We start from the raw sequence: 72089 nt of genomic DNA, 5'->3' as shown, positions 1-72089 counted from the left end.
AAATGTTAGCTAAGATAAATTATAAAGTGGCTTGTTTTTATTTCATTAGGATTGGTGTGATTAAATAATTGCTGATTATCCTACCCTGCATGGGGTCCTTTGTCTGTGTACCTTTATAATATTTATAGTTTTGATTCAGCTTCTAATTTTTCAGTTTAAATATATTGAGGTTTTCTTTTTTCGTTTCTTGAAATAGTCTAACTTGCACTGAAATTCATTTAAATGCCCCCCCAAGGTATGAAAATGAGCTCGCCCTTCACCAGAATGTAGAGATGGACATCAATGGACTGCGCCGGGTCCTGGATGAGCTGACCCTCTGCAGGACTGACCAGGAGCTGCAGTATGAATCCCTGAGTGAGGAAATGACGTATCTTAAGAAGAACCACGAAGAGGTAAGAGATGTTTCACTTCTAGTCAAATCATAATTCTGTACATTTTAAATGCTTTGGGAGGGGAATGTTAAAATTACAATAATAGTTGTAATTACCATACTCAATGTAATCATTCACTCATGCCAAAGGATATAAATAATTTAATTTCTCCTATTTTACCCTTCTAATCTCATCCCCCAGGGAAAAAAATTAACAATTTGACCTGTATTCTTCCATTCTTTAGGCTGATATTCCATTTGAATATAATACATTATTTTTGCACTAACACAACCCTCTTTCATTACACTAGATTATTTATTTCATCCATATAAGGGATATAATAGCATATAAGGCTATTTTGAGGTCAGCTTCCTCACAAAAGATCTCCCTGATTAGGAAAAGGTGCCAACATTTTTCTCCATTTGGGGATCCTGGGTTTACTTAGTATTGAACACTAAACAGTAATAAGTCCATTATTTGACTGTAATACTGTGACATGAAGTGCCCTGTAATTGGTTTAAAATGAAATCTACCAAATCTACTTACTCCTAATTAGAACGTTATGGGAAAGAGAAACAGAAGGTAAACGTGTCTCACCACACTCCTTGTGACCAGTGCCCCTAGAACAACTTCAAGCGATTTGACTTTCAAACTTTTATAGCAACAAGAGTTTTCCTTCACATGGACTCTTACACAGAACTTCAAATATGGAAATAAGTCAATAGGGTTTCTTGACCAATGCACACCTTTTGCTCTTGATGGACACTGGAAAGTCATAGATTTAGGGTTAAAAAAAAGGTTTAAAAAAGCAGATATATCAATCTTTTAAAAGCAGCTAAAATGAAAAGGTGAGCTACCCAAGGAACTAAATTCAAGCCACTGGTTTGCTTAGGTGTTTATAAATCCAGTCTTTGACTCAGGCAGATTAGTTATGTGACCTGAGACAGACCCAGGAGCTAGAGTAACGTGTTCAAAACCTCCTTGTTCAAATCCCAGTGAATAATGTAGGCATTACTCCACCTCTCTGTGCCTTCGTTTCCTAATCTGTACAATAAGCCTATCTTACATGATATTAAAAGGCTTGAAATAATACATGTATAGCATTTAGAACAGTGTCTGGCATATAATAATCAGTTAGTAAATGATAGCTGGTGTCTCTAAGATGGAAATTTCACAAGGGCTGGAATTTTTATTTGGTTTTTCCCACTGCTCTATTCCCATCAACCTGTCATTTAGTCAATAATTATGTATTAAATAACTCTGGTCTTTATAACCCTTTCTCATATAAAAGAATAAAAACTTTCTTTTGGCATGCTGCAACATTTTTAGGAGGTGGTGGATGCATTTGTTTTAATAGAAAATAATTAAATGGATGATTGGAGTGAATATGAATGGAAGGAGTTGATTTTAAAAACTGGGGCACAAGCAGTAGAGCTCCTGCCCAGCACAAAGCCCTGGGTTCAAACTCCAGCACCTCCAAAAAAAAAAGATTTATCAGGACAAGATCAGGTTTTCCCTCATATGTTGAAGCTAGATCTAAAAGATAAATGTGTACATAAATACATATATGATCTTATATACATATATGTGGGGAGAGAACACGATTGCAATAGTGGGACTAGGGGTAGGCAGCTGAGGAAAAGAAAATGGTACATTGCATTGAAGATGAAGATCTTCATGAATGAAGATGATATAAGGAAATGCACTGAAAGCTGTTGGCGATGGAGAAAGAGTAAGTAATAGATGGGGTTAACCTGCTTCAAGTACAATAGATATGTGAAATGCCTTGGTGAAACCCTTAGAAAAATTAAGATACACGTTAAATGAAGGACAGGAAGGTAAAACAGGTCCTGTCTGGGGAGTGAGGACCAGTGGGAGCGGGACGGGTAAATGGAGAGGGTTAAGGAAGGTGAATAGGTCTATGTAGTTTGTACAAGTGTATGAAAGTAGAACGATGAAACCTGTTGAAATTGTTCTAAGAAGAGGAGAAAGGGATACTGGAGGGGGTGAGTCTAATGAAGATACATTGTAAGCACATATGTAAATGTCACAATGAAACTCCCGTGCAATTAATATATGCTAATAAAAAGGGGGGAACAGAAAGAAGCATTTCACATCTTTTTAAAAATTGGGGGCCACACATTAGGCACTTGACCTCAAACTTTGGCGACCTTAAAGTAACACCTTTGAGAATTCAGACTGCATGAACCTACACTGCCCCTAACACAGTCACTCTGGCATTTCCCTGCAGGAAATGCAAGTTCTGCAGTGTGCGGCTGGAGGTAACGTGAACGTGGAGATGAACGCGGCCCCCGGGGTGGACCTCACGGTTCTGCTGAACAACATGCGAGCTGAGTACGAAGCCCTGGCCGAGCAGAACCGCAGGGACGCCGAGGCCTGGTTCCAGGAGAAGGTGAGTTCAGCCCGACCCTCGCCTCGCGTCCCGCGTACCCGGGGCGCACGGGCTCCGCGTGACCCTCTGCGCCCCGCCTTCCAGAGCGCCACCCTGCAGCAGCAGATCTCGGACGACGCGGGCGCCGCCAGCTCCGCCAGGACCCAGCTGACCGAGCTGAAGCGCACGCTGCAGACGCTGGAGATCGAGCTGCGGTCCCTCCTGGCGACGGTAGGTGCCAGCGCCGGTCAACCTGAATTTCTTGATTCCTAAAAAAGAAAAAGAAAACCTCAGAGGAGCCCTTCTCTTCTTTGTAATTGCTTTACTACAAATACTTAACAAAGTGGAAGGGAGCAGGAAAAAAAAAAAAAAAACAGCCCCAGAAGCACGGAAATAGAGCAATGTGTTCTGCCTCCCTCTGACTCCATCACTGAGGTTTTCCTTCCTGGCTATGCTCAGAGCTCATTTCATGAAAATAACCGACATGTCACCTTGTTCCTCCCTTAGCATAGTTCATCTCAGCCCTCAGAGCAAGCAGCAGCAGTGACAGGTCTATGGTCATTTGGCCCCTTAGGACAGAGGTAGGTCATACCAGTTTCCCCTGATTTTGAGGAAGGCATATTGTGGCCAGGCATGATAGTGCACACCTGTAATTCCAGCTACTTGAGAGGTTCGTGGCAGGAGGATCTTGAGTTTCAAAGTCAATCTGAGCAAAAGCAAGAGACCCTATCTCAAAAACAAAAATACAAAGGAAAGGGCTAGGGAGGTGGCTTCAGTGGTAGAGCATCTTCAGCATGCTCCAGGTCCTGGATTCAATCTCCAGTTACGCCCGGCCCTCCCCCCACCACCATCCAAGAAGAGGCACATTGTGTTTTTCACAAAGCAGAGGAAAAGAGGGTACCCACGGAACTCCACATGGGCACTGTCAACACTTTCATCCCCACAGTGTCCAGGGCAGAAGTCCCATCCTAGAGCATACCCCCACAGAGCTAGCCATTCAGTCACTTTGGCACACAGGGCACCTGGATTAACTCAAAGTTTACTATGAGACAAGGCAGGTCAAAAACCTATCTCCCTTCTCCTCTGTGAGCAGGCAGCACCCAAAAGGCTTAATTTTGAGAATTATGGCACACGTGACCTAAGGATCAATCCCCTGTCTTTAAAAGGTTTTGTACGTTCTGAGGAGCAGCTACAATATAGATGAGTGCAGTCAGCAATGAAGGAAAAGATGGTCCAAAACAAAAAGAAAAAAAACGTGCTGTGCTCTCTTAGTATATTGTGTTTACATAGCAGACTTACCACTGACTGACCCCCACCTTAACCAACATGCCCCTCTTCTCACCTCATCACTGCTGCTAGCTAGGTCCCCAGACCCTCCCTATCACTTTGGGCTCCCAGGATGCTCCTCTCTTCCACATCCTCTCTTACTTGAAACCAGAGCCTACAGGAGCTGTTCCTGTTGAGAGAGCCCCCCAGGAGTGAATCTTCCCTCTATTTCTGAGAACGGGTGAAGGAAATAAATTCATGAATTCCCAGATCAGACTTTTAAGCATTTGCGCATAGAAGCAATGTTAATATAAAGCAGTTAGAATTTGTGCAGCCAGTTGTACTATAGTTTGGGGTCATGAGATAATCCCTCCCCTAAACAACCCAATTAGCAACCAATATAACTGAATTATAGTAATGGTGGCATGGATAACTTCCATACCCAAGATTCTTTCCTCTTAAGCTAAATTCTAAAGTTCATTTCCTATGTTTAGAACACACATCATTTGTAAGTTTACATGTTTGCTTCCTGTATTATACGAACTTCCAGTTCATCCTGTTCTTCCTCACTGACAAGCCGACCTCTACAATGGAAGGCTGGGAACTACAGTTCCCTCTTAGTGAAAAGAGTATTAGCAGTCTTGTAAAGGAATACTCTAGGAAGACACATCACCAAGGAAACTAAGCTTTGAACTCTGAGCACACCCCCACTTGCCACTTGCGTCTGGCTACTTGTCACCCACCTTACCCCGTTACCATTCTGATTGCCTTCCACTCAAACGCTCCTGGAGAGCCCAGCACCCTCCGTATAACACTCCGTATAACCACAGCCTTAGCCAGTGGTCTTAAGGACCTCTGCCCCATTAGACCCATGTCTGCCTGTTATTATAGATATTTTATAACTCCCTCTTTGCAATCCTCGAATGAAATCAATACATAATATATTTAGCACTATACAATACTGTTTTTAAATTATAATGCCATAACTTCAATAATAGGGAAAATAAAAGGAAAGTATTTTAAAATAAAATGTATTTATTATGTAAACACTGGGCCCAGCCACACCATAAAATGTCACTCAGAGCTTTGCATCTTCTTTTCATTCATGTTTTATTCTCAGTGATATAAGATCAGACATTGCTTCACACAAGAAGAAAAGGCAAATGAAAGAGTAGAAGAGAGATTGGGCAATATGATAACAAATAATATCAGGAAAAGTAATAACTGCCTGGACATATTTATATATGATAAGGGAAAGAGGGAAATTACTTTAATTGAAGTGGGGCTCACCTGGCTAGACAAATTACAGACTATAGAAATAGAAGAGAGGAAGTATGTATAAGACTAGTGTTGAAATAATGACCTGTGCTATGTTATGAGCTACATCTCTGCTCTTGAAAACCCACCCTGTTAAAGTATTCCTTCAACATTGAATTCGTTCAATAAGAGGACTTTGATGGATGACAGGAAATCAAAGACAGATTAGAAAAAGAAACAGCAACACAACAGGCCTTGGAACAGAGTGAGACAGCAGCAAAGAAATTGAAATACAGTAGACAAGTATAAGAAATATTACCTAAATATCATGAATGTCTAGTAGGATGGTCAACTGTCTTGAGGGAAAAGGTTCATTTATCCCATGCCAGGTTATCCAGCATACCTCACCCCCAGCCAGTCAATGCCAGCCTCCATCTCCTATTTTACTGTGACAAGTCCCACACATATCCCAGACTTGCCCAGGGAACTGCAGGTTGCTGAGAAACACTAGGCTTCCTAGTCCTCAGGTTGGTTTCATCCCTTTCTATTGATCTTTCATGTTTCCAGAAACAATCCCTGGAGTGCTCCTTGACCGAAACCGAGGGCAACTACTGCTCACAGCTGGCGCAGATCCAGGCTCAGATCGGGGCCCTGGAGGAGCAGCTGCACCAGGTCAGGACTGAGACTGAGGGCCAGAAGCTGGAGCATGAGCAGCTGCTAGACGTCAAGGCCCACCTGGAGAAGGAAATTGAGACCTACTGTCGCCTGATAGATGGAGATGGAAAGTAAGTAAACCATTGGGAAGTTCCAAACAACCAAACCCTGCCTCTTAGCCTTCCATACTGCCAACCCTTTTCTGTTCCCACTCAACAAAAGCATGTCCATATTTTGCAGAGTCCTCCTCATCTGCCTTGGATGACTCCAGTCCTCCTTGGATAAGTCCCCAATTATTGTCCACGTTAATTATTGCAGATTTCAACCCTCACTCCCAGGCTTTATCCTTCTTTCAGTTCACTCTTAATATCACTGCTGCCTTAAAATAAATGTACTCTGTAGAAATACCCAAGATCCATGTACATGTATAGGTATAGGTGTATATGTCTATGTAATCTGGGGGATTACATTTTTTCTTGTTATTTGTGTGTGTATATATAGAGAGAGATCTTATGCGTATATGTTTTTTTTCTTAAGTTACAAATTATTGGTTTTTAAAAAATCTAATGGAAACAAAGGGTTTTTATTAAACATCCTCTTTTTTGGTGGTACTGGGGTTTAAATGCAGAACTTCATGCTTCCTAGTACTCTACTACTTGACTCATACCCTCAGCCCTTTTTGGTTTTAGTTTGTTTTTCAAATAAGGTCTCATGCTTTTGTCCTGACCAGCCTGGGATCCAAGATCCTACTATCTCCATTTCCCAAGTAGCTAGAATTACAGTTGTGCCCTCAACTAATACCCACTAATCTTTAGATAACATTTAATTACTTCAAGCTCTTGCACACAATAATCTTAGTATTTTCCTCCATAGTAAACTAAGATCTGTTTTTTGGCATACAATGTTCACTTGAGCTCATTGATTCAATGAATATTTCTTAAGTGATAATAAACAAATATAAAAGAAACAAAACTTTTTTCTTTACAGTTCATGCTCCAAATCGAAAGGATTTGGATCAGAAATCTCAGGGAATTCATCTACAGGTAATAAAATCTAGCTCTGTTTCTGTTGCACTGAATGCTTTTGCATTAATGGCAGTCCTATACTATAGCAATGGAGGATAATTAAGTGATTTTAACTAAAGTACTCTGACTGAAAGTATTGAGTTGTTTCCAATTATGCCAAATTATTATTATAAATCTGTACGGACTCCCTGAGCTAAAATGTACATGATATATTACACCAGCAATTGAACTCTTTGCCACATAATATGTTAGGTTGAATAACTACATTCATATATGTTTTATTTCTAGATGTATCCAGAACCACACTGGTAAAGACAGTGGTTGAAGAGCTAGATCAACGTGGCAAAGTTCTTTCATCGAGGATTCACTCTATTCAAGAAAAAACTTCTAAAATGACCAACGGAAAGGCAGAACAAAGGGTTCCCTTCTAGCTGTCATTGCCGGGAAAAGAATAACTTGGGAAAGGCTCTAGTACACCTGCATTTTTCTAAATATAAGGGAGAATAAAAACACTTTCTACTCTAAAAGATAAGTTACTTAGCCAAAATACCTGTTTTCTTAGTGACTTTTACAAGATGTTAGGTGTTTGCTTTCAAATAAATAAAAGTTGATATATACACATTTCCATTCACTGAGGACTAATAATTTGTTGTGATTTTTTTCCTTAGGGAGACAGGTACAGAGTATATATCTTAGTTGAATTTCACTCTTCTTTTAAATAATAGCATTTATTATTATACAGCACATAGCATTTAAGCATTAAAGAACGTTGTCTAGGCCTGATCTTTAAATCCCGCCAGGTCTGCACAAGATAATGATCTGGAAACTTTCAGAAATTCTCCTGGGACTGAGAAGTCCCACCGCTAGGTGGCACATGTCTATCGCACTCTTCCGGCTTCTGAACACTTCATAGGATACCATTCCACATGTAAACAGGAAAGTCTCTGAAAAGATCCACAGCTGTAAGCCTCATGTAAATGACCGTTTTCCCTAGAGAAGTTTAGAAGCTTTTTGTATGAAAGCCCAGGTAGTAAATATTTCAGCTTTGCCAACCATAAGTTCTCTTTCAACTACTCAACTCAGTCATAACAGAAAATGGCCATGGACTATAGATGAATGAGCACAACTGTGTTCCAGTAAAACTTTAGGGACACTGAAATTTGAATTGCAAATAATTTCATAGTGTCATAAAATATTATTCTTTTGATTTTATGACCACTTTGAAATGTAAAAACCCAAGATCTATACAAAAACACAAGGCAGGCCAGATTTAATTCACCAACACCTGTTCTAGAGCTGAAAATCTCATGAGTTAATGACCATTATAGTTACTCTGTCTTTCTACCTTAGGAGAGCAGCTCTTTTTTTCTCTAGTATATGGCTTGATTCCAATGAAAAAATTCCAATGAGATCAGGACTTCTACCCAACAACTCAGAATTTGCATGGGAGTTCGAAGAAGTGGTGAAAAGGATGGGATGTTTATAAAATTTTCATCCAAAGTTCATCAAATGAATAAATGCTAGGAATCTGTGAGACAATGATTTCCCAAATGTACAGTGCACAGAACCAACTATATAATTTGCAGGACTTAGTGAAAAATGAAAATGTGGGATCACTGTTCAAAAATTTTTTTAAATGCCATTAAAGGTATAAAATATGTTTTTTCCTTTCTTATACAATTACATTCTCAACTTGTCATAGGTTTTTGTCATTTTCTTTTTTGGAGTTTTGTTTTTGTTGTTGTTGGGGGTGGGTGCTTTTTTTGCTATTTAATGTCATTCTAACTAAGAAAAAAATAAAATTTTAAGTTGTTACATACATTTTACCACTCATTTACTATATTGTGCAATTTCAGTTTTAAACCCGAACATAACACCAAAATTATGTGATCCATATTTTGTAGCTCACACATGCATGTGTATTTTGTTTTTACCAAACAGTAGTAGTGCTGCACCAAACAAACTCAACTGTTTTTATTTTACTTCTTTGTATGTATATAGTCTTCCAACTTGTTTTACCTTTGGTTTACTGATAAGAAAAGAATAAAAGGAAAAATTACTATGGGGTTTCCCTGTATTTCTACATCATTATTTTCAGCATAAGTGCATGACTAATACAAGAAAGTAGCACAAGTACATACATGAAGGGTTCCTTGGTCATTTGTGTTTCTTAAAATGCAAATGCCTTTCTTCTGCATTTGAAGCAAGTTCTAGTTTGCATGGGAAACCTGGCTTCTCGGGGTTGCCAGAGATCTGGCTTAGTCACAAACATACTACAATGACTTTGTACTCACTTTGAATATCTCATGCATCATGGGTCCACCAGAATGCAGTGCACATGGGCATGGCATACGCTATGTGCCACTGAGAGAGGATGAACCAACGGCAGACAGACATCTCACATACTCCTCTGCTCACGCACACACCCCTTGGTTCTATCAGGATTCACTTATAAGACAAAAGTTCAAAGATACAATACTAAGAACTTCAAGGTGGGAACAGAGAGCATTAATCAAACATGAGGCTCTTCTGAACATGAGACTTTGTGCTGGAAGCCCATGAAACCAGTCCTGCTTAGCAGAGATGCTCATAACACATTGATTAAAACAAACAAACAAACACTGTCTTCATGATCATCTGCTTTGTGCACCAAGTCCTCTTACAGCCCAGGAAGTACACACTGTACTTTGTGGTTGATCTGGAAGGATTTAAAAGGAAAATAAATAACTCTAATTCAATACTTCTTTGCTGAAAAAATAAGCAGAATTTCCGATGTATATATTCAGCAGAGGAATGGATGTAGAACTAAATGCTGGGTGAATTTTCTTTAAGTTCTGTTGAGTTCACAGGATGGAAGGTGTGGCAAGCATCCACACTTGGACTTTAGAGTCTTAAATCTGTCTGTCCTTCCTTCCTAGATGTGTGAGAAATAACCAAGACCTTCTGTTCTGTGATTTTCTTCTGCTCAGCAGAATTCTAAGCCTCCTGAGTTCTTCAGGAGTTCAATTACTGAAGATTCACACTGTTTTGTTTTTGGTTTTGCTGCAGTATTATTCTGCACTGATGTTACTTTCAAGGAATCAATCTCTATCTGAAGAAGAAGGAATTTCCACTGTACTTGGATAGTTAGTTGTTAAAGCAGAAACCATAAACTGCTATTTCAAACAAAAACACTGAAGATTTGTGGAAACTCTTTACATGGACATAAATTATCACTGGCTTCCTGTGAGTAATTTCCTTGGGAAATTGTATGCTGTTTGAGCTACTGTTGAACTGTGTTCACTGAAACTTTATGTATTTCCAGACTATTATTTTTCTTTAGGGACTGGTTTCCTCTACACTTCTCATTTCTTATGAATATATTTTATTCAGTTTAATGGATTTTTTCCCTTTTATTTATAATCTTTTCCTAAGTTTGATTACTCATTTCTAAGTTTTTCTAATTTTGATTTTTGCTTTTCCGCTTTATCACTTTTAATGTATATTAGATCACATCCAAATGGTAGATTATTTCTTAATCTGTTTTACATCCATGTCTTTCTGACCTGCTTTCATTTTCTATAAGAATGTTAATTAACTCATCGTTTTCTTATTTTCTTACTTGTGTGTATTAACACTTTGGGTATTTTACCTCAATTCTTTTCTTCTTCTTCCTTTTTTGTTTTGTTTGTTTGCTTGCTTGTTTGGGAGGTACTGGGGTTTGAACTTAGGGCCTCACACTTCCTAGTCAGGCACTCTAGCACTTGAGCCACTCTGCCAACCCCTCAGTCCTTTTCTTTTGCTCATTTTTATAGGCGATTTGTGTTTTTTAATCTCTAGACTAAAGTAAAATTCTAGAAGTAAGATATCATTCCAAATCGCTTTTCTAATTTCCCAGAGTTCTCTTTTCTCTTCTTTAAACCTAGAATTCAAAACTATGTTGGGTGGAATTGAGACCAAAAAAAAAAAAGACACAAGTCTAAAACGGGGGTACTGTTTGGGGATAGGAACCAGCAGGAAGGGGGAGGTGAAAGGAGAGAGTGAAGGAATGTTGAATATGATCAAATTATCTCTTATGCCGGTATGAAAATAGAATAATGAAACCTGTAAACATTGTTTTAAAAAGGAGGGAGGGGATAAGAAAGTAATAGAGGGGATGATTTGATCAAGGGACATTATATGCATGTATAGGAATGTCACAATGAAAACACTTTATACATTTAATATATGCTAATAAAAATAAGAAACCACATTTTGTAAACACAAAATGTAAACAACCACCACCACCACACACACAAAGAAACAAATTCTATTACTTAAAAGAAAAACATTGATAGTTTTTAAGCTGTGTAATGAATGAGTTCTAGTAAGTTTCAGAATATTTAATCGATCTTTTAAATATATTTGTAATTGAGAGAATTACTCTGAACAATCCAAAACATCCGATCATTCTTGCATAAGCCTCAGAGACTTCCTTCCAAAAAATAATCACCAGCCCATAGGAGACGATTCAATGGCAGAGATGAAGGATTCAAGACGATAGCCCTAGGCAAAGAGATAAACAACATCTAGGCAAGAACTCAGGACTACCACAATGAAAGAGAGAAGGGCAATGAGGTGTCATCAGGCCCCCAAGTGCCATCAAGACCCCCTCATTCAGAGTTACTCATTCTCCCCAGCCATATTATATGAAATGTCTATATATGGCTTGCAGCTGAATTGCTCCCCAGGAATTGTCTCGAGATGAAGAGATATGCCTTGTCTAAATTTACACCTTCTCCCAGGTAATCCTCATTCAGTGAATACTGATATAGGGATACAAAGACCTAACCCCTTGGTTTAAGTGGACAACCCGGAAAGGCCATTCAAGCTCTAGAGTTCACTGTGGAAAGGGTAAGGCCTTTATTGCAATTATACCAGCTGAGCTGCTTCTTGTACCTGCCCCTGCTTTAGTCACCCCTTCCTCTCCTTATATTGCTACTGTGAGTACCCCTCAATAAACTTTGTACACTTAAAAAAAATACAACTATGTTGGCTTGATTTCTGAATCTATCTCTTTTGCCTTTACCACTTATACTTCGACCTTCTTTTGCCTCCATCTCTATGACCCTGTCCTGCTTACCAGGATCCATTTCCCAACAGTTTCTCCATCATGGAAGGGAGCCATGGCCAGTCACTTTTGAGCATTCACAGGGCCTAGACTGCTTCATTCCCTTCGGACTATAACCAGTGCTCTAGGCCACAAGCCTAACTCCAGGAGTTCCGACATGTAAGGTCCAGTCACTCATCCACATACACTAAATAAGGAGATGAGTAGTAGTGAAGGACAGAGAAAGGAAATTCATTAACACAGCACAGGCATGCCACTGGAAGAGGCAAAGTAAGCATTTCAGCCCATCTTCCAAGGTACAGACATGAGTTTTAGGATTAAATAGAGGATGAATAGGGGTTGGGGGAGAAAAGTGCATAATTAAGCAGTCCCAGTTAAAGCACAGCCTGATTGGTCATCATCTCAGTTCTGGTTTGGTGAGGGGTTTCAAAGAAGAAGTTATCACTGTCATCAGTTAAGGGAAGCAATCTGGTTCCCAGGAGATGATTACTTTTGCTCCAGGTGCAGCCTCATTATTACAAGTAATTATCCTCAGGCTGTTAGAGTGACTCAAGTGGTAGAGCATAGCAATCAAGGGGCCCTAAGTTTCAACCCCTGGTACCACCACAAACAAACAAACAAACAAACAAACAAATAAATGTCCCCATTGGGGGGAAGGGAGTGTTGTCTGTTCTGCAAGGCTCTGCCAATCATTTCCTTGGGTGCAGTTTCAGTCCCTCATTGTAAGGGTGTTATCAATCAATCCTGTCCTTCCTGGACCCTAAGGTGATTTCCAGGGAGAGACTCAGAGAAAAGGAGACAGATGTAAAATGGAAGCAGGAATGCTTTTAGTTAACTCATGGGCCCAAGTAAGGAGACTGATTTTTAGCAAAAGCAGTTTCCAAGTACCTGTTGTAGGACTTTATGGAAGACCATTTTCACTCACCTGAGATAAACAGAACTCTCCCATCTCTCCCTCCTCTTCTCAAACTCACCTGCTATTATTTTCAACTGACTTTTCAAGGGACCTCCTATAATCAGACTGTAGATATCTCTTGATTCCTTCTTCTTCCCACAGAAATTCTTATAGCATGTAGGTCTTACGCTCATGGCCCTACTACTTGTACTGATGTTGTACTAGTATGTTAGGGTTAGTAATACATTGTCACCTACATTTGTTGTAAATATTGTACATGGGTCTTTGGTTTTGTGAGGTGATCATTCTATGTGATTTTTATATGGTGATCCAAAAATTCTGCCATTTCCCAGAATTCATGAAAAAAAATTTTGCTTGGTATTCAGTTCTAATTTGATAAGTATTTTTTTCTCAGTATTTTATAGAGAAGATTCCAGTGTCTTCTGGATCCCATTGTTGCTAATGGGGAGCTGCTGACTAATTATGGTTCCTTTATTGATGATTTTTAATTTCTCCCTAACTGCTTTAAGATCTTCTCCCTGTCTTTGATCTTCTGAAGCATGACTATGAGGTGACTAGAATTAGGTTTTTTAATTTCCATGACTCTTAAATTGAGGACTGATGTTTCCAAAATTATTCTAGAAAATTCTTTACTGTGCCCCTATTCTCTTTATTCTCTTTGTGGGAAATCCAGTGAAATGTGTATTGTCATCTGTTTCTCATAACCCCTCTTCCATATTCCATAGTTCTAATCCTCTTTCTTCCTTCTCTCTCTCTCTGTCTCTTACAACATCCTTCTATATTTTCTACAGTTTACTTATTTTCTTCTCACTTGTGTCTTATCTATTATTTAGTCCATCAGTTAAATTTTCCATTTCAGTTATTACATTTTTATTTTTTTATTTTACCTGGTCTTTTTTGATAGTCACTTGTTCTTTCACGTCACACTTTTTTGGCATATGCTTTCTTGTAATTTCATTATTGTTAATCTTTCAGATCATACAGACTGTAGTGAGTGTTAACTCTTAGTCCTATGTGGCTTGTTTCTTCATTTCTTTATTTTATTTGGTTCAAACATAACCTTGGCAATCCTGTCAGGCCAGAATCAAGATGATTTCTTTTAGATATTATGAAATATTGTCAACCTAAAGACATTTTAAATTAAGTTATTGGATTGAGGTTTCTCAGAATGAGGAGGTATAAATTCAAATTGCAAGGCTGGAGGTATGGCTCAAGCAGTGGAGTGCCTGTCTAGCAAGCTGGAAGCCCCCAAAAAAATTCAAACTACAAGACCATGGGAGAGTAAGGCCATGACAATAAGTACCAACGATAAAAGTATTACCGAATTTTTTATCCAGTATACCAGCAACAAAATGATCTTCTGGTTGTTTACCTTACCAGATTTTTCTAACTCCAACTTTTTTTTCTTTCTTTCTTTTTTTGACAGTACTGGGGTTTGAAGTCAGGACCTCACATTTGCTAGGCAGGTGCTCTACCATTTGAGCCACTCCACCAGTCCTAACTTCACCTTTCCTACTAAAGATGCAGGCTCTGGGGGTTGGGAATACATAGCTTTAAGTGGGGTCTCACGTTCAGCTTTGACACTTGGTCTAAATCCTGCTCCTCAGTGGGCTTTTAGCCAGAAAACCTGTTTTCTAGTTTCAACATATTTCCAGGACACCTCAAGCTCTGTGTCTGCTCACTCACCACTCATATTTCAGCTTTTTGTGTTCTATTTCTTTTATGTTATGGCTTCATTTTCTTTTCAACTTAGCAATACATTTTAAAAATTTTTTTAAAATAAAAGTATCTTTTAAGGGCACTTACTGTGACTTATTCAACATTAGGATACCTGTGATCAAAGAGCATTTCAAGGTATCAAATCTTGCTTAGTTATTAGGCATGGAAATATTGATGAATATTTTTTAAATTGGACTTTGTATCAGCTTTACTTATAAATTTAACAATAAAAGCTCTGCTGTACATTTGGGACTTTTTCTTAATTGTTTTAAAATTAATTTTTACTTTTTTATTAATGACCATACTTTTCTTTAAAAGTCAAATTGGTAAAAGTCAAAACACAAAATAGCAACCGTTAGCTCCTTATCTAATTGTACCTCAAGCTCTGCTTTCCACAGACAAGCCACATAAAACTCTTAGTTATTCCTTGTAATTTTTATTTCTATATTTTAAATACTATGTTTTGCTCAGTATTTCTTGATTTATCAACTTTAGAAATTACATTACATACTGTCCTCTTAAAAGGAATCTGAGAATTTGGCTTTTACCACCTTCCCTTCTAATATAGCTAGACCATAATATTTGGTTAAACCAATATTCAGTATTTTCAATCATTTTGACTAAGTACATATAATTTAATATTTGTCAAATGCTAAACTCTAATTATGTATGTTTTGTTTTTTATACAAGCAATATTTAGAAAAATATAATAATTTATCATATATAATTTATATTAACCTGGTTTCCTAAGTACTTTGATCTTTCATACCTCTTTCTTACCATCAACTAATCATTTTTATCTACTTCCCTGAAGACTTACCTTCACAATCCCCTCTCCTTTTATTCAGTAAGGACCATACTTTTCTTAGGTGGGGGAGGAGTGTGAACAGGGTACCACAATATAGCTCAGGCTAGCCTGCAACTTTCAATCCTCCTGCCTCTACTTTGTGAGTGCTAGAATTACAGGCGTGTACCAGCATGCCCAATTAGGGCTATGTATTTTTTAAACTGCTACCCAGCCATCATTCAGGGATGTTCATTAATATTGAGATTCCTTTTCTGCATTCTAAGTTTCCTGACAAAGTGTGCAAGAGAAGTAAATTTTTAAGATCTTTCTTGTCTGAATATATTTTTATTCCATTCTCACTTGGAATTGTCAAGGTAGAAAGCTGTAGTTTGCACATCATTGTGGTTAGAATCTTGAAGGCATTCTTCCCTAGAAGCCGTGTGTGTGTGTGTGTGTGTGTGTGTGTGTGTGTGTGTGTGTACACATATATATGTCATATATATCCTTGGACATCTGTTGGTTTTGTCTCCTGACATTTTAGGTGTTCTCTTTTTCTCTATGGTTCTCTGAAATTCCCCTCCACAAGACTTGCCTGTGGTTGTTTTCTTTTTCTGTTCATGGTTTTTGGTGGTCTCTTTCAACTTATAATTCTGATAATCTAGAATTTTTATAGAATAATTTCTTCATCATTCCTCCCTTTCTTCATTCCAGAAGACCTACTTAACCTTTGGCCAACCCTCTAATTTTCTAAACTTTCATCCATCTTTTGATCTTCTTCTTCTACTTTTTTAGATTTTTTTCACAGATCCTTTGCCAACTCATGTATTGGAGTTTTATTTGGAAAATTAATTTTTAATTCTAAGAGTTCTTTCTTGTACTTGCTGTTTAATTTTAATTATTTTATTCATGTTTAGAATATGCAGTATTATATTATTTTTAAGGGCAATAAGTAGTTATAAGTTATGAATAGTTACAAATAATAAGTAGTTTCATTTTTAAGGTTTTCTTCACCTTTTTTTATTATCTCTGTTTCCCAGAGTACTATTTTTTATTTGTCTCCTTGAGCCTGTCTGCTATGTCAGATTGTGTTCAATGAAAGGTAATGTTTGGAATTTTGCTCATTTTCAAGATGAAGGGGTTAAATATTTGGAGGTATGTGTGTGTATTTCATTTCAAGGCAGTTGTGTAGTGACCTTCCTTTAATGAGGACTGCTCAAATATACAAATCTGGAAGTCCTTTATTCTAGGATCCTTCATTTTCCCCAGAGAAAGACCCAACAATGACAGCTGGCTAAATAATTTTGGGGACCCAGTACAAAATGAAAATGTGGGGTCCCTTGTTCAAGATCAGGAAAACTTCAGTTAGGAATATTAAAATATGTATTCTTAGTTAGTCAATAAGGGTAGTGTTAAATCAAGAAAAGTTTTACATGCCAAGCACAAAAATGGAAAGGATGCAGAGGTTATGAATGGAAGAGAAAAGGGTTCTCAATCAGAGATGTAGAATAATTTTCTGAAAGCAATTACTGAAATTCAGTCTGACTGAGGTGGCCAGCACCTAATGCAACCAAGAAACAATGATTGGATTGTAGATGTGTGGTGGTTAGTGACTTTAATCATAAAATCTCTAAAGTAGTAGGACCAAAAAATTCAAGAATGAGTTGAGGTGAAAAGTAAAGGACATAAATACAGAAAACCATTCTAGGAATAGAGAAAGGAAGAAATGTAGAAATATCAGGCAGATAGCTAGAGGTAGAAAGAGAACACAGGGGCTATAATCTAAGGCCTTCATTTATAGCTGAGGAAGCTGAGGTCCAGAGAGGTTAACCAATTTCCTTACGTAACCTGATTAGCACCAGAGCTTAGACAATAACCAAGACAAATTAAGTGATAATTCAGAAAGGATAAAGAACAAAGGAAAACTTTCTGTCTCCAAAGAAGATACCATATACTTCCTCAATTTTCAGTTAGCACCTGACCTCCTTCCTCCAGTTGAAAATTGTTTTCAGCATATTTGAGAGAAAACTATGAATATGATGTTTCACTTGCTGAAGAAATGAGATGTTATTAGTTTGGGCAAAGGAAAGAGAAATGTGTCTGTCACACTTTTTTTTTAAATTCTTATAGGAATTTTACATTCCTGAAGCCTGGAAGACAGGAAGGGTTACTCACACCAAATTTGAAAGGCATCCCTATAATAACCTTGATAATACTCCACCCTGTCCCATTCCAGAGATAACAAATAACCCCAAGGTAACTATCCACCTACAGAAATAGACACAGTTGGATAAAGACATTCATTAAAAGAAAAATCACCCAATTATGGATAATTCACAGTGAGCTGGCAAACACCATTTTGCTATGAGTTGCAAAGTTCATCAAGAAACACCCTAACAATGTGTATATAAAGCAAATGAAACTGAGTAGGACAGCCACCATCTGAGCATCACTCCAGTCCAGTCCAGCACCATGTCTGTGCGCTTTTCTTCTGCATCCAGAAGGCTGGGTTCTGTGAGGCTCTCTAGTGGAGCATCAGGCTTTGGGGCCGGAAACACATGTGGTGTGCCAGGCATTGGAAGTGGCTTTTCATGTGCCTTTGGGGGTAGCTCCTCAGCAGGAGGCTATGGCGGAGGCCTGGGTGGGGGAAGTGCTTCTTGCACTGCCTTCACAGGGAGTGAGCACGGCCTCCTCTCTGGCAATGAGAAGGTGACCATGCAGAACCTCAATGATCGCCTGGCCTCCTATCTGGACAACGTTCAAGCACTAGAGGAGGCCAATGCTGACTTGGAGCAGAAGATCAAGGGTTGGTATGAGAAATTTGGACCTGGTTCTTGCCGCGGTCTTGATCATGATTACAGCAGATACTTTCCAATAATTGATGACCTTAGAAACCAGGTAAGAAACACAATGTCTTGGGTGTTAGCATTCTCTAGAGTATTTAGCCACATTTATGCACATATATAAGCTTTCCCCACAGGGCGTCTAAATTTTTGTAGTTTATTGTCAATATTAAAAACTATTTCTATTAAAATTCTAATCTTTTCAACATGGCCTACCCATCATCTGGTATTAGATAGGCCTGTATGTTTTTTAGTCATATTAAAATATCAAAAACTAACTGTGTCTCCAATGATGTATTTATAAGCTTTTCCATAGAAAAGAGATTTTTTTTAATGGATATAGTGGGGAATAAAAGAGGCCAACCCTCAATTTCCTGCTTTCTAGACAATCATCTAATTATTGATATAGATGGCAGAAACATTACTGTAATTTCATAAGTAACTGTATTTCAAGGAAATTTGAATTTTTAAACGTATTTCCTCACTCTTAACTACTCTCCTTTAATCAGATCATTTCTGCCACTACAAGTAATGCCAATATTGTCCTACAAAATGATAACGCAAGACTAACGGCTGATGACTTCAGACTGAAGTAAGTAGAGCTGGAGAGAAACAGACAAAAATTATCTAAGCATTTCCCTCTTTTATTTAGGCTACTAAAAATCAGCTCTATGCTTTGTGGTTTTTTGTATTATTCATTTTAAACTAAATGCATAGGAGCATAGTCATGTTAAATAACCTATTTTACTTGGGAAGTTTAGGGCCTATCCCAAAGGAATGTCAAGGTCACAGGAAAAAGAATTTTGAATATTCCCATTTTCCTACTTCAAATAAATGCATTTATTGCATTGTGGGTGATCTAACTGAGGCTTTATGTGTGATTTTAACAGTATGACCTCAAAGCTTAGTTTGAGTTTTATGATCTAAACCATGATATGAACTAATGGCTAGTGAATGACTAAGAATGAGTCTTTCAAACGCATCTCTCAGGTTTGAAAATGAACTGGCCCTTCACCAGAGCGTTGAGGCAGACATCAATGGCTTGCGCAGAGTCCTGGATGAGCTAACCTTGTGCAGAACCGACCTGGAGGTCCAGCTGGAAACCCTCACCGAGGAGCTGGCCTACCTCAAGAAGAATCATGAAGAGGTAGACACTCTTCCTCGCTGGCTTTCACAGCCCACTTCCCTACCAAAACTAAAAATTAGTTTCAGATGATAAATATCACATGTTAAATTAATATCAAGAAGGGGCTTGTCAGTTTCTCCCAATGGCTTTGAAATGTGTATATGCTTCCCTCTTGAAAGAAACAAACCCCACAAAAGCTTCTAACCGTATGGATCCTGTCCCTCCAGCTCCTTTACAAATAGTCAGACCCTAATGTGGTTAAATAAATCTCTCAGGAAATGAAGGCTCTGCAGTGTGCAGCTGGAGGCAACGTGAACGTGGAGATGAACGCGGCCCCCGGGGTGGACCTCACGGTTCTGCTGAACAACATGCGAGCTGAGTACGAAGCCCTGGCCGAGCAGAACCGCAGGGACGCCGAGACCTGGTTCAATGAAAAGGTAAAGCCAGGCTGGGGCCCTGTGTACCTGGCACTGTATGCGTTTGCAACCTACACGGTCTTAACACCTGCCCCTGACTTGGCAGAGCGCTTCGCTGCAGCAGCAGATTTCCGATGACGCTGGTGCCACCACCTCAGCTAGGAATGAACTTACTGAGATGAAACGCACTCTTCAAACCCTGGAGATTGAACTGCAGTCGCTTTTGGCAATGGTAAGTACAAAGCACAAAACGGAGGATTTCCTTCCAGTTAGTATTTCTTATTTTGGATTTTCTGCATTAATTTCCATGTAGACATAAGACACATTTGCTTTTTGTGTATTATATTTCTCTGCCTGGAAGTTATGCCTAGATGATAATAATTGTGAAGCACTAGAAATGAACAAATACAATTATTTTGAGGTACTCAAAAAAGAAAATCATTTTTACCCTAAATCTTCTCTCCCAAGTCAAAAGATTAAAAAAAAAAAAAACACTGTCTGTGGAGAACAAAGATATGTTTATACCTTTCCTGGGTTCCTCATCTACCATTCTTTTTGGCAAGTTAATTAAGAGCACTTAAGTTCCTTTTAAGTGGCCATAAACAAAAGCAAAGTAGAGGTGTGAAGGCTGACTCTAAGCTATCCATGCATAATGATAATAATAACCGTTTTCATTAAGGGTTTGCCCAGTGGTTTCACCCTCGTTAGTCCACAATTAACCCTGAGGCATAGGCAGACAACCTTTATGACTCATGCCATTATCTCCAAAAAGAGAGTCTGAGATTCAAAGACATTAAGCCATTTCCCATTCCTAGAGTCCCACCGCTGGAGATGAAGGAACAAAAGTCGCTGTCCAAATGTTCTAATTCCCAGGTCTATACCTTTCCTGCTATGGCTAAGAAACCTCCAGAGTTTATTCACAAAAGGGAGTATGAATGGTAGAGTCAGTTGTGTAAAAACACTTGCATGTGAAAGGGTAAAATGCTCTCATCTTCATTCCATGTAAAAGCATAGCATGTGCTCCCTCTGTGGATCTATAGAAACTCATCTGGGTTCACAAACTTTAACACTTAAAGGACAGTTCTTTTCTTCGGATCCTTCTACTTATACAAAGGTCATGCAATTGACTATAGGATTTTTTTTTTCATAGAAGAGCTACAATTCTCATGAGACAAGGCTGTCACACAATTAAAAATGAGTTAGTCAAAATTAGAGATAAGGACAAAATAGTTTCTGCCGGGTATGGGGGGGAGGGGGAGGGGGCAGAGTGGGTGGTAAGGAGGGGGTGGGAGCAGGGGGGAGAAATGACCCAAGTATTGTATGCACATATGAATAATAAAAAAATAAAACTTTTTTTTTTAAATGAGTTAGTAAAGTGTAGGGGACTTTTACTCCTGGGTAACATGGCAAATTGTACCAGATCTCACAAACACAGGATATGTTGGTATGTGAGTTAGGGATCTTTAGACTGTGCCCTAGGAAGAAACAGTTTTACATTTTTTATCACATGGGCCTATGAAAATAACACAAATAACTGTGTTATTTTCAAATTTTAAAAAATGCAAATTTAAAATTTGCATTTCAAATTAACAAATGCGATAATTAATATGAACAAATGAAATCTTTTAGATGAATGTGATTGTTTGCTTTATGTAAGGATAAATCTCTTAATGAATCTCATAAGTGATTTGGCTTATTCTGAAACAGTATGGTGACATTTTCTACAAAATTATGTCTTACCAAACCTCAGAAACAGTCCCTGGAGTGCTCCTTGACCGAGACCGAGGGCAACTACTGCTCACAGCTGGCGCAGATCCAGGCTCAGATCGGGGCCCTGGAGGAGCAGCTGCACCAGGTCAGGACTGAGACTGAGGGCCAGAAGCTGGAGCATGAGCAGCTGCTGGACATCAAGGCCCACCTGGAGAAGGAAATTGAGACCTACTGTCGCCTGATAGATGGAGATGATGGGTAAGTACCACTTCCACTTAGAAGATCATTTATCTTAAGATTATTAAAGATTATTTGAAATCAAGTACAAAGTACCTACGATCCAGATCATGTGTGGGAAACACCCTTCTAATACCATTGCAACATTTAATGAACTCATACTTTAAATTAGTGTCTTTTTGATTTCCTTAGCAAAACCCACACTGAAATAATCAATGCAAAATCTATTTTCACAGTGCTTGTTCCAAATCAAAAGGCCAGGGAGGATCAGGAAATCAGATAAAAGGTAAATAAAAGCTGTCTGAAACAGTCCATGTGTTTTCTTTCTTCCTTTTTTGATATGTGTTTCAATTGATGAGTTATTTCCTATTCATGAATTTAATAAATTCTAATAGTTGATATGTGTCATTTTAGATTCATCTAAAACTGCCATTGTTAAAACAGTTGTTGAAGAACTAGATCCTCGTGGCAAAGTTCTCTCATCCAGAATTCACACCCTGGAAGAGAAATCCACCAAAGGCAGCAAGAGCGAACAGAGGGTGCCTTCTTAAACTGCAGCCCCCATGAAAAGAACAGCCCTTTAATGAAAACACTAGCTTCTTAATAAGGGTCCTCTTATTTTTCTGTTGTTATTCCAATGAATCAAGACAAGCTCTTTTTAGGATAGTAGCATTTCTTTGACTTTCTCTAAGGTGGTGTTTCAATAAAAGTTCTTCCTGTTGCAAGTTACCTTCTCTGGTTCTGGCCAATCTTTGCATTTTAAATATACCCTCCAATGGGAGCTGAATTTTCTCTTTAATTTCTTGTTTAATTCAGTGGTCTTCACACATAAGAAAGTTTAACATACAAACTAGTTGCAATCTTTTTCACATTTCTGTAAATTTTTGTCTTCCATACTGAATACACACGGAGTGCCAGGTCATGAGAATGACTAGTTAACAAAATCAAGTTCCTGAGTTCAACATGTTCATGGAGGTAAAAATAAGGGACTAAAGACTCACAAACATCCTTAACATAAAGGAAAGCCTCTACATGCTGATTTCTGAAAGAAAAAGGGAAAAGAGAAAGATATGGGGACTGGGGTGAGTGAAGAATTCCAGTGGAAGTCTAAGTCATAATCTTAGTCCTTCTACCATGAAGGTAAGGATTCAAAAATCCTTGTTCAGTTTTTGCCACCTAAGCCTGCAGAGCAATGTTTCTCTCAAGTCCAATATAATTTTAAGTAAAATAGTTCATCAATGAATCTATTTCTCTAGCCCATGATTTAAGGCTTCATGGAAGCAGGAGGAGGTATAAACACAGCAGAAACCCCTCCATATGCTTATTTAAGAATGAGGGACTTGGGCTCCCACACATCAACCCACAGAAGGAACAACCTGCATTTTCTTAAGAAATAGTACCTATTGCTGAATTCTGCAGGACAGTTTAGCATTAGTTGAGTAACAATTGTTTACAAGCCATCTTTCCCACAAACATTTAAAAATACACAGGTAAACCTAAAGCAAATATTCCCCTTCTCACATGGCTTTCTAATTAACTGGTCTTCACATCTTGTACACTTCTATCAAAATCAGAAGAAAACATCTTACCATGTGGTTCCATAGTCAAAAACACTTTTGGAGGACAATTTGGCAGGTTCTTACAAAAACCAACCATATTCTTACCATCTAGTCTAGCAATCACTGGATCCTTGATTCCTTTATCCAAAGGAGTTGAAAGTGTATGTCCACACAAAAACCTGAACAGATACATTTATAGTCACTTTATTCATTAATTGCCAAAGCTTGGAAGCAATCCAAATGTCCTTTAGTTGGTGAATGGGTCAAGAAAGTAAGTAGATCCAAATAATGGAAGAATATTCAATGTCAAAAAGAAATGGGATATCAAGTCATGGGAAGACACAGAGGAAACTTGAACACTTATTACTAAGTGATAGAAACTTATATGAAAAGACTGCATACTATATGATTCCAACTATATGGCATCTGGAAAAGACAAAACTATAGATACCATAAAAAGATCCTTGTTTGCCATAGGGTGGGAGGGAGGATAAGAAGACAAAACCAGAGGATTTTGGGATAGTGAAAATACTTTGAATGGTGCTATGGGGTAGACACATGTCATTACACAATTGTCTAAAACCGTAGAATGCAAAAGGCCAAAAGTGAACCTGAATGTAAGCTATGGGCTTCAGGAGATTATGGTGTGGCGTGTAGGTTCGTCAGGTGGAACACATATACCACTCTGGTGGGGGACGTGGAGAATGGGGGAGGCTCTGCATTTGGAAAGACTGGGAGTACATGGGAAAGTTCCATACCTTCCTCTCAATTTTGCTGTGAACATAAAATTTCTCTAAAAAAGTATTCTTTTTTTTTAATTTTTAAATACTTAGTTCAGATTTCTTTAGTATTTGACATGTGTGACCACTAACTCATCACAACTCATGAAATAAACTCTTACTTCTAGAGCCAAGTTAAGAGAATAAGGGAGTATATTGAGGACTTTTAAATAAAACTTGCAGGAAATAATAATTGTTAACCAGCACTTACCATGCGCTAGGCACTGTTCTAAATATCATTTAATCCTCATCTTCATTTTACAGGTAAGGAAACAGGGTAATTTGAGTAATTTGCCCAGAATCACACAGCTCGTAACTGGAGGTGTTGAGATCCAGACAGTCTGGCTTAGAGTCCATGACATGACGCCATGCCGATGAGAACTTCATGACTACCTTCCTTCTAGCAGGAGAAGAGAGTGCTAACTCCAGTCAGTCTGCGATTAGCAGAGCTGTCAGTCTCCCTCTCCCCAAAGCAGGGGAGCCATTTGGTGGGAAGAATCAGCACACCCAAATCTGATTCTCAGAAAACTAGGAATCCTCCCCAGCACTTGGTAGACATAGGCAAGAGGATCATGAATTCAAGGCCAGACTGGGCTACATAGAAAAGCCCTGGGTGGGGGGAGGGGAGAGAGAGAGAGAGAGAGAGAGAGAGAGAAGAAGAGGAAGAAGGAGTAGGAGGAAGAGGAGGAGGAGAAAGGAGGGGGAGGAGAAGGAAGGGAGATGGAAGGAAGGTGGGAGGAGGTGGAGAAGAAAGGAAGGAAGGAAGGAAGAAAAAACAAAACAACTAGCAATGTAGTAAGAAAAAAATCTCATTTTTGTGTTCAAGAAAAATGCTTTTCTAAAAAGTTTGGATAACAAGAATGTAGGAAGTGAATTTTAATGGCATACTTGAAACTAAGTTTTTCAAGGGAGAAATTAGCATATGGTCATGACAGTAAGATAACAAAATTAAAAACCTTATCCTGAAATAAGGAGACACTGACACAGGATAATTTAAAGTTTAACTCAATTCAATTCTTTTGAATACCTAGGATCTGCATATTATGTAACACTAATACCTAATAGAGTCTCAAGAAATGATAAATGTTGCTGGATACTGATTTCTTACCATGAGTAAAATAACCAATGTCAAAATATAAGCATACAGACAAAAGTGGCCCAAGGAATCTATTAAATCTATCCTCCACTTCTAGAGAAGACTAAAACATACCTTAACTTTTAATGTATTAGTTTAGAGGAAGTCTGTGATTAAGAGATTTCAAGAGACTTACCTAGGAGTGACAATGTTTCAAGGAGTTAAATATCATATGTTGCACTCCAGCTTTGATGGAGAAGTGGTCTGTGATCTATGTTGCTACTTTAGTTTGAGAGCCAGCTCATCTCCCAAATGGTTCTAATGACATATGCTAAACATATCACAAAAGATGATAAGTTAATTAGTATTTGTAAACTATCTAGACTTTATGTTAATAATACTTTGCAGCCTCATACTACTTCTTATCTAAGAAACTCAAACCTTAATAACCATCACACTGACAACATATTCTATTTTTCTTGTTTTTTTCCATGGGAAACATGAACAAAAGATTAAAAGTTTGACCAGGTCACAACAAAATCAGTAATAAGTCTCTAAATATCAGTTGTACCTCTTATCATGCACTGTTCTAAACCTGGACCAATGGTCTGAATTAGTCATACATTAGTTATTTTCAAATATTTGCTGTAAAAAAAAATCTATGCATTCTAATCTATTAGATATTCCCTCTTCTAGTGAGAATAACATTTGGTGTTTTCAAGGTATTCAACATCCACAACATTAAAAATCTGTCAAGAAAAAAATTATTGTTTCAAAACTAAATCTGTAATCAGTTGACCAATCAATTTGTACCATTGTAAGTGATAGAGAACCTGACCTTGTCTGACATGTCCACTTTATTATAATATAAATAATTGATATTTACAAAATGTCTGTCATTCAGACTGTATCAGTCATTCATTATTAGAGGAGTCTTCAACTGAGACTCTTAGATGCTATTTATGTTCATTTGCTTTGTAGGGAAGTGAAGTACAAGGAGACTGGTTATTTTCCCAAGAACATTAAGGCAAGAGAAGAAAGCGTCTGCTTCCCCATGACGGCTAATCTCCCAGGTACCATAATTACGGATTTTTTAGGTAGTGATGGAACCATCCCTCTCGCCCATCATATATTTCAGCTCATCTCAAAATAATTCATAATGCAAAGTAAAGGACAGTAAATAATATTTTTGAGGTAGGGAAGTGTGAACAATTTGGAGACTCAGAAGTTAGTTGAATTGAAGTTACGCTCCTAGATCAAGTCAAGAAATCTTAATGCAGCTGGGCGCCGGTGGCTCAGGCCTATAATCCTAGCTACTCAGGAGGCAGAGATCAGGAGGTTCAAGGTTCAAAGCCAGCCCTGGCAAATAGTTTGTGAGACCCTATCTTGAAAAAGCCCCTCACAAAAAAAGGGCTAGTGGAATGACTGAAAGTGTAGGCCCCAAGTTCAAGCCCCAGTACCGCAAAAGAAAGAAAGAAAGAAATCTCAATGCAAATCTCCATTGACAGACACCACATATTCATGACTTTTGGTGAGAATGATATGCAAGTTACTGTAGGATTTCTAATATTTGCTTTCAGTTTTTAAAAAATCAATTTAAAAACTTCCACTATTAAAAGATCACTAGAATCTCTGATTTCAATAAGAAAGAAAACACTCCATAAAGTACGAATAACAGTGATACTCTATGTGCATCTGCAGGACAAAAGTAGTAAACATTTTTCATTTGAATCATTAATTCTTATAGGGGAAATCTGGAGTCTATTCCAGAGGTCAAAAAGTTGTACAAAGCCAGGAGTAGTTAGTGTACACCTGTAATCCTATCAACTAGGAGGCTAAGGCAGGAGGACTGTAAGTTCAAGGCTAGCCTGGGCTACATAAAGAGTTCCAAGGAGACAGAGAGAGAGAGAGAGAGAGAGAGAGAGAGAGAGAGAGAGAGAGAATATGCATATGGATCTCCAAGCCAGCCTAAGCTACAGAGACCCTCAAAAAAAAGTATATTTACATTTTTTTGTAAAAGAAATGAGTTCTGTGATCTGTGAGACTATAATTTTGTATTACTAACACTTTGAAGCTGCGATTTTAGTATTACTCTACCTGGCATCTTTTTCCTATATAAAAATATCCTTGAGGCACTTTGCCACCTACTGGACAATATTAAAAGTCACCCAATTATGAAAAACAACAATTAGGATGCTAGTAATGTTTTATTACAGAGATTGACATGGCTACTGGATCCTATAAAAGACCAATAGAGCCACATCTGCAAGGTAGACTGTGTCTTTGCTCTTCTCTGGAAAAGGGTTGCTGGGCTGAGATTTCATCATGTCTTTTCAACTTTCTGGTGGATCCAGGCAGATCTGCCCGGGAACTGGGACTGTCAGGCTGTCCGGTGGAGGGATGGGCTTTGTGCCTGGGAATGTGTGTGTTGGGCCGGGAGCAGGAGGCAGCTTTTCTTGCACTCTTGGAGGTGTTTCTTCTGGAGGGAGCTTTTGCAATGATGGTGGAGCAATAGGAAGCATTGGTTGCACTGGTTTTCTTGGAAATGAATCTGGTCTCCTCTCTGGAAATGAGAAGGTGACCATGCAGAACCTCAACGACCGCCTGGCATCCTACCTGGACCACGTGCGTGCTCTGGAGCAGATCAATGCAGACCTAGAGCAGAAGATCAAGGGCTGGTATGAGAAATTTGGGCCTGGCTGTTGCCGGGGACTTGATTACGACCACAGCAGATATTTCTCAGTCATTGAAGACCTGAAAAAACAGGTAAGAAATATGGATTTCCATAGTTCTGCTACAGACTTCTGGTGGGCATGACTTAAAGAAGAGAAAATATAAAATGTATTTAACAAATTTATGGGATGTAGAATTTGTTCACTCTGTGTTCCCAGTGCTAAGGGAAGTACCTGGCGATAGAAAAAAAATGTAGAATTATATAATGAAATGGAAACAGTTTCAAAAGATGCAATCACTTTGTTGTTTTTACATTGTCAGACCTTTTGATCAAGAGCAATAAAAGTATCCATGTGACTCTTAACTCTGAACATTTACTATCTGAAGAAAATCTAGATTTTTTTAACATAGAAAAAATGATGCTAATATAAATGCTTACTGTGTTATCTTAAATAAGCAAAAAAGTCATTTTCTTATTTTTTTCTTATACAAAATTGGAGAACAGGAGGGTGGAACAGATCCTGCCTTGATGGGGGAGGGTGTTAGCAGTGGGAGGGGGAAGGAGGTGAGGACAGGGTGAAGGAGGGTGAATATGGTGCAAACACTGTACACACATGTAAAAATGAAAAAATGAGACCTGTTGAAACTATTCCAGGAATGGGGGTAGGAGGGAAGAAGAATGATGGAGGGGATGAATTCAAGTATGATATATTTGATACATGTTGTGTTGTAATGCCACACAATAAAAAAAAAAGGAAATATAATGACATAAGAAAAAAATCCCAAACTAACAAAAATGCTACATCTTTCTTATTATCTCTTATACTTTCTCTTCAACAAAATCAGAAAAGAAGAGGGTGGAACAGGTTCAGCCTGAAAGGGGAAGGTTGTGGGGGAGAGGTGGAACAAACAATGTATACACATGTAAGTAAATGTAAAAATGATAAAATAAAAGGAGAAAAAAGAAAAGAAAAAAATAAATGCTCACTGTGGAGTCATACTGAAATCTGGAGGATCCTTTGATTTTTGATACTTAACATTTTGCACAATTTACCCTATTTAGATTATTTCTGCAACTGCCTGTAATGCCAGCATTGTCCTACAAAATGACAATGCCAGACTGACCGCTGATGACTTCAGAATGAAGTAAGTGAAAATACAGTCAATAATTATGCTGTATTTATTAGTAAAAATACTAATGTTGAATTAAAGAACATATCTTTTGCTTTTACCAAGTGTTTCAATAAAATGATTCTAGGTTAAATAAATAGCATATGTCCTTATAAAGAGAGCTATCATCAAAATTTTACATCTAGCAATATTTTATGCAATTGTTAAACACATTGGATAACAAAAAATCACCTCTGAAGAAATAATTCCTCTAAAATAAAATTCATAAATTAGTAGGTATCTCAAGCTATCTTAACAGTTTGCCATCATAAGTTCAGAAGGATGTTTAGAATGTCACATCTTTTGCATATGAAATGTCTTTACAAGCTGCGCCTTGCATCTGTCTATACTTATAATCCTTAATGATCTTTAAGATATGAAAATGAGCTTGCTCTACACCAGAGTGTTGAAGCCGACACTAGTGGTCTTCGCAGAGTGTTGGATGAGTTGACCCTTTTCACAACTGACTTGGAGATGCAATGTGAGACCCTCAGTGAGGAACTAACGTACCTCCAAAAAAACCATGAGGAGGTAAGGAGGCCTGCACAACAGCTCTGTACAATGTCTGATTTCCTTCCTCAAGTACTCTATTCATTTCATAGCAGAGTGCCAGTATCAATCAAAATCCTTCTTTGAATATTAATGCTGACCCCTTCCCAGGAAATGGAAGTCCTACAATGTGCATCTGGAGGGAACGTGAATGTGGAAATGAATGCAGCCCCAGGAGTGGACCTAACTGCTCTGTTGAACAACATGAGGGCAGAGTATGAGGAACTGGCTGAGCAGAACCGCAGAGATGCTGAGGCCTGCTTTAATGAGAAGGTACACCTATGCAAATTATACAGGAGGGGCTGGTTCAGTAGACAGTCAAGCTGGTCACTAATCCTTCTGACAATTCCACTTCAGAGTGCATCACTGCAACAACAGATTTCGGATGGTGCCGGAGCAGTCACAGTAGCCAGAAATGAGCTGACAGAACTGAAACGCAATCTGCAGACCCTGGAAATAGAACTTCAGTCCCTTGTGGCTCTGGTATGTAGGAATTGCTATTTAATTGAACATGTGTGCATATTAGTCCATTTGCCATTACTATAACTAAATACTTAAGTCTGGATACTTTGTAAAGAAAAGGAGTTTATTTAGATCAGTTTTGAAGGCTGAAAAGGAAAATGGATTGCACCAGCTCATAATTTTGGGGGCTGAAAGTTTAAATTGAATGACACCAGTTCAAATAGCCTAGCACCAGAGCTCCCCTACAACACATTGTGGTGGGTGGCATCATGGCAGAAGCACATACAAGAGGGAGAGATCAGATGACAAGACAGGAAGCTGGAGCACAAGGAAAGGCCAGGCTCATCTTTTATAACATCCTTCTCAGGAGAACTAATTAGGATCCTTGGAGAACTGTATCAATGTCTTCCTAAGCAGCACCCTCAATGACCTAATCACTTCCCACTAGACTCAGCTCTTAAAGGTCCCAGCACCTCTTAACATCACACTGAGACAAAGTTTCCAATACACAAACTCCTGGGAGATGCACTCAGACTATCTCCAAACCAAAGCAATGTGTGTGCATAGGTAAGTAAATATGCGTATAACATATACAAGTACAATATATGTAATTATATATGACTAATAATATAAAGTATATTAAATATCAAGAATTCTTTGACCCACCAATACTAAAACTTGAAAAGATGATTTTTCTTTTCAATGGAGAGGAAATATTTTTTAAAATCTTACCAAGTTTGATTTTCTTTTTCTTTGGTTTTTCATTTTTTTTCTCCAAGCCCAGACCCCACTTTCGGTTTTCAATAGAAAATACTTAGGCCTTGTTCAAGTATTTCTTTCTACCTTGAGAATGTTTAAAATACAAACATGCCTTTCTCTTTTAAGCCTTACTTCATTCTTCTTTCAGAAACAATCCTATGAATGTTCCTTGGCTGAGACCGAAGGAAATTACTGTTTTCAACTCCAACAAATTCAGGATCAGATTGGGGTACGGGAGGAAAATTTACAACAGATCCGAACAGAAACAGAGGGCCAGAAGATGGAGCATGAACGGCTCCTCAATATCAAAACATTTTTGGAAAAAGAGATTGAAACATATTGCAACTTACTAGATGGAGAAGAAAGGTAAACTTTAACTTGTGAAAAAAATTAACCTCACAGCAACCAGATTTTTCTCAGTGTACTCTACCAATATTATAATCCTAGAATTTCTTAAAGGTCATATTCACATATAGCCTCAGTTTTATATACATATAAATATAGTTATATATAGTTTTATATATAGTTGCATCCAAGTGAAATGAAAGAAGGCAGAAATTTGAAAATTAAGATTTTAAGTATGTAAAGTATTTATATGTACAATTATATAAAGGACAATTAAATGTGGAATACTTAAGAATTCCAGTACTCTGACCCAAAGGAAGCTTTACTTTCTGTGATTTGTGCTTAAATACATTTTTATAATAACTCACCTTATTTTATTATTACTTCACTAGTTACCCCACACATACCCTTATCAAAGTTGAGCAATGATGAGAAGGAAGATTTCATTGGAAAGGCTCCATAGTTTGTTAACCAAGTGCAAAAAAAAAACTCTAGAATTGCAGCCCTGAGTATGACTCACACCACGTGGTTTAACGTCTTTGAGCCACAGTTTCCTCATTGGTAAAGTTGTGATAACACCAAAACCATACTCTTAACTGCTCTCAGCCACAGCACTTACTGTATAGGTAAAGTGCTTTGACCATGGCTCACACATACATAAAAGGACGCTTGCCTGCAGTCGGTCACACAATGGGGAATATCTTCTGCCTCTCCAAGGCCAGGGTGAGCCCTCTACAGCCTATCCTCTTAAGAACCCAACAGTGATGACTCCTTTCTCAAAACAAAGTACTGAGACACCATTCATTTGTCACTTTACTGACAGCACAGCAATGCTATACATAACCTTTTACATCAAGATGTTTTATTTCTAACGGTGTAAACTACTGGAATTTCTCACCGCTATATTTTCTGTAGCACCTAACCCAACCCCTTCTATTCAATAGGAACTTCAAACATGTTCATTGGCTGGTTAAATGAAAATTCAGAATCAGAATTTGATGTTCCCATATTGCTAGACAAAAGAGATAGTGTCTGGTTGTGAAGAAATTTCTGATCATACACATCCATTTAACTCTTTTTCACTCTGAAGTCATGCAAAGCTTACTAATATTCCTTAAATGTAGATGAATTTAAATCTTATTGATTTAAACTTTGGAACTCCAAACTGCTTACTCCCAATTTATAGTTACAAGTTCCCTATTGAAAGAAAAAATGCAGTAATTTACTCTTCTCTTCACAGAAAAAGCAAATCCACATGTTATAAATCAAAAGGAAGCAGGCCTATAAATTCTGGAAATCAAATCAAAGGTAAAGAAAGAGTTTCACTTTACATTCTTTAGAGTCCTTCAGTTTTATTAAATAAGTGATTATTTGTTAACTTAATAAAATTTCTCAATTTTGTTATAGTGAATAAAGAGATGACAGGTCATCATGACAATATTTGTATTTTATAGCCTTGTAGAATGGGTATTGTCAAATTACTAAAATGAAGAATCAATCCCTCAATATCATTCTTATTTGAAACATTTTTTCATGAATTCAATTCTTTGATAAGACTTCCTTTATTTTAAACCACAAAAATAGGGCAAGTTGGTATCAAAAAGAAAGCCTGACTTGCTACAGACCTATCCTAAACTTATCTGATGCTTAGTTTGCTTTAATCCATATTTCATTTATATTTTTAAACACCCTCTGCTCTAAAAAAAATCTGATAAAAAATTGCTTTAAAATATTAGTTTTAAGTCTGACTTCACACATAGTATTATATCTTATTTCTTTGGAAATGCAAAAAACAATTTTTAAAAGCATACCTATCATGACTAAACACTTTTCATCCTGTTAAGAGTGATTGCTGAAAATGATAAAATAAAAGGAGAAAGAAAGAAAAAACTAAAGAATGATCACTGAACTTTCATTTGTTTTATTTCAGACTCAACAGAAGAAACATTCATCAAAACAGTAGTTGAAGAACTAGATCAACTTGGGAATGTCCTTTCACTGCGAGTCCACTCAGTTGAAGAAAAATCCTCTAAAATAAGCAACATTACAGTGGAGCAACGAATACCTTCTAAAGCATCATGAGGGAAAGTCATTTTAAAAGCAAAGCAATCTGCCTCAGAAAAATCCCATTGACCAAATAACCCAAGAAAATTATTCACTCTGTCCTTAAAAATAAGAGGACTAGAATCTGGTTTACTTCTTTTCCTTTCTCATGTAATCCTTTCCAAAAGAAGGAAACATTTTGCTGTATCTGTAGTTTTTGTTTTTATTTTGTGGGTCTATTTTGCCATTTCATTAAAAAATTCTTCTGTTGCAAGTTATTTTTTTAATAAATCTGCTTCTTTTTAATTTCCGCAGTTGATCATGTGACAATATTAAGGTAATGCTAATAAAATAATATGCTTCACTTCACAGTCACATTTACCATCATTAATGACAGGAAAAATAGAAAAGTACACCAATCCTAATTTCGGATCCCAAATGGTTAACTATGCAAATGACCTGATCTCTTCAGGTTTGGGGTTCTATGGATGTAAAAGATTATAATAATCAATCATCAGAATTCATTCACCCTTGAAATGCCTAGATAGATGATTGGCAAATGTTCATTTGTTGAATCTGAATCTGGTTAGCTGTTTTTCCATCTAACAACACATGTATCACTTTGCTCTTACCATAATCCTGACCAAACAAACTGATATGCCCCTCTCAAGTATGAGAAATGTTCTAGATCTTGTTCATTTCCTCCTGCACACAAGATTATGCCTAACAGCCTTACAATTATTTTGGGAAGCACAGCTGGAGCTAAAGAGCCCCAATTCTAAGCAAAGTTCTAAACTAAAGAGGTTTTTGCACTTGGAGTAGAATGAGGAGGGGAGCTCTGCAATAACTTGGATTTCCAATTTATAAGATGGGGTATCATTAAAGGGTTTTGACAAACTGATGTATAGACAATATGGAATTTAAAATAGTCTATAAATACCAAAGTGAATCATCCCAGGGTTCTGGGTCATCTGAGATTCCATCTGTAAGTCTTGATCATCATTATTTCTAGTTCCCATGTAATATAGTTGATCTCAACCTGAAGACAGTTTTTTAAGATGTACATACAGAGGAAAATTACCTTTGCAGGGTCTTCTTGCGAGTAATGGCCCAAACCATGATTATCAAAGCTATAATTTCAGTGATATGGAGTTGGATTAGGTTAGATTAGAAGTATTTTGATTGCAGAACTACAGTGATAACACCCTAGAGTTGTTGAGTGTGCTTGAATTTACCTTACATTTATTAACAAATCATCATAAAAACTTGTGAGTTAAGTGTTTTATCTTTATATATGAGGAAACAGATATTCAAAGAGATTAAGAAATTTCCCTCAGGCTACACTGCTAACGTGTGGTGGGGTCTAGATCGTCTTCTGTTCCAAGGTGACCAGAGTCCCACGGCACAAAACAACATAAGCATATGATTTCACAGAAGCACATACTGTTTTCACACTAAAATTCCATCAATATCAAAAAGGACCACAAGTAGGTAGATTCTTATGCACATAACCATCAGTGAGTAGTAGTAGTAGTGTGAGCTTACCCTCTAATTCACTTTCAGATACTCTCCCAGCACTTCCCCTGTCTACCCCCATATTATTTAAGTCCTGGTCACTGGATGGCCCCCTCCCTTAGGCTACCATTTCCTTCATAATGTTTTATTATGCTCTCATTCTGACTACTAAAGTCACATAGAGACTCTATCTCCTAGAAATTAGAAGACTATAGCTACATACTCCACTCTCTCAAAACATTTGGATGACTTACCATCTTGCAAACATACCATTGTGCTCTCATTCTCTTGTGACTACCAGTAATAGTCACTCCTGCTATTCTCAAAGAGTTCCTTTTCTTTCCAAAAAACATCTTAACATATTTTCCTATGTTCACCTCTTCCTACTTAAACAGATAGACTTGCCTTTCTATGTAATACAGATTCATAGTTAAAATAAACATAAGCTATTACTCCAAATAAATGCTTTTAATGAATGACCATACTTCTTAAATGAAGAGCAAAAACTTTAAGCACTCTTCTTTGTTTCTATAAAGTCAGTATTTGCAAAAATAATAAAATAAAAAGTAAAAAAGTAAGTTTATCACCAATATTTGACAAAGCTCAAAATTTTACTGGGCGTCCTTAATTGTGAACTATTAATAAAAGGAAATCCACTTATACATAAATCATAGCAAAGCCACAATGCAAAGAGAGAATCTTAAAAATCAGCGATATGGGAAAAATTATTCCCTTCCAATGAGTAGCAATGGGAATACATACCAATTCTCAACAGCAACAATGGAAGCCAATAGAATGTCTTCAATGTGCTGAGAGAAATTCCAAAGTGTCAATAAATTTATTAAAAGTACTCAACTACATTAGTAACTAGAAAAATAAAAATCTAAACCATGTGAGATGCCATTTCATCCCCGATGCTCTGGAAACTTTCAAAATATTTGCCACAAATCCTGCATTCTGCTATGGAGTTCTAATTTGAAACTACTGAGAACAATACTCCACAAATATTCCTTGTATATTATCAAGTATAAAATTAGTCAACTTTAATAACAAAAAATAAAAGAAAATGAAAGAGTAAAGAAAGTATAAGGACCTGTGGAAATCCACCAAGCATCTAAATATACAAATTATGGGAGTTTGATGAGAAAAGGATGAAAGAAAAGGGTAAAAAGCTTACTTTAAAAAATACTGTCTGACACTTGCTGCAAATTGAGAGCCTAAGGAGCAAGTGGGAACCTGCCCATCCCACAGGCTGTGAAGTTCTTTAAGGCCAGCAGTGGCTCCTACTACACAAAGAAAAGAAGCTTCTAAAGTGAAAGCAACACAGAAATGGACAACTGACTCTTAACTGGCCCTCTCCTTAACCCACATAACAGCCTCAACCCATACACTAGGAACTACAGGAGATTCCAGATAGTTTTTCTCTATCTGTGTGGTGCTAGGAATCACACCTGGTGTCCTCAGCATATGCATGAATGTTTGGCTGAATGTTTCCCTACTCAGCTATACCCCCACTACAGTGGCAAGAAACTGCACCTAAACCCTACCACCAAACAGTCCTGCTCAGACATTAAGAATACTTGAACTGAAAGACAAGTGATTTAAATTCCTAAGTAATGACTTGGCCTTAGATGTGAAAATCTCAACATAAAAACATAGGAAATATGAAAAAATAATTCAATATGACTCCTCCAAAAATAAGCAATTCCACAAGAATGGACTCTAATGATAGTGAAGTGGATATCCTAAAGAATTCAAAAGGATGATTTTAAGAATGAAATTGAAGGGGACACCTATAAGCACCTGAATGAATTCAAAGAGAATTACAAATAACAGTTTGATGAATTCAGAAAGAATGCAAATAAACAGCTGAATGAAATAAGGAAGATAATGCAGGAACCAAAAGAAGAATTCAATAGATACATAGCAATCTTTTTTTTTAAAAATCAAATTGTAATTCTGAAAATTAAAAGCTCATTAAGTGAAGTTAAAAACTTAGTTGAAAACCTAATCAATACACTGGCCATGTTGAAGACAGAATACCAGGGCTTGAAGACAAGATAAATGAATTCAAACATTCATATAAAGGTAAAGAAAAAAATTTTAAAGTACATATGGGACATACCAGACTTTTGGACACCACTAAAAGACCAAACCTATAAATCATAGGCATAGAAGAAGAGAAGAAGTACATGCTAAAGGCATATAAAACATATTCAATAAAATAAGAGCAGAAAATTTCTCAGATCTTCAAAAAGAGATGGTCATCCAGGTATAGGAGTCTTTAAGGACACCAAACAGACAAGACCAGAAAAGAACCTCTCCATGTCATATTACAGTTAAGATATTAGGGATACAGAACACGGAAAGAAGTAAACACTAGAAGATAAAAAGACTCACCATGTTTATGGATTGACAGAATTGATATTGTGAAAATAGTTATACACCAAAAGCAATCTATGGGTTCAATTCAATCTCCTTCAAAATTCTAATGTCATTCTTCACAGAAACAGAAAAATCAATCCTAAAATTCATAAGGACGCACAAAAGACCTTAAATAGCTAAAACAATTCTGAACAAAAAAGGCAATTCCAGAAATATCACAATACCTGACTTCAAATTACACTACAGAGCTACAGTAACAAAAATAGCATGGAACCAGCACACAGGTTATTGGTTTTTTTGAAGTTTAGCCTTTTGAGCTTCTTGTATCTTCTACTTACTAATCCCTTGTCAGATGTATAGATGGCAAAAGTTTTCTCCCATTCCGTGGGCTGTCTCTTCATTCTAGTGACTGTTTCCTTTGCTGTGCAGTGGCTTTTTAGTTTTATGTAGTCCCATTTGTCAGTCCTTGCTCTTTTTTTGCTGAGCTATTGGATTACAAAGAACCCTTCATACACTGCTGGTGAGAATGTAAATTAGTATAATCACTATCAAAAGCTGCACAGAGAATCTTCAAAAAACTAAAGATAGAACTACCACATGACCCAGTGATATATACTCATTCTTGGGCATATATCTGAAGAAATATAAGATGAGATACAATAGAGACACTTGCACACTCATGTTTATTGAAGCACTATTCACAATACTCAAGCTTTGGAATCAGCCTAGATGCCCTTCAACCAATGAACAGATAAAGAAAATGTGACTTATATACACAATGGAGAATTATTCAACCATAAAGAAGACTGAAATTATGGTTTTTGCAGGAAAATGGATGAAACTGGAGATCATGATGTTAAACGAAGTAAGCCAGATTCAGAAGAACAAAGGTCACATGTTCTCTCTCATATGTGGAATCTAGACCTAAAAAATATATAGATATATACATCCACATATATGCATACATATACACAAAAACATGACTGCAGTCAAGGAATTGTCAGAGGGGGGGAGGACGAGGGAGAGAGGGGAGAAGGAAAAAGAATGATGGGGGAACAATGCCAAAATACAAGGTATCTATGTGTGAAAGGGGCACCAGCCAACTCACTGAAAGCTGTTGAAAAATAGGGGGATGGTGGAAGGGTGAAAAGAGAAAGTAATTAAGGAGGTCAACCTGATCAATGTATAATATATGCATGTGTGAAACACCACAGCGTGACCCCTTTGTACAATTAATATACATTGTTTTTAATTTTTTAAAAATAGAACCCAAACCATATGCTATCTACAAGAGATTTGCTTCAGCTTTAAGAATACACAGAGACCAAAAGCAAAGGAATACAAAAAGTTATTCCATCTTTTGTACAAATGGAACCAAAAAAGAGTAAGGGAGCTATACTTATACCAGACAAAATGGACTTTAGGTCAAAAACAATAAAAAGAAACAAAAACAGTCATTATCTCACTATACAGATGTCAATTCATCAAGAGGATATAATAATTGTGAATATATGTGCCCCCAACATTGGAGCACCAAAATATATAAAACAAATAACATATTAATAAATATATGTAGAACATTATAGCAAAACAGAATATACATTCTTTTTAAGTACACAAAGAACATTCTTCAGGATAGATTTTTTTTTGGTTTTTTTTTTCCTTTTATTATTCATATGTGCATACAAGGCTTGGGTCATTTCTCCCCCCTGCCCCCACCCCCTCCCTTACCACCCACTCTGCCCTCTCCCTCTCCCCCCCACCCCCTTAATACTTCAGGATAGATTGTATATTAGGCCACAAAAAAAAATTGGAGAGGGGCAGTTCTGGGGTTTGAACTCAGGGACTTGTGCTTGCCAGGCAAGTGTTCTACCACTTGAGTCACTCCCCCAGGCCTTTTTGCTTTAGTTATATTTTTTCAGATAGGGTTCCACACTTTTTTTCCAGGACCAGCCTTGAACTATGACCCTCCTTCCTAAGTCTCCTGTGTAGCTGGGATTATAGGCATGAGCCACCACACTCAGCTCTTACCAAACACTTAATTAAAAACTAATATCAAGCTTTCTCAATTTTCTCCTGAAAAACTGAGATGGAGGAAGTACTTTCAAACTTATTTAATGAGACCAGAATTACCCGGATACCAAAGCCACACAAGAATATTATAAGCCAATATTTATGAGAATATAGATCCTCAAAAAAATGTATCAAACATAGTTCAATAGCATAATAAAAGAAACATTCACAATGATCAAGTGGGATTTATTCCTAAAATGCAAGGATGCTTCAATACATGCACATTGATAAATATGATAAATCACATTAACAGAATTTAGAACAAAAATTTTGTGATCCTTTTAATAATTTCAGAAAAAGCATTGACAATATTCAACACCTTTTGTGACAAAGAAACTCCCAACAAAGTAGGTATGGAAGGAATACATGGCAACATAATAAAAGCCATATGTGACAAGTCCACAGCCAACATCATTCTCAATAGTGAAAGTTAAAAGCTTACTTGTAAGGTCAGGAACAAAACAAAGATGTCTTTTCTCACGGAGCCCTAGTATCTCACACCTGTAATCCTAGTTACTGGATTAGGAGAGATTAGGAAAATTACATTTGAGGCCAGCCCAGGCAAAGAGATTCACAAAACCCTATCTTGAAAATATCCAACACAAAAAAGGGCTGGCAGAGTGACTCAGGTGGAAAAGCACCAGTCTAGCAAGGTTTAGGCCCTCAGTTCAAGCCCCCCAGTACTGCTAAAAAAAAGAAAGTATCTATTCTCACTACTTCTATTCAACATGGTACTGGAAGTCCTAGCCAGAGCAATTAAGCAAGAAGAAATAAAAGGTAGCCAAATTGGAAAGGAAGAAGTCAAATTGTATCTGCATTTTACATAAGATTATACATAGAAAACCCAAAACACTTCATTAAAAATGGTTAGAACTAATAAATGAATTGAGTAAAGATGTAGGATACAAAATCAACAATCAAAAATTAGTAGCATTTCTATTCACTAATAGCAATCTCAAAAAAGAAATCAAGAAAACAACTCCTTAACAATAGCATAAAAATACATGAGGAAAAAGTCATAAGAGAAAGATCTTTACACTAACAATTACAGAACATTATGAATAAAATTGAAGAAGAAAAAATAAATTGAAAGATATCACTGGTCCATGAAAAAGAATTGACATTATCAAAATGTTCATATTAGACAAAAATCCCCATTTACAAAAAACCTCCAGTACAACTTTTTACCAAAATAGAAAAACCTATCCTAAAATTCATATGGAACCACAAAAGATCCTGAAGAATGAGCAAAAAGAACAAAATTAGAAATTGGGCACTGGTGGCTCATGCTGTAATTCTAACTACTTGGAAGGCTGAGATAGAGCCTTGATCAAGGTTCAAGGTCAGCCTGGGAAAATAGTTTGCCAAAATAACAAGAGCAAAATGGACTGGAAGTGTGCCTAATGCAGTAGAGTGCCTGCTTTGCAAGCACAAAGATCTGAGTTCAAATCCCAATCCCACGCCAAAAAAAAAGAAAGAACAAATTTAGCAGTATCACGTCACCTGATGTGAAAATCTACTATAAAGCTATTTAATCAAAACATCATGATACTGGCACAAAAACAAACTTATAGACTTATGAAACAGAGTGAAGAACTCAGAAATAAATCCATGCAGTTGCAGTCAATTTATTTTCTTTAAAAAGATGCCAAGAGGATCTAAGATGGCGACTCGAGGGCAGAAGCAGACAGTGTGAACTCTGTAAATCAAAAATCTTGCTGAGATGCTGGGGACACACTTGGGAGAAATAAAGCACAAAAAAGAATCAAAACTTTGATACCCTGAACCCCCAGCCCACACAAAGCTTCTCCACACCACATTACACTGACAAAACAGGAGGGCCCCACCACCAGATGCCAGCTCCAAACCTGCTTGGGAGACATCCAGCAGACAAACAGATGAGCACCAAACATCACACAGTATTCCCACAGCCCACTCTGGTATAAACCAGCATAGCCCCCTGGACAGACTGAATCCCCTCCACACACATACACACACACAAAAACTGAAGAATAAACAAGGAACTGGAAAGGAACATGCAGCAAGGCAGCAGGGTGCTGTAAGCCCACCAGAGAAGCGGGGAGTGACAGGGAGCTGGTCTCCACGCAAACTTTCAATAAACAAAGGCTGGAAGACAGAAGGGCCAACAGCGGGTGGGTGATAAGCCACTGCCTGAAAAAGGGCAGGTAGCAGTTCACAAAGCTCATCTCCTAAGCCAGTGAGCAACATCCAAAGTCAAACGACATTGCAAAATTAAAAAACAATCAGCAAACCATCACAACACGCTGACACCAGGGAGCCAGCTGACGGATCTCTGACCTTGTCCCAGAGAAAGGGGACAAGGCAAAGAAACAATCCCCCAGTAATCAAGCACAGTGAAAACCCAACTCCAAAGCAGGAGAGTTGGTGGGCTACAGAGCTGATTCCAGAACCTGAGGACAATATACAAACTTAAACTGCCACACCCCACTGAGGGAGGAGCTGACCAAGCAGCTGCTGCTGAAAGACACAAAAAAACACTGGCGAGACTCCTCAACCACCCAACAAGACTAAGACTGAGCCTCTGCTTAAATACCAACACTAGAACTGGATGCTGAAGCAGTAACACCAGAACTACTAAGACTGAAATTTCTATTTTTCCTGAACCTGGAATTTTTTTCTGTGTCTCTTTGTTTGTTTGTTTGTTTCGTTTCCTGTTTGTTTCCTTGTGTGTGTGTGTCCATCTCTCCCTGTTGATTTGTTTTGTTTTGTTTTGTTTTGTTAGTTTCACTATTGTGAGTTAGCTAATACTAAATTACACACAGACCAGGGACAGAAATACCACACACACACTAACCTAAAACCCAACACACCCACAAAACAAAATTAAACCAAGGGAAAGAAAACAGGTGACTGAAACCACCAATAGCCTATCAAGAACATAGTTACAAGGTACCAAGTGGAGTGACAGGAAGACAAAAAAGGGATGGAAACCATTCTCCCCCCAAAATAATTTAATACAGGATTCAAAGGGAAATGAAAAAAACAGATACCCAGGTCCAGACTCCAACAAAACAAAGATAAACTACTCCAAGGAACCCAAGGAGGCCCACAAAAACACCATGAAAGAAGAAATCCTTCAAGTAATCACTGAGAATTTCATGGAGATGTTACTAGACATGGTCAATCAAAATGTACAAGAGGCACTTAAGAAATTCCAAGACACCAAAAATAAAGAATATGAGAAGACACAAAAATAAATAAATGAACTCATAGGAGCCCTAAATAAACACCAAAGTGAAACAGAGAACACTATAAATAGAGAGATAAATGAATTAAAGTTGAAAATTGACAATATGAAAGAGGAGGTGACCCATGATATGGAAAACCTCAGAAAAAAGAATGAAACACAAATACAAAACACAATGGAAGGCCATCCCAGCAGACTAGAACAAGTGGAAGACAGAATCTCAGAACTTGAAGATGAAATGGAAATTAAAGGAAAAACGGAAGAACTATTAGTCAAACAACTTAAGACCTGTGAAAGGAAAATGCAAGAACTCACCAACTCCATCAAAAGACCAAATCTGAGAATAGTGAGCACTGAAGAAGGAGAAGAGGTTCAAGCAAAAGGAATTAATAATATATTCAACAAAATAATAACAGAAAATTTCCCAAATCTAGAGAAAGCTATGCCCATTCAGATACAGGAAGCCTCCAGGACACCAAACAGACTTGACCAAAATAGAACTACCCCACAACATATTATCATTAAAACAACAAGCACAGAGAATAGAGAAAGAATATTGAAGGCTGTAAGAGAGAAAAAACAAATAACATACAAAGGTAAACCCATCAAAATCACAGCAGATTTCTCAACAGAAACCTTAAAAGCAAGAAAGGATGGAGTGAGGGCTTCCATGCACTGAATGAAAACAACTTCAACTCTAGGATACTCTACCCAGAAAAAATATCATTCAAAATAGATGGAGCAATAAAAGTCTTCCATGATTAGCAGAAACTAAAACAATATATGACCACCAAGCCACCATTACAAAAGATTCTTCAAGGAATTCTGCACACAAAAAATGAAAGCAAACAAAACCATGAAAGGACAGGCAGTACAAAACCACAGAAGAAGAAAAGACAAAGAATCAGAAAGTAACATTGATTCAACTGCACACAATCAAACCCTTAAACAACAAAAACAACTATATGACAGGAAATACCACATACCTGTCAATACTAACACTGAATGTTAATGTACTTAACTCCCCCATCAAAAGACACCGCTTGGCAAACTGGATTAAAAAGGAAGATCCAACAATCTGTTGTTTACAGGAGACCCATCTCATCAACAGAAACAAACAATGGCTTGGGGTGAAAGGCTGGAAGAAGATTTACCAAGCTAATGGCCCCCAAAAAAGAGGCAGGAGTAGCAATAAAAGTAGACATCAAACTTACATCGATCAAATGAGATAAAGAAGGACACTCCATACTAATAAAAGGGGAAATATACCAAAAGGAAATAACAATTATCAACCTATATGCACCCAATGTCAGTGCACCCAATTTCACCAAACATACCATGAAGGACCTAAAAGCATATATAGACTCCAACACAGTGGTAGTGGGAGGCTTTAATACCCCCCTATCACCAATAGATAGGTCACCCAAATAAAAAATCAAGAAAGAAATCCTAGAACTAAATCACACCATAGATCAAATGGGCCTAACTGATGTCTGCAGAATATTTCATCCAACTTCTGCACAAAATACATTCTTCTCAGCAGCCCATGGAACTTTCTCCAAAATCGATCATCTCTTAGGGCACAAAGCAAGCCTCAGCAAATATAAGAAAATAGAAATAATCCCATGCATTTTATCTAATCACAATGCATTAAAACTAGAACTCAACAACAAAAACAACAGTAAAAAACATGCAAACAGTTGGAAGCTGAACAACACATTGCTCAATGATCAATGGGTCATTGATGAAACAAAAGAAGAAATTTTAAAATTCCTGGAAGTTAACGAAAATGAAAATATGACTTACCAAAAACTATGGGACACAGCAAAGGCAATACTGAGAGGAAAGTTTATAGCCATATGTGCATATATTAAAAGGACAGAAAGAGATCAAATCAATGACCTAATGCTCCATCTCAAACTCCTAGAAAAACAAGAACAAGCAAATTCCAAAACAAGCAGAAGGGGAGAAATACTAAAACATAAGAGCCAAAATTAACTAAAATTAATTAAATTAATTAATTAATGAAATAGAAACAAAGAAAAAAACATACAAAGAATCAATGAAACAAAAAGCCAGTTCTATGAAAAAATAAACAAGATTGATAGACCTCTGGCAAACCTGACTAAAATGAGGAGAGAAAAAAACCCAAGTCAGTAAAATCAGAAATGCAAAAGGGGAGACAACAACAAACACCCCAGAAATCCATAAAATCATCAGAGACTACTTTGAGAACTTATAAATTTGAAAATCTTGAGGAAATGAACAAATTTCTAGATACTTAGGACCATCCAAAATTGAACCAAGAGGATATTAATCACCTGAATAGATGTTGAATGCAACCAAGAGGATATTAATCACCTGAATAGATCTATAACACAAAATGAAATTGAAGGAGCAATCAAGAGTCTCCCCAAAAAGAAAAGTCCAGGACCTGATGGATTCTCTGCTGAATTCTATCAGACCTTTAAAGAAGAACTGATACTAACCCTCCTTAAACTGTTCCACAAATAGAAAGGGAGGGAACACTGCCTAACTCATTTTATGAAGCCAGTATTACATTCATCCCAAAACCAGACAAAGACACCTCCAAAAGGAGAACTATAGGCCAATCTCCTTAATGAACATCAATGCAAAAATCCTCAACAGAATAATGGCAAACCAAATCCAACAACACATCAGAAAGATCATTCACCATGACCAAGTTGGCTTCACCCCAGGGATGCAGGGGTGGTTCAACATACACAAATCTATAAATGTAATACAGCACATTAATAGAAGCAAAGACAAAAAACCACTTGATCATCTCCATAGATGTCATAAGAGGCTGTGACAAGATCCAACACCACTTCATGATAAAAGCTCTAAGAAAACTAGGAATAGAAGGAATGTACCTCAACATTGTAAAGGCTATATGTGACAAACCTATAGCCAACATCATACCTAATGGAGAAAAACTGAAGCCATTTCTTCTTAAATCAGGAGCAAGACAAGGGTGCCCACTATCCCCACTCCTATTCAACATAGTCCTGGAATTCCTTGCCAGAGCAATTAGGCAAGAAGAAGAAATATTGCAGATGACATGATCCTATATCTTAAAGACCCAAAAAACTCTACCCAGAAACTCCTAGACACCATAAACAGCTACAGAAAGGTGGCAGTATACAAAATCAACTTATAAAAATCATTAGCTTTTCTATACACCAATAATGAACAAATTGAGAAAGAATATATGGAAACAATTCCCTTTACAATAACCTCAAAAAAAAATCAAATACCTAGGAGTAAATTTAATAAAGAATGTGAATGACCTCTAAAAGAAGAACTACAAACCCCTGAAGAAAGTGATCAAGGAAGACTATAGAAGATGGAAAGATCTCCTGTGCTCATAGATTGGTAGAATCAACATAGTAAAAATGGCTGTACTACCAAAAGCAATCTACATGTTTAATGCAATTCCTGTCAAAATTCCAATGACTTTCATCACAGAAATTGAAAAATCTACCCTAAAGTTCATTTGGAAACACAAGAGACCACAAATAGCCAAGGCAATACTCAGCAAAAAGAATGCTGGAGGTATCACAATACCCAACTTCAAAGTATATTACAAAGCAATAGCAATAAAACCAACATGGTACTTGCACAAAAACAAACATGAAGACCAGTGGAACAGAACAGAGGACCCAGATATGAATCCACACAGCTATGTCCACCTTATTTTTGACAAAGGTGTCAAAAACATACGATGGAGAAAAGACAGCTTCTTCAACAAATTTTGCTGGGAAAAGTGGTTATCCATCTGCAAAAAACTGAAACTAGATCCACGCTTATCACCCTATACTAGTATCAACTCAAAATGGATCAAGGACCTTAATATCAGACCTGAAACTCTGAAGTTAGTATAGGAAAGAGCAGGGAATACTCTGGAATTAATAGGTATAGGCAAGGACTTCCTCAAAAGAACCCCAGCAGCTCAGCAACTAAGAGAAAGGATGGACAAATGGGACTTCATAAAATTAAAAAACTTCTACACAACAAAAGATATGGTTTCTAAACTGAAGAGATCACCCACATAGTGAGAGAAAATATTTGCGAGGTATACATCAGACAAAGGACTGATAACCAGAATATACAGGGAATTTAAAAAACTAAACTCTCCCAAAATCAATGAACCAATAAAGAAAATGGGCAACTGAACTAAACAGAACTTTCTCAATAGAAGAAATTCAAATGGCCAAAAAACACATGAAAAACTGCTCACCATCTCTAGCCATAAAGGAAATGCAATTCAAAACCACCCTTGTTAGAATAGCTATCATCAAAAACACCACCAACAACAGGTGTTGGCAAGTGTGTGGAGAAGAAGGAACCCTTGTACACTGCTGATGGGAAGGCAAGCTAGTGCAACCACTCTGCAGAAAAAATATGAAGGTTTCTTAAAAAAATCTAAACGTATATCTTCTATATGATCCAGCAATCCCACTCCTGGGGATATACCCAAAGGAATGCAACTCAGGTTACTCCAGAGGCACCTGCACACCCATGTTTATTTCAGCACTATTCAAAATAGCCAAGTCATGGAAACAGCTAAGATGCCCCGCCACTGATGAATGGATCAAGAAAATGTGGTATTTACACACAGTGGAATTTTACTCAGCCATGAAGAAGAATGAAATCTTACCATTCTCAAGTAAATAGATGGAACTGGAGAACATCATTCTGAGCAATGTTAGCTGGGCTCAGAAGACCAAAAATTATATGTTCTTCCTCATATGTAGACTTTAGATCTAGGGCAAATGCAGCAATGTTGTTGGTCTTGAGTCACACACTAAGGGGAGAGCACATACAGGAGGGATGGGGATAGGTAGGAAACCCAATACTTGAAATTGTTTGATGTCCCCACGGCGGAGGAACTAATACAGAAACCTTAAAGCGACAGAGGTCAATATGGGAAGGTGACTGGGAACTAGTGAAAAGGTCAGGTAGAGATGAACCAACTTGGGTTGTAACACATTTGTACATGCAAGCAATGCTAGGAATATCTCTGTATAGCTATCTTTACCTCAGCTAGCAAAAACGCTTTGTCTTTCTTGTTATTGCTTATGTCTTCTCTTCAACAAAATTGGATAAAATGGCAGAACAGTTTTTGCCTGGAAGTGAGGGGGTGTCAGGGTAGAGGGAGGGTGTGGGGGACAGGGGAAAGTAATGGTCCAAAAAATGTATGCACATGTGAATAAATGAATAAAGAAAAGTAAAAAGCTGCCAAACACACACAATGAAAAAGGGCAATGTCTTCAAAAAATAATGTTGCAAAACTTGGATTTCCACATGCAGAAGAACAGAATTGAACCCATCTCACATCCCATATACAAAAATCTACTCAAAATCCATTAAACACTCAAACAAAAACCTGAAACTATAAAACTACTAGAAGAAAACATTGGAGAAATCTTCTTAATATTGGTCTAGACAAACACATCTTTCCTATGGCCCTAAAAACACAGACAAGAAAAGCAAAAATAGAAAGAAAAAAAAAGATGGGATAGCATAAAACTAAAAAGCTTTTTCACAGCACAGGAAACAATTAACAGAGTAAAGAGACAACCCACATATTGGAAAAAAAAACATTGTGGATGGTACATCTGATAAAGGTTTAGTATCCAAAATATGTAAAGAACTCAAACAACTCAATAACACAACAAAAACCTGCTTTAAAAGGCAGTGCTCAAAAGAAGACATACAAAAGGCCAACAAGTATATGAAAAAAAATGCCAAAAATTATCAAAGAAATGCTTCGAGGAGTGGCTGGTCAGAGTACACGAGATGTCAGTGAGTAGGAGAAGTAAGTTCAGGAGGTCTGCCGTACAATTAAGTGACCATGGTTCATAGTAATGTATTTTATACTTGCAAATTGCTAAGAGTAGATTTTAAATGTTCTCACTACAAAACTAGGTGAGGTAACAGATATGTTGATTATCTTCACTTAGCCATTCCTCTATGGATACATATCAAATCATCGTGCCCTACACTATAAACATATACAATTTTGTCATTTAAATTTTTTTCATAATATTTAGGATTTTCAATGAATATATGTGCATCCACACCCAGTGAAGCATTACTTTTGACTTTCACCTAAGCTAAATAAACCACATGAAATAAAGACAGATGAAATACTGCCTTTCGGGTTTGCTTCAAACTTTGCAGGGTCAGGAAATAAGTTAATGTCTTCCCAAACTCCAACAAAACATAACAGCAATTAGGGGTGTGTTCCTAATTACCAAAATGGATAACAGAGCACAACTACCCTCATCATAAGTGTCAACAAAATAAGTTGTACATGTCAGCCAAAATGCAAGTTAACTTCCTGTCAGAAACAGTGTCAAAAGGAACTCAAAACAAGCAACCTAAAACCTAGCCATTGAAGGATCAGGTTGGGAAAGTCATTATTACAGTTTACTCTCAACTGATATTGAAAAAATTGTGAGACTAAAAGCAGAAAGTCTCAGAAACTTTTTGGAGAATCTACCTTGGCATAATAGCCCCAAACCATGATGCCTATGGACCAGGGAACTTTACCTTCATAGGGTGGAAATGAAGAATGACTCACTGGCAATTTTAAAATGAAATAATGAACCTGACATTGCTCCACCTAGACCCATTTCTCAGATAACTGCCAACCTGAGGGCAATTGCCCTCCTACAGAAATGAGCCCAACAAAGCTACTTACTAATTAGGAAAAATCATGCAATTATGCTAACTTGCTGAGGCTGGCAAGCCATGTTTTACTCTATGTAGGCAGAATTGCATGCAGAACACCCTTGAGAATTATCTATAAAAAGGCAAACAAAACGGTTGGGGTGAGAAGGCACTCCATCCTGGCTTTTACACATAGAGTTCTGTGACACGCTTGCCCTGAGATCATGTCTCTCCGACTTTCCAGTGGACCCAGGAGGTCCTATCCCCGCCCCAGCACAGGATCGCTCAGGCTATCTGGTGGGGGAGCCAGCTTTGGGGCTGGAAATGCTTGTGGCACACCAGGCATTGGAAGTGGCTTCTCCTGCGCCTTTGGTGGTAGCTCCTTGGGAGGAAATGCAGGAGCAGGCAACCCCTGTGCTGGCTTCACCATGAATGAGGGGGGCCTCCTGTCAGGCAATGAGAAGGTGACCATGCAGAACCTCAACGACCGTTTGGCGTCCTACCTGGACAACGTGCAAGCTCTCCAGGAAGCCAACGCTGACCTGGAGCAGAAGATCAAGGGCTGGTATGAGAAGTTCGGACCTGGCTCTTGCAGGGGCCTTGACCACGACTACAGTAGATATTTCCCAATAATCGATGATCTCAAAAATCAGGTAAGACATTATATTTTGCCACCACATGTATATACTTTAATATCTAAGTTTCATTTCACTGAATTCTAAAGCCATGTATTATTCCTTTTGTGATTTTTTCCCCCCAGGGTATTTCAATTTAGCTTTGGAAATCAGCACAAAGTTGATTCAATTTGGTGAACCTCATGATAAAAATGTCTTTGACTAATAACGATGTTAATGTTTAATATTTTCATTTCCTAATCTAAATAAAAGCTTTGGGGATTTTACTCATTGTGATAAATTGTCTTTAAAAAGTGAAAGTTCCTCTTTTCTAGGTCATCGCTTCTACCACCAGCAATGCTAATGCTCTTCTACAGATTGATAACGCCAGGCTGACGGCTGATGATTTCAGACTGAAGTAAGTAGACACACAGAGTGAAAGGAAGTCAGTGATACATGTGAATCTGTTTAATCTTCCCATTAACTATTGCCAACTGTCATTCCAAAACTATAAAGTTTTTGGATTTAAAATAAACAGACTATTGTTACTTTTCTGTACTTGGGCCAGTTTTAGTGAACTCCTACAAAGCTCCAATCATCTACTTCTTTTTCTGTCAAATACATAATAAAAAATAATAATTATACAATAATTAAAGATGTTTCTGTGGTCAAATTTGCCACTTTAAAATTCTAGAGTTCTAGCATTTGTCATTGATTGAAGACTGTCTCTAACCATGTGACAAGTTGGAAAATCATTAACGCTTTTTAAGGTATGAAAACGAGCTGGCTCTTCATCAGAGTGTGGAGGCTGATGTCAATGGGTTACGCAGAGTTTTGGATGAAATAACCTTGTGCAGAACAGACCTGGAGATTCAGTATGAAACCCTGAGTGAGGAGTTGACTTACCTCAAAAAGAACCACAAAGAGGTAAGAGCTGAACATCTTCATTGTGATCTTCCCCTGCATGTACTGTCTACCCGACAGGAAATGACTACTAACCCTCTTAAGTAGGAAGTGGGTCTGAAGACCCATTGACAGACAGACTTGAGGGCTGACTTGTATTTGTAAGTGTTGAACTGCTTGTATCGATTCACCCTTATTCACTCATCTAGTTTCCCATGGGAATTATGAAGAATCTTGTTTTCCAGAATAATCAGGGTTAAATATCGGTATTTGGCTATGTAATTATAACTAAGTTAAAACGATCCACTTAGTAGATTACACCTAATTAGATAAAATGAATACACTTTAAGGGCACCATAAGAAAACTGGATTTAAATCTATATAACAGTGTCAGATTTAAGACACCATTTTTACTTCATACACATATTAAATATATATACTTAACATTAAGACATATTCTTGATAGTCATAGCTATACAACTGAAACAGCAATTAAACTATTAACTAGAATGTACACTTCTGAGTACATAGTATATTCTGAAGTATACTTTTGGAAGCTAGACTCAAAATCAGATCATGCAGTCATTTCATCTTTGAGACTTTTTTGGAGCCATTGTTTAAAAAAAAAAAACCCAAGAAGTAGGGGGGTTATCCTTTGAAAACAAATTTGATATTGTTAAATAGTCAAGATTTCCACAGTTAAGTCAAATGCTGAAAGCAGAAGATCAAGCTAAAGATGTTACTTGGTTAGTCATGAGGCTGTCTTGTAAATAAAACAACTTGAATACCAGCATTTGTTTAACCGTACAGGTTCAAGTTCCATGCAGTTACTCAATAAATTTTTGTTGAATTGGAAACAATTGATTTTTTTAAATGTCTTACTTGTAGGTGACTCATATTTACATCATTTTTACCATTTTCTTTTTCTTCTTGAACTGAGGAAATTTTCACTAAATGCTCAGGAGTTAAAAACCATATAGGAGTAAAACACCATGTGGAGCTAGAGAAGTTATAGAGTCCACCAGAGAGGAAAGAATATTACAAAAGCTGTAGCTACCCACACAGACCAATCCATGAGTCAGGAGGAGTTTCTGCAGCTGTGTTATTTCAGTACACACAGATTCAAAAAACAGATGTGGTGGTGCACATCTGTAATCTCAGCACTTGGGAGGCTGAGGCAAAAAGATCATGTGTTCGAGGCCAGCCTGGGGTACACAAAGAGACCCTGCCTCAAAAAAGAAAAATTGATGTACACAGACTTAGCAGTGATGCCTGCCCTCCACAATCTGAGAACCAGACACACAGCATACAGCACAGATGGAATAGTGTGCAGACTTTGGCTGCAAAATAGATTCCATCTTCCGTAATGATAATAATTTTAATAGCCAGCATTGGTTTAGCATTTATCCACCAGGAAATCTTACTAAGTCTGAAACTATTATTTTTTCTCTTTTATAACAAACCCAGAGAAGGGTTTTTGTTTTGTGGAATTGTTGGTGGTACTGGGGTGTGAACTCAGAGTCTTGTGTTTGCTAGGCAGGTGCTCTATCACTTGAGCCATGCCCCCAATCCTAGAGAAGTGTTTTTAATTAGCTTCAACTTTTCAATAAGTAAATCAAAACTTAAATAGGTCAATCAACATTCACAAATTTACACCAACACTACAGGACAAACAAGAAGGCACATAGAGATTTATGTCACTCCAAAGTCCCAAGAGAACACTGTAATATCACTGTGTAAGCTTAACAGGCAGGCAGGTGGATTATTTCTTCCCTGGGGGGCACGCGCACACACACACACACACACACACACACTGGTTGGTTGGTTGTTTGATTCAAACTCAATCCTATCATATTCATCCTGTCTGTGTTCAGGATGAGACATAGCTGAGATCTCCTGGAACCTGGAAGCTGACGCTGGTCTCTAGTGAAATTAAAGCCCATCCACACAAGAGCATATCTACGGTGCACAGACAAATAGAATAAGAGATAAAGGACCATTCATTCTAAGTATTCTAAGGACTTGCATTTGGGAAAGGAGCTAAGACTTGTTCTGGGTAGCAGAGCTAAAACTGATGAGTTGTAGTTATAGTAGCAGGAGTTTGGCCCACCATAATAAACAGCACTGAAACAAAACTCTTAAGCCATGCATGGTGGTACATCTCTGTAATCGCAGCACTAGGGAGACTGAGGTAGGAGGATTGTGTGTTCGAGGTCAGCTTGAGCTATAGTCAAAAAAAAAAAAATCCTCAAAACTCATCCAGAATGAAGCAGGCTATTCCAGGAGACAATGAGTTCACCATCCTTGAGGGCCAAATCGAATGGACAGGAAGGATAAAATGTGGAGGAAGGAGGTCACTGCACAGCCTGGGAGGAGGAAACCAGACTTCTAAGAACCCTTCCAAAGCTAAGCTTTTGAACTTTCCAACGAGATGCCTGCATGGCTGAGCTGAACTCTTCTCTGCCTGCAGGAAATGCAAGTTCTGCAGTGTGCGGCTGGAGGCAACGTGAACGTGGAGATGAACGCGGCCCCCGGGGTGGACCTCACGGTTCTGCTGAACAACATGCGAGCTGAGTACGAAGCCCTGGCCGAGCAGAACCGCAGGGACGCCGAGGCCTGGTTCAATGAGAAGGTGAGTGCTTTCCCGGAAACCAATCCTATGCATTTTGGTGATGTCCACAAAACTAATATTTGTTCCCTGGCTTACTGGTTTCAGAGCGCTTCGCTGCAGCAGCAGATCACAGAGGACGTTGGAGCCACAACCTCAGCCAGGAACGAGCTGACGGAAATGAAGCGCACGCTGCAAACCCTGGAGATTGAACTGCAGTCTCTCTTAGCCACGGTATGAAAACCAGTTTCTTACTATCTCCTAGGCGCGTTTTAAATAGGTACCCACTGGTTCTAATGCTCCTGAGAGTAATGGAAGGATGGATAGCCACATATATTTTCATATTTATCCTAAGAAATAGGATAAATCTTCTTAAAGGATTGTGTATATAACAACTAAAACTGCGACACCAAGGTCTCTAGGTCTATTCTATCAAAAAGAAAGATTTGCTCATCTGGAAGCAGTGCTGTACAGTCATATTAACTATGTGTTGATGTGAAATCTAAATTATAGGTAAAGTGAAAGTGAGGAGGGAATCGTTTATTAAAGAAATTTCTGCATATCTGAATATCTGTCTCAGGTTCCCTGGTTTTTTTTTTTCCCCTGACAGAAACAGTCCCTGGAGTGCTCCTTGACTGAGACTGAGGGCAACTACTGCTCACAGCTGGCGCAGATCCAGGCTCAGATCGGGGCCCTGGAGGAGCAGCTGCACCAGGTCAGGACTGAGACTGAGGGCCAGAAGCTGGAGCATGAGCAGCTGCTGGACATCAAAGCCCACCTGGAGAAGGAAATTGAGACCTATTGCCTCCTCATCGGAGGAGATGAAGGGTAGGTAAAGTAATTTACATGGGAGATGTCAATTGCAGTCCATCCTCCTCGTATCCATGGGTTCTATGGGTTCAAACACCAATTGGAAGGAAAATATTCAAAAAATTACAATTTTATCTGTGCTGAACATGTACAGACTTCCTTTTTATTATTCTCTAAACAATACAGTATCACAACCACTTATACAGCATTTACATGGTATTAGGTATTAAAAGTAATCTAGAGATTAAAGTAGACATAAGATGTGTGTAAAGTCTATGCAAACATGCCATTTAATATGAGAGACTCACATTGGATTGCAGGGGGTACAGGGGAACTCAGGGCTTTCCTTGGTAGGCAAGCGATCTACCACTTAAGCCATGCCTCTAGCCCTCTCTGCTCTGGTTATGCTGGAGGTAGGGTGTTGCTTTTTGCTGGACTACAGTCCTCCTATTTTATGCTTCCTGCTGTCACTGGGATGACAGGTGCACACCCAGATACTGGTTGAGATGGAGTCTCATAACTTTGGCCAGTGCTGGCCTCAAATTGGGATCTTCCTGATCTCAGCCTCCCTAGTAGCCAGAATTGCAGGTGTGAGACATAGACATCCAGTTCATTCTTGCCGTTTTGTATCCACTGAGGTCATGAAACCAATCCCCCATTGATACTGAAGGACAATTGTCCTGAAACTTGCTTAAAACTTAGATCCCTGGAAAGGGAATAGCAACTAATGTGGCTACATTCATTATCACGAAAGCTAAATGTTAAGTATAACATTTAGCAAGATATGAATTAGCAATATTTGATAAAATCAAATACAAGCCTTGTGTTTAATGTATAAAGGTTGAAAATACCACTTTTTGTTATTGTTGTTGTTTGAGCAAGGTCTCCCTTTGTAGTCTAGGCTGGTTTTGAACATAAGATCCTCCTGCCTCAGCTTTCTGAGTTCTGGGATTACAGAACTCACCCACTAAACAAACACACCCACTAAAAGTATCACTTCCAATGCTCAAAGCAGAGCAATTTCAACTGTGTTACCTGCTGAATATGTTCTCACCAAAGAGTTAAAAAGAACCTAATGATGATCCAACATTGAAGTGGTTCTCTCTAAAGCACTATCCTTTTCTTTTTCAGGGGGAGGGGAATACAAGGACACAATTCATGTTCTTGAATTTATAGGACAGAATATATTCATGTACATGAAAATTCTGAAAACAATATATTTTTTAAAATTAGATAACTGTAAAACTGTGTTGATATTATGAGAACTACAGGATGTATAAGAATGAAGAAATAATTGTGAGTTACAATGGCAAATAACCAAAATGCCAGATTGTATGAAAGGAAAGCAGTACAATCTCAGAGAAAATTCCACTTAGAAAAAAAGAAATTTTATACTTGTGTAAATGCTGAAGCAATCCACATCCCTCTTTCTCTACCTTTTGTCCAATCCTCCCTCATTAGAGAAAGTCTAAGATATCACATGAAATTAGAATACACAGAGAAAATGTTTTTCCAAATGTTGTGACATGTTGACTCTTACTAGTCTAAATGAAGTTAAAAACAGATAAATACTCATAAGGAAGAATCATGTATGTATTTAATTTGTACAGACTTGAAAAGTGAAGCCTACATCCAATGTCTTAGTATATTGCTTTTGAATGATGCTGTAATAAGCATTTAAATTATTTTTTATATTTCATAATATATATTTTCATTTGATTTTCTACTGTGTTTTATTTCTGCAGATCCTAGCAATGACTGTCTACTTTTTTTCTTGTTACAGTTTCTCTAAAGCACTATCTTTTGTGATGTTTTCACAGGGCTTGTAAATCTGTAGGTTACAAGTCTAAAGATTATGGATCTGGAAACATGGGAAGTCAAATCAAAGGTAACTAAAATGAAATCCTGTTGTTATGTTATGCTACCTCATTTCCAGTGCAAAGCTGATTTTTATATTACCAGGACTTAGTAAAACCAGATATAATAAATATGTGTGTGTTCTACATAGTTGGTCTTATATCAAAATTCTATTATTCCTTCAATAGGTATAATTTTTTATTTACTTCTTTTTAACTCTCTAAAATCTCCTTTTAAATTTTAATTTTCAGATTCATCCAAACCCATAGTGGTTAAGAAAGTCCTTGAGGAGGTAGACCAACGAAGCAAAATACTTACCACTAGGCTCCACTCCCTGGAAGAGAAATCTCAAAGTAATTAACAGAGAACATAAGCCAAAAACCCTCAGAGAAGAAAAGGCATTATTTGTGCCTGGGAAAACAAGCAAGTCTAAGAAAGCCTATTCTGTTTTCTTCCTGTTCCTTTCTATTTCTGGGCAATCCACAGCTGATCTCCCCATTCATCTGGAAGAGTGTCACACACAAATATGATGACTCATTTGATTACCCTATAGCAATCTGTTATCACTCCTTGTATTCAATAAACCTTCCTTGAGCAAGTTCTCACTAGTGATATTAGATGATGTTTAAAAGTTCTATGTCTGTGATACAGATATATGAACACCTAATGGCTTTTTATTTATATGAAAGTTTTGTTAAATGTTTAACAGATTTCCCCCTAGATTTTCATGAGGCTTTCCAGATCTTTCAAAATCAGACAAAATCAGAAGGAATAAAAACATTTTCACTTACAACCTTAATATGCCATACTTTGATATAATAAGAAGCCTGTTCCCTTCATAATAGCTAAAATGTGTGCATTTCAGGTTATTTATCCCCAAATTGGAATAACAAAAGGACTTGTTTCAAATGATTGTTGTAAAAGTTAAATAAATTATTATAAAGTGCACTTATGGGATAAACACTCAATAAGTGCTAACTCTTTGTAATACTCAATATTTTTAATAATTTAATATTCAGGTACCTTCACCTTATGAATATATATTCAAATAATATTCGAAATGTAAAAGATTAAAACAAAAGTTCTGGTGTAGGGCTGGTGGAGTGGCTCAGTGGCAAGAGTACCTGCTAGCAAGTGTGAGGCCCTGAGTTCAAACCCCAGTGCCACAAAGAAAAAAAGACTGAATGAATGACAGAAAGAAAAGAAAAGTTCTGGTGTAGAATCGAAGTTATACCAATGAAGTCCTCACTTGTCTCACAAGGTTATGTTATAGCTGGGGTTTATAGCTCTCTTAACCAGTTTATTCATCCCTAATAAAGCAAAATAAATTAGATGAACTGAAAATGTAACTTCCTCAAATCAAATGTTGGCCCTAGATTTATGTTGAGCCTTAGCCCTGTGTGGATGAATTATGTATATTATAATCCATTTGAGAAATTTTGGGTTTAAGTTCTATGTGAAAATATTAAGCAGTAAAAATGATGACATCCCTTAAGAGTACTGTAATTATCCCTGAATTACTTTTGTGGTCTTTTGATACAGTCTTAGCCAGAGGCCACTATAACCAAAATGCCAGATTATATGAAAGAAAAACATTACAATCTCAGAGAAAATTCCACTTAGAAAAAAAGAAATCTTATACTTGTCTAAATGCTGAAGCAATCTATATCCTTCTTTCTCTACCTATCATCCAATCCTCCCTCATTAGATGCTTCCAATGTAAATCCTTACACAGTATATATATTTGTCACAAACCTATATACCCAAAAGAGTGAATCTTAATAAATGTATGGGAATTCCACATAGGGATGTGCTGAATCTGCACTTACCGTCTCCTGAGAGACTTATCTGCACGTCTCTTCCCAACTCCTCATTTAGTGATGACACTTGGTAGCTTGATAGCACCACAGAAATTGACCAACATCACAAATCAGGACTTCTTCCTCCCCTGAACACACACGCATATGCACATACACACACACCCCACATACATGAGTAAATCATTGTCCTTCCTAATATCCTCCAATGAATTCCTATTGCACTCAGCCCAAAATTTAAACATCTTTCTGTGGCCTATGTAGGCCTGCACACCCTGCTCATATCCGTGTCATTGCCTTTGCCTCTTTTCTAACCATGTTGTCCTTTGTTCTGTTCCTTAAACACCAGAAGCACATTCCTGCCTCAGAGTCTTTGTCCTGGCCGTTTCCTCTGCCTGAGATGCTCTTTCCTCAAATCTTACTATAGCTAATTCCTTTTGCTCATTCTCAACAAAAGAACTGTCACTGACCTCCCTAGCAAAAGTTACTAGGACATCACCCCATCTTATTCCTTCAGAACACTCACAACTGCATGTAATTCTCTTGTATTTTTTGGTTTTGGTTCCTTCTTCTGTGCTAGAGTGTAAACTCTATAAGAACAGAAATATTGTCTGTTTTGTTCAACAATATATGTCTGGCAACTAGAATAGTGCCCAACATATGACGGGTACACACTAAATATTTGATCAATAAATGAACTAATGAATATAGGCATCTCAAACCAGAGGTTACATTATAGATTAGAAACACATCAAACTGAAGTTCGTAGTTAAAATATGAAAGCTGCTGGCTCTGATGAGTCAAGGGTCTCCTGCCCCCTAACCAGTCTGTCTGTGAAGCAAGAAGAGCTCACTTTAACACATCTGTGACCATCTCCCACCATCCTGTGAAGCCCACGCCTTGAACCAGTTTGGAGGAGAGTAACTAGTTCAATAAGAAATTTTGGTAGAGTGACAGAAGGGACTGAAACAGGGTACTCTGGGCCCATCAAGCCATTCCTTACATTTCTCTGATGGGGGAAAGGAGAAAAGTAGGACATAGATGGGAACATGAAATGAGAAATGGGACATAACAGGTGCACTGGAAGGACTGAGGCCTGGGTCCCTATGTCCTCCACTGTGAGGGGCCTGGGATTTCTCACCACAAACCAGTTTCCCATTTGGGATTTAGTTATCATCCCGGTTATCTGCAGCAGAAAGTAAGGAGTTGGTAAGCTTTGGTGAAGAAAAAAATATTAAAGGGAATGAAAGTGAGTGAGGTACATGCACATAACATTTAACAAAAGAAGTGGAATTGTTTTAAAAAAATAAAAAGAACAGGTATGCCAGCATTTAGGGAGTAGGTAGAGGAATGAAAGCTATGAAGGACAGCCAGTGACAACAGTCATAGAGGTAAAAGTGAGACTGGAGAGATCATACCAGAGACTCCATTCCAAATTGAAGGAAGGACTGTGGGAGTTCCACGTGTTCCCAAAAGATGGCAATTAGCCAGGGGGAAAAATGCCCCTTCTCCTTCCCAAGAAACATCTGTTCCCCCCAGGGAGACATCCATTCACTCCAAAATCTCCACCCTCTGGCAATTAAAAAGCTTCAAAACCTGACCTAGGGGACTACCAGTTTTTACGTCCCTCTACATGACCCCATTCAGCCTTTTCTTTCTCTTCTCTGCAAATAGAACTTTTCTGACATTTGCTGCTCGAGTCTGCCTCCGATTTCTATCCAAGCGGAACAATGGACCCTCGCCACCAAGTGGTGACACTTCTTCACCTGAGGTCATTACAGGTTATGCCAAACTGGAGATGACTGCTTAGGAAGTAGCCGTGATCATCCAGCACTCTGATGGAGTTCATCCTCCAGGGGAGCCCCACCATCACAGCTTAGCTATGGTGGAACTCTCAAGCTGACTTATTCTTCTTTTCCTTTCTCTCTGTCTGTCTGTCTGTCTCTCTCTCTCTCTCTCTCTCTCTCTCTCTCTCTCTCACACACACACACACACACACACACACACACACTAAGGGGGGTTTCTCCCTCAGGAACCCGGGGAAAAAGCTCCAAGCCTACTACAGCTGTTAAGGCAGGCAACCTGAGAAATCGGGTTCTGGCTGGGAGCTTGCCAGGGGCTTATACCAGACTGCCAATGCTACGTGGGCAAAGCTAAAATCTCAGTGCACTGAGGCTTTTTTTCCTCTCAACTCTCAGCTCCCTTCCCCCTTAAGCCCTCTTCATTTCAGATCTGACTCACTAAGGAGAGGGTCCAAAAATGGCCAGTGGGAAGGAAAGTTTCCCTTCAAGCTGCAAGGGTGCTCTGACTGGGGCAACTCCATGGTGGGACCTGAAGATGTAACTTCCTGGCCTGCCCTGAAGCTCCAAAGGTGGCTAAGTATCAGAAACCCTCCGGCTATTTCTGTGCCACACAGACAATCAGATCTCTATACTTTCTTCACAGTTCCCATGGCCCAAGCCCCTCACTTCCAGTGCTCCAGTACTGCCTCTGGTGGGATCAACATGGAGAGCAGCAGTGGCTAATAATCCCTCATGCGTTGAGCCTGGGAACACTCTTTTCCCCAATCTTCAGCTTCTCCTTCTTCTTCTTTCCCAAGTAGATCAGGATGAGTGACCACAGCCTTTGTCCTAGATAGCAGTGGACTTCTTTCTTCAGGTGAGTCTGGGATAGATCCCTACATCCCTTTTCAAAACTTTACCCTTAAACTATGTCCTCAGGAGCTCCCATGTCCCTTCTATATCCCCCATTTCAACTGAGTACACCAAAAAGAACTACTCTCTAACTTGGGCTTAACTGTTTTTGTTAGGCATCCAGATGATCTGGTTAAGCAGGTTCCCATAGTCTGCCTTCAGGTTAGGAAAGAGTGCTTTACCTGAGAGCTAACTAAGGAGATAAGAGACCACATGGTCTTCTCCATTTTTGTCCATTATCACCAGCAAAAGAACAATGCCTGCAGCTGCTCCCTCTCTTTTCTTAGAGTCTCACGGAGCATAGAGGGAGACAGGAGTCTGCCTCATCCAAAGTTCCCATCCTCCACAAGGGTCCTCCCTTTGGCCATGAAAGCCCTCTCGGTTTCTTTAGAGCCCCTCACTGATAGAGTTGTTTTTAAATTACCAGCCTTCAGCTGGTAGAGGAGAACCAAGTACCTGGGTCACAAGGCAAACAAGATAAACAGGCAAAAAATTGATCAGGGTTATGCCAGCCAGGTGACTGCAGCCAGATGTACCTAAATGTCTTCCCCATGGCCTTAGCCACAGGTGGCAGTGGCAGGAGAGCTTGGGAGAGAGGGCTGCCCTCTCCCATGTAGAGGATCTCCTCACCTGGGGATGCCTGGGTAAAAGGATAAAACTCCTCTTAAGGTGATCAATTTTTCCTTGCTTCCCTTTTTAGATGGGGAATCAAGCTTCCAGGATCCTGGAAGGATCCCCCCCTTGCCAGCTTACTAAAACATTGGAAAGATCTTGATCCAGAAGGTCTTCAAAAGAAGTGACTCAAGTTTTACTGCACCCAGGCCTGGCCACAATATCCTCTGGAAGACCAGGAAAAGTGGCCAGAAGGAGGAGCACTAATTATAATACCATTCTTCAATTAGATATGTTCTGTAGAAAGGAGGGAAAGTGGATTGAAGTCCCATGTGTTCAACTTTTCTTTTTCCTAAGAGACCACCCAGAATGGCTGAACAAATGCAGGCTAGATACCCAGACCATGGTGACCCTTTGCAAAAAGCCACCAGACTCCATTTATGAACAAGAACCCAAAAACCATTTAATGCCCAAGGGCCCCCAACAAAGTTAAAGGGGGCCTTCCCCATGACAGAAATCAAACCTCCTGGGGAACCACAAGGGATATATCCCACCAGGACATCTAGACTCACTGGTGAGCCAGTCAGGCCTCACACCACCACCAGAAGCCAAAGCCCCTAACCCCTTCCTGCCAATACCCCCTTACCCAGCTAACTCGCGCCCCCAACATCATCCCATTGGACTCTATCCCCTCCAGTTAATTCCCATAGGGGATAGGGCTCATGTTTCTTTTAGATTAACTGAGCTTAAAGAAATAAAAAAGATTTAAGAAGTTATACTAAAAACCCAGATCACTACACCCAGGCACTCAGGGAAGTCAGCAAAATTTTGAGTTGAGCCAGAAGGATGTAATAATGTTATTATCTCAGACCCTCACTTCTCTGGAGAAACAGTGAGTACCAGATCAGGCAGCAGCAGCTGGGGACAATTATCACATAGATAAATGTGGCCCTATGGGCCTATCTCAGACCAGGCCCTTGGACGAGGAAGAGAAAGAGGAGGAGGAGAAGGAGGGGAAGGCAGGGAAGGGGGGAAAGGAAGACAAAGACACTGGACACCTAAAAGGGAATCCAGATTCCCAATTTCCACAGGGGAGCAGGCAATGCCTAGATATGATCCTAAGTGGGACCCTGAGAATGGCAAGGATAAATGGAACCATAAGTGCTTCATCCACTGCATTGTTGAGAGTCTAAGGAGAGCTAAGGTAAAACCCCTTAATTACTCCCAAGTCATGGCTGTATAGCAAGGAACCTTAGAAACCCCAGTACCTTTCCTACAGAGACTTAAGGATGCTTTACAAAAGCATACCAACATTGCACTGGAGTCACAGGAGGAGGAGATCATCTTAAAAGATAAATTTCTGACACAATCAGCCCCAGATGTTCATAGAAAGCTTCAAAAACTAGTGGCTGAAGGGAGCAGAGATCTAGACCACTTGGTTGGTATAGCCACATCTCTATACTATAATAGGGAATTTTTTTAAAAGACCTGGAAAAGGAAAAGAGAAAGGATAAACAGCAGGAGACTCTGATCACAGCACTCTGAGAGGATCTCCAGGGTACAGTCCAAACATGTGGACAGGAAGGCCATTTTAAGAGGGAGTGCCTGCAGAGGAACCCACGTCCAAAATCATGTTCCATCTGCTGGGGAAATCATTGGAAGGCATACTGTCCTCAGTTCATAAGGGAACTGAAGCCAGAGCCTCTCACCCAATGATGTGTCCTGGGGCCTCCTATCCAGGCTCCTGGGAACCACCATAAAACCAGAGAATCTAGGCAATACTTACTATTAAAAAGCACAAGATCAGCCTCCTTATCTAAATGGGAGCCAGCACATCAGCTATTCCTTTCTCTCCAGGACCCAGGTCCTCCAAGAAAATTACTGCTTGAGGCACATCAGGCCAGCCCCTAGAGTATTATTTCACTCAGCCTCTAGCCTGCTCCTGGGGAGATTTCCACTTTTGTCACTCCTTTTTTTTTAATTTTTTAAATTCACTTATTCACATGTGCATACAATGTTTGGGCCATTTCTCCCCCTTGCCTCCTGCCTCCTCCTCTCCCCCCACCCCCCCTCGCTTCCAGGCAGAACCTATTCTGCCCTTATCTTTAATTTTGTTGAAGAGAAGACATAAGCAATAATAAGAAAGACAAAGTGTTTTTGCTAGTTGAGATAAGGATAGCTATACAGAGAGATTCCTAGCATTGCTTCCATGCACAAATGTGTTAAAACCCAAGTTGGTACATCTTTGCCTGATCTTTTCACTAGTCCCTGATCCACTTCCCATATTGACCTCTATCACTTTAAGGTTTCTGTATTAGCTACTCTGCAGTAGGGACATCAAACACTTTCATATTTTGGGTTTCCTACCTACCCCATACCTCCCGTATGTGCTCTCCTCTTAGCATGTGACCCAAGTCCAATCACATCGTTGTATTTGCCTTAGATCTAAAATCCACATATGAGGTAGAACACACAATTTTTGGTCTTCTGAGCCTGGTTAACCTCACTCAGGATGATGTTCTTGAGTTCCACACATTTATTTGCAAATGATAAGATTTCATTCTTCTTCATGGCTGAGTAAAATTCCATTGTATATAAATGCCACATTTTCTTAATCCATTCATCAGTAGTGGGGCATTTTGGCTGTTTCAATAACTTGGCTATTGTGAGTAGCACTGCAATAAAACTGGGTGTGCAGGTGCCTCTGGAGTAACCTGAGTTGCATTTCTTTGGGTATATCCCCAGGAGTGGGATTGCTGGATCATATGGAAGATATATGTTTAGATTTTTAAGAAGCCTCCATATTTTTTTGCAGAGTGGTTGCACTAGCTTCATTCCCACCAGCAGTGTATGAGGCTTCCTTTTTCCCCACATCCTCTCCAACACCTGTTGTTGGTGGTGTTTTTGATGATAGCTATTCTAACAGGGGTGAGGGGAATCTTAGTGCGGTTTTGATTTGCATTGCCTTTATGGCTAGAGATGGTGAGCAGTTTTCCATGTGTTTTTTGGCCGTTTGAATTTCTTCTTTTGAGAAAGTTCTGTTTAGTTCAGTTGCCCATTCCTTTATTGGTTCATTGGTTTTGGGAGAGTTTAGTTTTTTAAGTTCCCTGTATATTCTGGTTATCAGTCATTTGTCTGATATATAGCTGGCAAATATTTTCTCCCATTCTGTGGGTGGTCTCTTCAGTTTAGAGACCATTTCTTTTGTTGAGCAGAAGCTTTTTAATTTTATGCAGTCCCATTCGTCCATCCTTTCTCTTAGTTGCTCAGCTGCTGGGGTTCTAATGAGAAAGTCCTTGCCTATACCTATTACTTCAGAGTATTCCCTACTCTTTCCTGTACTAACTTCAGAGTTTTGGGTCTGATATTAAGGTCTTTGATCCATTTTGAGTTGATCTGAGTATAGGGTGATAAACATGGATCTAGTTTCAGTGTTTTGCAGACAGATAACCACTTTTCTCAGCAACATTTGTTGAAGAGGCTGTCTTTTCTCCATCGTATATTTTTGGCACCTTTGTCAAAAGTAAAGTGGGCATAGCTGTGTAGATTCTGTCACTCCTTTTTGATTGTTCCAGAAACCCCTACTCTTCAGCTAGGGTGAGACCTTCTATCTAAATTGGGGGTTCAGCTCCTTTTACCCCCAGGGAAGTACTTTTGCTTGCCCCTGAAAGAGGAACATGTAGACCCCATGGTGTGGATGGATGGACATACTGTGGGACAGGCACAAACAGTGGTTGGAGTCCTAATTCATCTCAGTTTCCCCATCAAAAACAATGTCCTTTAAGACTGGAAGTTAAGGAGGGATCAGTTCCCATAATCAAAGACTTACAGAGACAGGGACTGCTAACAGAATGCTCCAGCCCGTATAATTCTCCTATTCTTGGGGTCAGGAAGGGACCTAACAAATGGAGGCTAGTCCAAGATCTCCACCTGATCATTGAAGCAGTAGTGCCTCTCCACCCTGTAGTTCCAAATCTCTTTATGGTTTTAGCCCAAATACCCCCAGGTACTGCTTAGTACTCTGTCTTGGACTTAAAGGATGCCTTCTCTTGCATTTCCTTACAGCCTGAAAGTCAACCTATCTTTTCCTTTGAGGACCCCACATGAAAGGCTGGACAGGTCACCTGGACTGTCCTCCCCAGGGATTCAGAGAAAGCCTCCATCTCTTTGGGTTGGCTCTAACCCAAGACTTGGCAGAGTGGCAATATCCACAAGCTACACTGCTACAATATGTAGGTGACCTCCTGCTCTGTGGACCGGCTGAGCCTGTCATTTTATGAGCCACTGAATCCTTACTAAACTTCCTAGCAAATAGAGGATATAAAATCTCTAAAGAAAAGCCCAATTGTGTCAGTCTAGGGTTACACATTTACATCTTGTCCTGGAGAAGGAAATGAGGGCTCTAGGAGAAGATAGACTCTATCTAATCCTGATGTTTCCTCTACCTAAGACTCAAACAATTGAGGGCCTCTTTGGGGGTGACAGGATACTGTAGAATTTGGATCCCAGGATATGCAAACCTAGCCAGGCCCTTATATCAGATCATTAAGGAAGTACAGAAGGATCCCCAGCCATTTATTGAATGGGATGACAAATCAGAAAGTGCATCCCACCAGTTAAAAAAAGGCCCTTATGACAGCTCCAGCCCTGGGTCTCCTGGTACAGGACAGGTTTCAATTACATGTCTATGAAAAGGGAAGACTGGCCCTGGGAGTAGTGAGTGATCTCCAGGGCATCACTCCCCAGCCAGTGGGCTACTTAAGTAAAGAATTATATCAGGTAGCCAAGGGATGGCCAGAGCAGTCTGTGCAGTTAGTTTTCTAGTGCCTGAAGCTCAAAAATTTGTCCTAAACCAGCCCCTGACAGTTTACATGCCACATGACCTAGGGGGAATTTTAAACTCAAAAGGAAGACTTTGGCTGTCTGAAAGCCATCTACTTAAATACCAGGCCCAGCTTCTGGAAGGGATGGAAATAACATTAAGGACCTGTCAGAGCCTAAACTTTGCATCCATTCTTCCAGAGACAGGGAGAGATCCTGAACACTCATGTGAGGAAGTGCTTATAGAAAATAATGCTGCCCAACCTGACTTGACTGACCAGCCCTTAGAGAACCCAGATCTAGAATTATACACCTACAGCCACTCCTTTGTCAAAAATGGTGTCAGACATGCAGGGTTTGCAGTTGTGACAGAATTTGACATCCTCAAATCAGGTCCTCTTCCTCTTAATACAAGTGCTCAGTTGGCAGTATTAGTGGCCCTAACAGAAGCCCTACAACTGTCAAAAGAACAGAGTCAACATCTATACAGATTCTAAGTATGCCTTCCTGAGCCTGCATGCTCATGCAGCCATCTGAAAGGAAAGAGGTATGCTGACTACAACGGGATCTCCCATTAGACATGCCTGCAACATATTGGCCCTCCTAGATGCTGTTCTATTGCCTTTTAAAGGGGTCTCAGTGATTCATTGTGGAGGTCACCAAAAAGGGGAAGATAACATAGCAAAGGGAAACAAAGCAGCTGATGAGGCGGCTAAACAGGCAGCCATGCAGGAATACATAGCTGGCCCTCTTCTCTGGGCAGGGACTCTCCTTCCCCCATAGAGACCACATTATCCATCAGAGGAAAGTAAACAAGTCTCAGACCAAGGGTACCAGTTAGATCACTAAGGCCGGTGGTTGTCCCCTGGAGGGAAGCTATGGCTCCCTGAGACACTCCAATAGAAAATTCTTAAGACCATCCACCAACTTTATCACTTGGGCTTAGACAATACTTTGGTTTGGGTCAACAAAATGTTTGGGGGGACTAAATTAAGGGACACTGCCCAACAAGTATGGGGATGTGAAACATGCCCAAAAAAATCCCAATAATAAAAGATTCCAGGAGCCAGGGGCACAGAGGCAGGGATCCTACCCTGGGGAAGACTGACAGACTTTTCCCATATGCCAGGGGGACTAAAGTCAAAACTGCTGTTAGTATGTAGATACATTCACTGGGTGGGTGGAGGCTTTTCCTTGCAGTACAAAACATGCTAGGGAGGTGGTTGGAGTTCTAATCACAGAAATAATCCCTTGCTTTGCTCTCCCCAAAAGCCTTCAAAGTGATAATGGGCCTGCATTTAAGGCAGAAGTAACTCAGGGACTCTCTAGGGTACTAGGCAGAGAATACCACCTCCACTGTGCCTGGCGTCCCCAGTCATCTGGAAAAATAAAAAAAGCAAATGAACTTTTAAAAAGACACCTGGCTAATTGGCCCAAGAAACCCACTCCCTCTGAATGAAGCTCCTCCCTATTGATCTCATTAGGCTCAGAAACACCCCAGACAAGCAGGGACTGACCCCTTTTGAATCTCTATATGGCAGGCCCTTCCTAACCAATGACCTTCTTGACCAAAAGACAGCTCGGTTAATTTCCCATGTCACTCAACTTACTAAATTCCAACAAACACTCTCAGAGATCAAACAAGCCACTCTCAGGGAGGATATAAAGGGATCCCATCTCTTTTGCCCAGGTGACCTAGTCCTAATAAAGTCTCCATGTCCAACCCGGGATTTACACACCCCTCCTGGGGAGGGAACATATCCAATTATTCTGTCTACCCCAATGACAGTGCAGTGGCTGACCTGGATTCCTGGATCCATCACTCAAAAGTTGAGGTCTGAAATGCCCCTGTGAATATCACATCTCCATCTCCAGACACAGAATCAAAGCCTGCCTCCTTCTCATGCGAAACTTTGGATGGATTAAAACTTCTGTTCAAAAAAGAAAACACCTACAGATACAGATAAGTCACCTCCATGAGCCTTCTTGTTCCAAACCTCCAATAACTCCTAGTCAGTCTATTCATTCTGCTTGTAATTACTTTGGGAAAAGGACTAGCTGCTACAACTCCTTCTAATTGGACTAAAACCCAAAAGACAGCATCAGCATGTTCCTTTTATTTGCTAACTGTATTGCTATAGGGCTTGGTCTTCTGGGTATCTTAGTACCTTACATGGAAAGAGCTACAGCCTTTTGTGGAAGACCACTGGGTTTTTAAACCTCTCTCAAGAATTTCCCCTTCCAAAATCTCCACTAAAGAACTCTGGGGTTTGCTATGAGAGACTGACACTCGCTCTCCTGCCAGCATGGGTACTATTAAATGTCACTCAGGGTCCCTTCTCTTCTTTGATATTCAGGCCAGATAACTTCACCTAGGCCATGGTTCCTCTTACAGGGGTCCCATGAAAGAACCAGCCTACTATGTCTTACTCTTGGCTTGGGTTCATCTCATCTCTCAGACAAAAATTCGGATGTTTAACGTCTCTGTCCCGGACAACTATAAACCAGTTTGTCATTCATCAATAGAGGACCTAGAGCCCACATCCCAAAGAAAGGCCATATTTGACTTCATCACCCTTAAAGGGGACTATCATCTGGCAGCCAGCTGGTGCTGTATAAATAACTCTAAGGGCCCCACTTTTATGGGTCCCAATGTGCTTATAGCTAGTGCTTGCCCAATTTATACTTAATCCTGAACATATCTCTTTTTGGAATAAAACTATAATACAACAGACTCAATTTTCCCAATGAACAGGAACAACTTCCCATAGGGACAAAAGAAAGGTTACTCTAATAGTTTTAAGGATAACAGCACTGATTCCAGACTTAGCTGGAATAAGCTATGGGGTGATCGCCAATCCTGTAACTGCAAAAAACCTAACCAAAGTACTAGGGGGCACCTCAGACCAGGTAGGCCTTGCCATTAAGGGTATGCAAAGGTCTTTGTTATCCGTTGACTGTGTGGTTATGGACCACCGCCTAGCCCTAGGTTTTCTTTTGGCTAAACAAGGAGAGGTATGTGCCATCACCAGTACTTCCTGTTGCACTTATATAAACACTTCAGGCATTGTAGAGGAACGTGCAGATTACATTCTCCAACAGGCCAAGTGGCTCCAAGAACAGTCCCTCAAAACTCAGATATCCACACAGGTATGGGACCAAATAAAATCCTGGCTCCCCTCCAGAACATGGTTCCTACCCTTTCTGGGGCCTATAGTTGACATTATTCTCTTACTTGTGTTTGGGCCTTGCATTTTAAACTTACTTGTCAAGTGTCCTTTCACCTAGAATCCATCAAACTACAGATGCCCCTGATGGAGATGAACATGACCTACTATCGCTGTTCCCTTAATAACCTCTCTAGTGGTCACTCTGATGCTGCAGGCCCCTTCATCGCCCCCTGTCAGCAGGAAGGAGTCACTAAATAGACTTCATCGTCCCTATTAGACTTCATCATCCCCATCCCTAACAACAGTTAGGGCAATCACTGAGAGGGGGGACTTGAAGGACAGAATGCAGGAGGTCCCAAAAGGTGATAATTAGCCAGGGAGACACTTCTCCTTTCCAGGAAACGTCTGTGTCTGTTTGCACCAGAGAGACATCTCCACCCTGGAGCAATGAAAAAAGGCTATAAAAACCCAATTTCCAACCTGACCCATGGGACCACCAGTTTCTGGGTCCTGCTGCATGCCCCCAATCAGACTTTCCCTTCTCTTCTCTACAAATAAAATATTTTTGACCTTTGCTGCTCGAGTTCACCTTTGATTTCTATCTCAGAGTGGACCAAGAACCCTCAACACCCAAAAATTCCTGATATCATCTGCGTATCACTACCCTTTCTGAGGCCTATAGTTGCCATTATTCTCTTACTTGTGTTTGGGCCTTGCAGTTTAAACTTAGACTCCATTCCAAATGACTTTCCTATTGGAAACAACTAAAGTGCTAGATAACATACTGGAGTGTTTTTTTGTTCTTGATGTTTTGTGGGTTGTTTTTATTTTTGTTTTGGTTTGGTTTGGTTTTGGCAGTACTGGGATTTGAACTCAAGGCTTCGTGTTTGCTAGGCAGGTGCTATACCACTTGAGCCATACCTCCAGCTCTAAAATCCTTTTTAACTCTTTTTAAAAGCATTAATGAGCTGATAATAACATACGGAAAATTTCAACCAAACACTATGTAAAAGAGAGAACCCAGAAAAGTTAGAGGAGATATGAAGCTGCTCTAAATGTTCAGAACTTTGTTGAACCTGTAAATTTAGACTTCAGTTTTTAGGACCCCACAGAGTATGAAGGACAGCTGGGCGTAGTGTTACATGCCCGTGATCTGAGCACTCTGGAGGCTGAAGCAGGAGGATCAGGAAAGAGGGAAAAAATGAGCTCTAAGAACAAGTCAGACAGGTTTTCAGCCAAAAATCCACACTATTTGGCTGTTCCAAAACCACTTTAAGCTGAGAATTTAACAGGGTCCCTAACCAGAAGTTAGGTACCTGTAGAGAGCCTAACAAAGCAAATGCAAATTCTCTTTGGATGAACCCACCATCCCGGCCCTCAAAGAATGCTCACAACTTAAAACTCCAATGATAATAATCTGTTGGTGGTCAAAAAATTCACTAAACACAGGGAAACAAGGTTGCATGAGCAAGAACCAATGGAAACAATTTTAAAATACAGAATATAAAAATGATGCATATTCTTGAAGAAATAGAAAAAGGAAAACTTCAAATCACAAGCAGAGTCCAAAAAAAGCTTTAAAGAGTAATTAAATGGATTTTTTTTTAAAGAACAAAATGTAACCTTCTATATATATAAAAGTTAAAGAAATGAAATTTAAAAATCTTAACATTTATATTCAATATTAGATTAGACCCAGTGGGAGAGAGAATTCATAAATTATAAAGTAGACTGAAAAAAATTATCTGCACTTCAACACAGACAGAAAAAGATAGGTAAATCATAAGGAGATTTCCTTTTACACTCTTCAATTGGCAAGTAGTAAAAAATATAACTGGAAACCCTAGTCCCACTAAAAAAACAAAAAAAAAGGTCTAACTGGTGCACTTCTGCTGTAATCCCTGCACTCAGAAGGCTGAGTCAAGGAAGATGGCATGTTGGAAGCTAGCCTGGGTGACATAGTGAGTTTGAGGCCAGCCTAGGCTCTAGAGCAAGATCCTGACTCAAACAAACAAAGGTCTTGCAGGATAAATGATAAATAGGAATATAGAACAACAGAAGCTCTTAACATTCTTGTGGGGTTGTAAATACGATCACTTCGAAGATTTGTTTGGTTTTACTGATAAAGTAGCACACACACTTATTCTATGCAATAACTTGGCTGCAGTAGGATGGGCCATGAAGACTCCCACTCCTTCTCCTGAGGGGAGTCCTCCCAGAACACCCACCCTGTAACTCCTCTGCCTCTATCCTTACCCTGTAGCAATTATGTTCACCCATTCTTCTTCTTCATAACTTGACCAACTGTAAGCTCTTGAGAGCAGGGCCTATTATTATCATCCTTGAGCCTAGCCCAGGACCAGATTCAGAGCTGAAAGAATAAATGATGTGACTGAGGCTCAAACCCAAAATAATTGCAAGCTGCACCTAAGGTCTAAAAGGAATTTAAATAATTAGTCATTAAAACACTGATGTGCCAAAATAAACTTGGGTCACTCCACTCTGTACCATGCCCAGCATAATGAATATACAAAAGGTATCTATTAAAATAAGTGCAAGAGAATCAGATAATCAATTTAGGATGGGAGGAACAGATTACATGCTAATTTTACTGAGAAAATCTAGGCCAAAATTTTGGCCATGATGTGTATTTTAACAAGAAACCACTCCATAGTAACACTGCCAAACTGTAAAGAATAACAACTGCCTTGGTGATATTACAAAGCAGTGGTCCTCATATAATTTTATAAAGTAACAAAATTTAAAAATCAAAAGAATGATAAGACATCACCTCAAAGCAAATGCTGTCTGTTTAAAAATGAAATTAGGAAAACATATCAAAATGTATTTAGGATAGATGCTTAAAATCACAATCATTATATAGTTTTGTGTTCTGATTTTTTTCTCTTAATAATGAATCAAAGTATTTTCTTGGTCACAATAGAAAGTGCAATAAATTTGCTCTTTGACTGATTTGGAATGGTTTAGTAAACCTAAAATAAATAAAGCAGTGATTTTTAACTCTGTTCAATGTGTGTTAGTTTGGAATAAGCATGAAAGCAGC

The 72089-nt window shown here is 38.8% G+C and overlaps 4 protein-coding genes across 4 annotated transcripts in view; all 4 read left to right on the top strand.

Moving 5' to 3' along the window:
• The window catches only part of Krt28 (keratin 28), a 10318-nt gene extending 1293 nt beyond the window's left edge, over nt 1-9025 (top strand). The window contains exons 3-8 of the mRNA XM_020154884.2: nt 236-392; nt 2623-2784; nt 2869-2994; nt 5854-6071; nt 6928-6983; nt 7254-9025. Coding sequence (XP_020010473.1) covers nt 236-392; nt 2623-2784; nt 2869-2994; nt 5854-6071; nt 6928-6983; nt 7254-7396 — 862 coding nt within the window. The 3' untranslated portion in view covers nt 7397-9025. The remainder of the gene's footprint in view (nt 1-235; nt 393-2622; nt 2785-2868; nt 2995-5853; nt 6072-6927; nt 6984-7253) is intronic.
• An 8864-nt stretch (nt 9026-17889) lies between these two features.
• Krt27 (keratin 27) lies at nt 17890-22534 on the top strand. Its single transcript, XM_020154883.2, has 8 exons — nt 17890-18371; nt 18826-18908; nt 19307-19463; nt 19718-19879; nt 19965-20090; nt 21609-21826; nt 22042-22091; nt 22220-22534. Exons 1-8 carry the CDS (start codon nt 17946-17948, stop codon nt 22354-22356), a joined length of 1359 nt encoding a protein of 452 aa, XP_020010472.1. The 5' UTR covers nt 17890-17945; the 3' UTR covers nt 22357-22534.
• A 4944-nt stretch (nt 22535-27478) lies between these two features.
• Nucleotides 27479-33492, top strand: Krt26 (keratin 26). The gene is made up of 8 exons (XM_020154886.2): nt 27479-27984; nt 28955-29037; nt 29436-29592; nt 29722-29883; nt 29968-30093; nt 30980-31197; nt 32417-32484; nt 33107-33492. Exons 1-8 carry the CDS (start codon nt 27544-27546, stop codon nt 33256-33258), a joined length of 1407 nt encoding a protein of 468 aa, XP_020010475.1. The 5' UTR covers nt 27479-27543; the 3' UTR covers nt 33259-33492.
• Nucleotides 33493-49268: 15776 nt separating this feature from the next.
• Krt25 (keratin 25) lies at nt 49269-56513 on the top strand. Its single transcript, XM_020154885.2, has 8 exons — nt 49269-49773; nt 50070-50152; nt 50505-50661; nt 53108-53269; nt 53354-53479; nt 53856-54073; nt 55876-55943; nt 56164-56513. The coding sequence occupies exons 1-8, from the start codon at nt 49345-49347 to the stop codon at nt 56271-56273; spliced, it is 1353 nt and encodes a 450-aa protein (XP_020010474.2). The 5' UTR covers nt 49269-49344; the 3' UTR covers nt 56274-56513.
• Nucleotides 56514-72089: the final 15576 nt, after the last annotated feature.

The sequence above is a fragment of the Castor canadensis genome, chromosome 11 (assembly GCF_047511655.1).
Source record: "Castor canadensis chromosome 11, mCasCan1.hap1v2, whole genome shotgun sequence".
Lineage (NCBI taxonomy): Eukaryota > Metazoa > Chordata > Mammalia > Rodentia > Castoridae > Castor > Castor canadensis.
This window is presented reverse-complemented; position numbering and strand designations above follow the sequence as displayed.

Bases quoted from the DNA above. Each gene is read 5' to 3' on its own strand.
- Krt27 (XM_020154883.2), top strand. From the start codon at position 17,946: ATGTCTGTGCGCTTTTCTTCTGCATCCAGAAGGCTGGGTTCTGTGAGG. The intron at 18,909-19,306 runs GTAAGTAGAGCT...CGCATCTCTCAG, and splicing joins GCTGATGACTTCAGACTGAA to GTTTGAAAATGAACTGGCCC. The intron at 21,827-22,041 runs GTAAGTACCACT...CTATTTTCACAG, and splicing joins CTGATAGATGGAGATGATGG to TGCTTGTTCCAAATCAAAAG.
- Krt26 (XM_020154886.2), top strand. From the start codon at position 27,544: ATGTCTTTTCAACTTTCTGGTGGATCCAGGCAGATCTGCCCGGGAACT. The intron at 27,985-28,954 runs GTAAGAAATATG...TACCCTATTTAG, and splicing joins TTGAAGACCTGAAAAAACAG to ATTATTTCTGCAACTGCCTG. The intron at 32,485-33,106 runs GTAAAGAAAGAG...GTTTTATTTCAG, and splicing joins TTCTGGAAATCAAATCAAAG to ACTCAACAGAAGAAACATTC.
- Krt25 (XM_020154885.2), top strand. From the start codon at position 49,345: ATGTCTCTCCGACTTTCCAGTGGACCCAGGAGGTCCTATCCCCGCCCC. The intron at 50,153-50,504 runs GTAAGTAGACAC...ACGCTTTTTAAG, and splicing joins GCTGATGATTTCAGACTGAA to GTATGAAAACGAGCTGGCTC. The intron at 50,662-53,107 runs GTAAGAGCTGAA...CTCTGCCTGCAG, and splicing joins TCAAAAAGAACCACAAAGAG to GAAATGCAAGTTCTGCAGTG.